The 57,629-nt window shown below is 45.9% G+C and overlaps 2 protein-coding genes across 2 annotated transcripts; one reads left to right on the forward strand and one right to left on the reverse strand.

Annotated features, from left to right (window-relative positions):
- Positions 1-3,102: 3,102 nt before the first annotated feature.
- Positions 3,103-17,650, forward strand: ap5b1 (adaptor related protein complex 5 subunit beta 1). The gene is made up of 3 exons (XM_080215111.1): positions 3,103-3,149; positions 9,306-9,456; positions 10,861-17,650. Exons 2-3 carry the CDS (start codon positions 9,310-9,312, stop codon positions 13,492-13,494), a joined length of 2,781 nt encoding a protein of 926 aa, XP_080071237.1. The 5' UTR covers positions 3,103-3,149; positions 9,306-9,309; the 3' UTR covers positions 13,495-17,650.
- Positions 17,651-19,544: 1,894 nt separating this feature from the next.
- c30h1orf50 (chromosome 30 C1orf50 homolog) lies at positions 19,545-50,649 on the reverse strand. Its single transcript, XM_080215309.1, has 5 exons — positions 50,462-50,649; positions 47,866-47,981; positions 27,832-27,918; positions 24,736-24,867; positions 19,545-20,725 (listed from the first exon to the last, which is right to left on the reverse strand). Exons 1-5 carry the CDS (start codon positions 50,505-50,507, stop codon positions 20,432-20,434), a joined length of 675 nt encoding a protein of 224 aa, XP_080071435.1. The 5' UTR covers positions 50,508-50,649; the 3' UTR covers positions 19,545-20,431.
- Between the last annotated feature and the right edge of the window lie 6,980 nt (positions 50,650-57,629).

Genomic DNA, 57,629 nt, shown 5'->3' on the forward strand with positions numbered 1-57,629 from the left:
GTCTTTGTCAGCCAGGGATCCTGTAATACCAACTATCAGTATGATAAAAAGCTATTTCAGCCATCTCTATTGGAGCCAGTGGGGTAAGGCTGGCCCGAAGGCAACACTCAGGAACAATATCAAATGAGCTTCCTTGCAGCAGTGGGATAACAGAAGAACACCTTTCCCAAGGACCTTCAGAATGAGATAGTAGTCAGGAGGATAGATTTGAGTAGGTCTCAAATATTTTGTAAATAAAGTCAAAGGTTTTAAATTGAATGCATTAATAGATATGTATGAAGTAGTGAGTCAGGAATTCTAACAATACTTGGGAAGAGTATCAGACTGGTCCATAGAAGATTCCAAATCACAGGAAGTGATAATCACCTTGGAAGTTGATAATTGGAATGGCTTACCAGACCACTGTAACCCTCCGTAACCACTGGACTCTGGGGAAATGCCGGAAGATTGGAAAACGGCTAATATTACGCCACTGTTTAAAAAAGGTAGCAGACAAAAGGCAGGGAATTATAGGCCGGTTAGTTTAATATCTGTAGTTGAAAAAAATGCTGGAATCCGCCATCAAAGAAGAAATAGCGAGGCACCTAGAAAAGAATGGTTTGATCGAGCAGACGCAGCACGGATTCGTTAAGGGGAAGTCGTGTTGATGAATTTATTGGATTTCTATGAGGATGTGACTAGTGTGGTTGACAGAGGGGAACCGGTGGACGTGGTGTTTTTAGATTTCCAAAAGGCATTTGATAAGGTGCCTCACAAAAGGTTGCTACGGAAGGTTAGGGTGCACGGAGTTGGGGGTAAGGTGTTAGCGTGGATAGAGGATTGGATGTCTAATAGGAAGCAGAGAGTAGGTATCAATGGGTGCTGTTCTGGTTGGCAGTTGGTGACTAGTGGAGTGTCGCAGGGATCGGTGCTGGGGCCTCAGCTGTTTACCATTTACATAGATGATCTGGAGGAGGGGGCTGAGTGTAGGGTGATGAAATTTGCTGATGACACGAAGATGAGTGGAAAAGCAAATTGCGTAGAGGGTGTGGAAAGTCTGCAGAGAGATCTGGATAGGCTGAGCGAGTGGGCAAGGACCTGGCACATGGAGTATAATGTTAGTAAGTGTGAGGTTATCCACTTTGGTAGAACTAATAGTAGGAGGGATTATTATTTAAAAGGTGAAAAGCTGCAGCATGCTACGGTGCAGAGGGACCTGGGGGTCCTTGTGCATGAGTCGCAAAAACCCAGTCTGCAGGAGCAGCAGGTGATCAAGAAAGCGAATGGGATGTTGGCCTTTATAGCGAGGGGAATAGAATATAAAAGCAAGGAGGTCTTGCTGCAACTGTACAGGGTACTGGTGAAGGCGCAGCTGGAGTACTGTGTGCAGTTTTCGTCGCTGCACTTGCAGAAGGATATATTGGCCTTGGAGGGAGTGCAGAGAAGGTTCGCTAGGCTGATTCCGGAGATGAGGGGGTTGGACTATGAAGAGAGACTAAATAGACTAAATAGACTGGGTCTGTATTCGTTAGAGTTTAGAAGGCTGAGGGGGGATCTTATAGAGACGTATAAGATAATGAAGGGGATGGATAGGGTAGAGGTAGAGACATTCTTCCCGCTTAGAAAGGATAGCAGGACTAGAGGCACAGCCTCAAGATAAGGGGAGGCAGTTTAGATCGGAGTTGAGGAGGAACTTCTTCACTCAAAGGGTGGTGAATCTCTGGAATTCTCTGCCCGTGAAGTGGTGGAGGCTACCTTGCTGAATATATTTAAGTCACGGATAGATAGGTTTCTGACAGACAGGGGAATTAAGGGTTATGGGGAGAAAGCGGAAAAGTGGAACTGATCCACTTCAGATCAGCCATGATCTTATTGAATGGTGGGGCAGGCTCGAAGGGCTAGATGGCCTTCTCCTGCTCCTATTTCTTATGTTCTTATGTTCACTGTAACCCTCTGATCATTGTTAAAGATCAAATGGAAATAGTGAATTTTATTTACAGAGAAAGAGTGGCAAAGATTTCAAATCCTCTACTGTTAAACTAAAGGGTTTGTGGCACAATGGGTAATGCTCCTCCCTCTGAGCCAGTATCCAGTTTGAGTCCCACCCCAAGATTTGATATCCAAGGAATGTATGTTCACAATGTGGCCAAACAGGTGGAGTATCACCTTGCAAATCCAGCCAATATGCCAACAGCAGGTGGTAAGACCTGGAGAGATTTGTGTTCAACCATCTATGGAAAGAATATGAAATCTGTGCCACCATTATTCGCACAGCTCCAGACTAGCACATGAATGTAAAAGTGCGTGTTGCCACAACAATTTGGAATCTTTGATTAAATTATAAGACACCATCACAATCAAACTCACCTGGGGAGAAGGTACATTTTAACATACTATATGGGGCGACAGAGTGGCACAGTTGTTAGCACTGATGCCTCACAATGCCAGAGAACCGGTTTCAATTCCCAGCTTGGGTCACTGCGCGGAGTCTACACATTCTCCCTATCATCATGGGTTTCCTCTGGGTGCTCTAGTTTCCTCCCACACTACAAAGATATGCAGGTTAAGTAGATTTGCCATGGTGAATTGTTCCTTAGTATCCAAAGATGTGTGGGTTACTGGGATTAGTAGGTAAATGGGTGTGTGGGGGTTGGTATGGGGACGGAGTGGGTCTGGGTCAGATGCTGTCGAAGAACTGGTGCAGAACCAATGGGCCAAATGGCCTCTTTCTGTATGTAGGGATTCTATGACAATTCCCAACTTGGGGACTATGGAAGGAAACCCTAAGTATCAAGTGAGCCTGAAACTTTACTAACCTAGGAAGCCTGGTGTGAGTGTGCGGATATGTGTGTCTAACTAACAAATAAACTTAAAACATGCAACATTTTTAAAATTTAAAAATGCAACAGTCTGAGGAGACATTTAGACATTCCTTGCAATTAATGTCAAATAGCTGGCTTCAATTTAATGTTTCAACAAAGTAAATAGATCTGTTGGAGGAGAAACAATGAAGGGAAAACAATGTATGGCAACATTGCTCATGATGCTTCCGCCCATATCAAAGATGGCGCTGCCCAGTTCTGCATCTCAGTGCCCCGCAATTGCGTCACGTCCGGACTGGCGGGGTGTCATGTGACTCGGGCCTGTGCGGAGCGGCGTTTCCAGGGACGGTGAGGAAAGCGCTGGGGGGATCTGGTTGAGATAGAAGCTCTGAAGGGAATGGGAGTTGGGGCCTGGACTTTACTCCGGGGTTGCGGGGTGTTTTTTTTAACCCATTTCCCCCCAACTGGGTTACGGACCCTCAGCTTGACGCCAGTCAGCCAGTGCCTGAGGCCAGGAGGTAGAGAGCCCATCATCCAGGCTGCTGCTGCACTGCTGAGGGAGTGCTGCACTGTCGATGGCCCTTAGACTTCATTCACCTGAGGCTCCACCTGGCTTGTTCAGCTTAGTAAGAAGTCTCACAACACCAGGTTAAAGTCCAATAGGTTTATTTGGTGGCAATTATTTGGCAGGCTTTTGCTACCAAATAAACCTGTTGGACTTTGACCTGGTGTTGTGAGACTTCTTACAGTGTTTACCCCCAGTCCAACGCTGGCATCTCCACATCTTGTTCAGCTTATACAAGTATAAGAGGCCTCTTTTAGGGCAAATCGAATAAACCAACTCAAATTAACTCAGGGATAAAGTAAAAAGGGCAGCTCCCCAAAAGGAGGGGGAAACAACAGGAGGGTGCACCGATTTGAGGGAATTATCAACAGTACCAAAGGCAACTTTAGGAAAAAACTTGCAGTGGGTTTAAAAAAAATTATTAGTGTCCCTATTAGGGTTAGGGTCTGGACTGCACAGCCTGAGAAGGTGGGGGGTTGGGGGGGGGTGGTCTAAAGTTTTTATTATTAGTGCGACAAGTAGGCTTACGTTAATGCTGTAATGAAGTTGCTGTGAAAAATCCCCTAGTTGCCACACTCCAGCCCTTGTTTGGGTACATTGAGGGTGAATTTAGCATAGCCAACGCACCTAACCAGCACATCTTTCAGACTGTGGGAGGAAACCGGAGCACCTGAAGGAAACTCATGGGGATAATCTGCAGACTCTGTGCAGAAACTGACCCAGTCCGGGAATTGAATCTGGATGCCTGGCACTGTGAGGCAGCAGTGCTAACCACTGTGCCACATGGTGCATGTAGCTTTCAAAAATTATGATCTGAAAAGGCTGAATGTGCAGAACTCTGGGGGGATTGGCAGCGGCAGCAGGCAAATTGGTTCTTTGGAGGGCCAGCACAGCTCTGGGCTGAATGGCCTCCTGCATCCTATAGTATAACCATTCTATGATCATAAGATCCACTTGGTATCCTGGTTAATATTTCCCCATCAACCAAAGACAGATTAACTGGTCACTTAACGGGTTTGCTGTTGCAGTACCTCTGAGGTGGAGATCTGACTGGTGGTGATTTAACCTGAGGATCACCTCAGGTGATTGACAAGGTTGAGAATAACCTCAGCTGGTACAGGAATTGGACCCGCACTGTTGGTGTTGCTCTGCAAGACTAACCAGCTGCCAGTCAACTGAGTTAAACTGAGATAGGTGCTTAATGGCCAGCATTGACACAGTGTGCTGAAGGGCCTCTTTCTGGGCTGTAAAACTCTCTGACTCTAATTCCATCATTGAAACTGGTCGAATTTAAATTCAGTTAATCGATGTGGGATTGAATGCTTGTCTTGGTTATGGTCACTGTGAAGGTATCGATTCTCGTAAAACCCATCTGGTTTGCTAATGTTCTTGAAGAAAGAAAATCTGCTGTCTGTATCTGGTCTGACCAATGTGACTCCAGAGCCACAGCAATATGGTTAACTCTTCACTACGCTCTGAAATGGCCGAGCGAGCTACTCAGTTCAAGAGCAGTTCAGGAAGAGCAACAAATGTTGACCCAGCCAGTAATGACCACATCCCATCAAAGAATAAATTATTCAAAAAATCAAATCAATTTAATAGTGTTTTTGCAAATTACACAAGGGCATTCCTGCGACATGGTGACACAGTGGTTAGCACTGCCGCCTCTCAGTGCCAGGCACCTGGTTTTGATTCTCAGCTTGGGTCACAGTCTGTGTAGAGTCTGCATGTTCTCCCCGTGCCTGCGTGAGTTTCTTCCAAGCGCTCCAGTTTCTTCCCACAATCTGAAAGATGTGCTGGTTAGGTGCATTGACCATGCTAAATTCTTCCTCAGTGTACCTGAACTGGTGCCAGAATGTGGCACCCATGGGATTTTCGCAATGACTTCATTGCAGTGTTAATGTAAGCCTACTTGTGACACTAATAAATAAACCTAGGGCTCAGACCGGGCGGAAAGCACAAGAGGAACTACAGATATGTTGTTTGCTGGTTTACTTTCAGTTTGATTGGGCAACATTAATTGCACTATATTGTTATCGATTATACTCTTTCAGTTGTGTCACTTACACTCCTCCCTCTTGAAGATATTGACTCCCTAACTCCTCTCCAACCCCTTCCCTAACCACAGTATATTGTTGAAGTCTCTATTTTTGAACTGTTGGCTTTGATGGTGAATGTTGGTATGCTGCCTGCCTTCAAAGGGTGTTGTAACCCAGCTGGGTCCTGTTGGTAGCCAATTGCAGCTGCCAAACTACCAAACGGCATGAAGGAGCATCACAGTGGCTAACGCAGTGCTGCCTCACAGCTCCAGGGACCCAGGTTCGATTCCAGCCTCGGGTAACTGTGTCTGTATGTCTGTGTGGACTTTCTCTGGTTCTCCGGTTTCCTCCCACAGGCCAAAATGTGCGGGTTGACTGTATTGGTCATGTTAAATTGCCCTAAAACATGTAGGTTAGGGGGGATTAGCAGGGTTAATATGTGTGGGGTTACAGGAATAGAGCCTGGATGGGACGTTCTTTCAGAGACCTGGTGCAGACTTGATGAGCCAAATGGTTTTCTTCTACACTATAGGATTCTATGAAACTAGCTGAGAGCTGCTATCTGTGCAACCCACACAGTCAAACCACTGACCACCTTGTCCAGTGCTGTAGCACACGATGCATTTACCAAGCTGTCAGTTTCCATTACAAAAGCATTCATATAGGATTCAGCAGCAAGAGCTTTGGTCCACAGTGTTATGTTGGCTTTTTGATAGAGCAATCCAATCTGTTCAACTATCCTGTTCTTTTTCTTAGCCCAGAAAATGTTTCCTCTTCAATTACTTATCCAGTTCCCTTTTGAAGCATATTGTCTGGTTTTATTTCATTACATGCTAACTGGATTGTTGAAATTGCTGGATTTTCCACAGAAAGGCTGCAGCATTAGTCTCGATATGGCAAAAATTTCAGTTGGTGCGTTTGTCACCTGAGTCTAGTTGCTCTTGAACTGAATGGCTTGTCAGAACATTTCGGAGGACAGTTAATTCAGAGTAATTCACATTGCTGTGGGTCTGGAGTCACATGTAGGCCAGACCAGGTACCCTAAAGGATGTCAATGAATCAGATTTCTTTTTACAGCAATCAATAATAGCTTTGGTCACCATTACTGATGCTAGCTTTCAATTCTGGATTTTAGTGAATTGAATTTAGTGAACCAGATGGGTGTGGTGGGATTTGAATCTGTGCCCCTTTGGCCTTTGGATCGAGTGCGTGCGTGCAGGTGTAGCATTCTCTATCCCAGTCCCACTCCAGTGGTGATTTTCTGTTCTCCCAGACGCCTGCATTTGTACAAGTACACATTCCTTCCTAAATTGGTCTAATTGAATGTTCCATGTCAGTCACTCCGATTTCCTACATTATAACAGTGAATACATTGCATTGGCTATGAAACACTTTGGATGTCCTGAAATTGTGGAGCTTGGGGAGATAGTGGTGTAGTGGTATTGTTGCTGGACAAATAACCCAGTTACCCAAGAAGACCCGGGTTCAAATCCCACTATGGCAGTTGACGAAATTTGAATTCAATGAAAATCTGGAAAATAAAAATCTAATGATGACCATGGAACCATTGTCAATTGTTGGAAAAGCCCATCTGGTTGATAATGTCCTTTAGGGAAGGAAATCTGCCGTCCTTACTTGGTCTGGCCTACATGTGACTCCTGAGCCGCATGGTTGTCTCTTAAATATCCTCAGGGTGTAGGACAATAAATGCTGGCCCAGCCAGCGACATCCACATCCTACGAATGAATTAAAAAAGAATACTTGTGCATGTATAGTGGATAAGTATATCTTTCTTTCATACCAGCATTTGAAACATAGGTAATGATTGTACCAGCTAAACCTCAGGATATCTCTGTCATCATTTGAGGCGCTCCTTAAAACCTAAGATTTCAACAAACCCAATGGTTACCTGCTGTAAACGTGGCACATATCGCTCGGTGTCAAATTTTTGCTCTTTAATGCTCCTATGAAGCTCCCTGGATGTTGCAGATTAAATATAAATACACAATGTTATTGGTTTTACTACCAGCCTTGCTAACAGCAAGAATTGCACCTCCTGGCCTGTTTTGATATCCTAATTTTTATATACAGGATTCCCGTAATATTTTCTTGCAGGAATGCCTGTTGCCATATGCAGTGCCAAACCTCCTGTCATCTCGATACCAGATGGTGCTTGTTTTGCTGCCGTTTTAATCTGATTCAGTTGCAGCAGCTCCCATGAATATTAAAAAGAGATTGTGTTCATATATTATGTATGTGTATATCTATATATATATATATATATATGCCTCATCAAAGTTCCAAAACATCCTTAAAGCACTTCACAACGAGCTGTCAAAGTAATGCTGGTGAATGTTACAATGCCTGGGAATGTGCGTTTCTCGACTGGCCTCGAACAGAATGTGCTGGAAACGCAGAGGCAGTTCAGTCAACATCTGAAAATGAGAGGAATAGGGTTAACCTAAGGGTAGGATCCCTAGGGCAGTTGACCCAGTTATATTCCGTACAAAACAGGACACAAGCCAGCTTGTACTTGAACTTGACATTCTCAAACAATCTGTTCCAGTCCTTTAGAAGGAATCCTCAGTGCTTCACTTTTGGAACTGGGTGGTGCATCTTTTCAAAGGCAAACTGGTTCTATAAGGGGAAATTATTAAATACATCACCACTCTCAAAACTCCCTGTGAGTTTCTACATTTAACCAGCATAGTGCAATGTTTGGCCTAACCACCATTGTTTTTCTGATCAATTAAATATTGTTTCAGCACGGTAACTCAGTGGTTAACACTGCTGCCTCCCAGCACCAGTGGCCCGGGTTCAAATCCCGTCTTGGTCACTGTGTGCGCGGAGTCGGCATGTTCTCCCTGTGTCTGCATGGGTTTCCCCTGGGTGCTCTGGTTTCCCTCACAGTCTGAAAGATCTGCTGGTTAGGTTGATTGGCCATGCTAAATTCTCCCTTGGTGTGCCTGAACAGGTGCCAGAGCATGGCAACTAGGGGATTTTCACAGTGTTAACGTAAGCCTACTTGTGACACTAATAAACTTAAAACTTACCACCCATTATCTCAGATTTGGTATAGTATTCAGGTTATGAGCTATATCTTAACCCTCTGACCCCACTGCCTTCCCAGCCAATCTGGCCCCTGAAATCCAAGCCATTGGCATGTGCCTACTGGTTTGTCTTGTTTGTATTTTGTGGGCCCATGCTGAGCTCAATGGTGTTGCCCCTTTTCTTCGATAATTTCGCAATCAAAACATTCAGATCTGGTTCTGTGAACAACTTGGAGATATATACACTGCAAACAGGCATTTTCCACCTCACATTTGCCACCACCCCCCCACCCCTTCCATCCGAGACTGCAGAATGTGCAACTCGTGAACATCTGTGAGCCAGAGTGTGATCATCTTTATGAGTGCATGGTTTTGGGAATGAGCGTTATTCCATGAACTTGTACTGAGAATGAGCGACAGTCACCAAACCTTATCTGCATGTGTTTCCACTCGGTGATCCAGTCTCCTCCCACAGCCCAAAGGTGTGCAGGTTAGATGGTTTAGTCATGGTAAATTGCCCCTTAGTGCCCCAGATGTGTAGGTTAGGGGATTAATATGTAGGGCTAAAGGGATAGGGCCTGGGTAATATGCTCTATCAGAGAGTTGGTATAGACTCAGTGGGCTGAATGGCCTCCAACACTCTAGGGATTGTGTAAACATTGTGATTCTATGATAAATTTTATATCTGTGATAAATACCTATGATAATCTAAATACCATATAAATATCAAGAAGGACTTGGGGTAGTGATGAATACTGACACCTCCTTGCAGCCGGGTTAACCCGGTGAAGGAAGGAGGAGAACAAACAATGTGTGTTGACTTGACTTATTCTCTCTTGCAATAATCTAGGGCCATGGCCATGTCTAATTATGAATGGGCCCAGAAGTTAGCAGCATTCCACGCCAATCCGGCACGTTTTCTTGCAAGTACGACAGCCGAGAACTTTGTATGTGATCTGCTGAAAGTCTTGACAGATGAGAAGACTGGTGAAAACATTAAGGTGCTCCACCACCCTTCTTATACCTTTGTGTCCCAGTTGAGTGAAGATTACGCGTTGATTGGCTTGGAATTGAGGCACCCTATTTATGTGTCTCCTAATGTTGAAAATTCACCTTTTTATCAGAAACACGGGTTGCTATCCAACACCTCACTGTCGTGTCTCAGCCCAGGGATTGATTGATTGCATGTCGACAGACTATTTGACCCCTATAGCTGAATCCAGTCATGCCATCACTCAGTGTACACCCTCTGTCTACTTTTCAGCTGGACAGGAATTGCAGGAAGGGAGACAGAGTGTGAAGTCAACTCTGTCTCCTGTTTGTTGCCCTAAATGAGGGCAATTTATTCCACACAGGCCAGGCATTGAACCAGGGACGTTCCTGACGCATATAACTTCCACGCTACGCTGCATAATTAACAGATGAGCTGTCAGACATTTATTCATTCGTGTCTTTTTGTTATAAAGCAAAGTGTTTCCAGTTAAGTGGGAACTTTGCGGTCCACCAGAGATCAGGTTTTCTCTGAGTTGCAATCATTGTTGTCTTCCAGAGGTCACTCCATCTGGATGCAATAAAGTCAGAGACCAATAATAAAACACTTAAGATCATTGCTGGCATGGTATAATTGCTAATAATGTGAGATCCTGCAAGTGTGTTTTGTTGTTCTGTACTGCTTGTCCACCTTTCCTGAAAAAGATTTTAAACTCATGCCATTAATCACTAGATTTATAATTTGTCATAGAATCCCTCCAGTACAGAAGGAGGCCATTCAGCCCATCGAGCCTGTACTGACAACAATCCCACCCAGTCTCTATCCCCACAACCTCACATATTTACCCTCCAAATCCTCCTAACACTAAGTGGCAATTTAGCTTGGCCAATCTACCTAACCCGCACATCTTTTGGACTGTTGGAGGAAACCGGAGCAGCCGGAGGAAACCCACGCAGATATGGGGAGAATGTGCAAACGCCCCACAGACAGTCACCCAAAGTTGGAATTGAACTTGGGTTCCAAGTGCTGTGAGACAGCAGTGCTAACCACTATGCCGCCTAATAGCATATTGTCTTGCATGTTTGTTTCCTGTGTCCTCAGTGTGTTGAAATCAAGTCGCAGTGCACTGTTTCCTGCAGTAACCCATTCAGCCCCAAAGCCTAGTGATGGTATCTGCATCTGACCCTTCCAAGAATCCTTCCAGCACTCAATGTTGACATCTTCTAATCAGTGACTCTTATCCGCTTCTGTTTGCTTAACTCATCCTAGGCTACAACCTGTCCTACCTTTCAATTTTAAAATGAGACATTTTGGATGGAAATCTGGCAGTAGGATTAAAAATGATTGGTATGCTTTGATGGAAAAATATGAGCTTCTAGTTTATAAAATCCTCTTGCCTGTTTTTACCTTTCAGACGCAGATCCTAGGCATTATTCAGGAGTTTCCAACATGGCTGTTCACCAACTCCCAGGTGGCTGAACAGGCAGCAGAGTCAATCTTCAGCATCTACTCACAGCTGCCCTTTGTACCCAAGTCAGTAAGTCTGAAATGCCATCTGCTGCTCTCAGTGACCACGGTCGTAATAGCCACTGATCATCTGATAGGCAATGAGCGAGTCTTGAAAAACTTGATGAAGCATCTGCTTGATGCAGTTTGTGACACCAACGATCGCAAGTGTGGCGGGGGCTTCAGGCCTCTGCGGGCCGTAGCGTGTGACTGCCTCCGAGAATTTGAAATGTGCTATCCGGGGCTCCTGTCGAGGAAACTGGAGCTTCTGCATACACTCCAGCAAAAGGAGGTCACCCCTCTGCACCAGGCCTACACGTTGCTGTACTGTCAAGTGTTGAAAAACGCAATTTGCACGCTCTCCCAGTCGCGCAATGTGTCAGATGGCGCCGTCCGTGAGATGTTGGCAAGGAATGAGGAGATCAAATGGAAGGTAATGGCAAAGCCGCAGGATTTATCAGCAGTCACCCTGGCAACTGATCTTTCCTCACTCCCGTCGACCGTCGAAACAAAGGAGTTGAAGTCTTCCGTAACGTTGCTGCTGGAGGAGTCCTTCCTCCTTACTCCAGTATCCCAAGCTGCTTTGCTCCGTGAATTGATCCAGGTGGTCCTTCTGGTACGCTCGCTCCCACCGGCCATTTTCAGATCCCAGCTACTGCGTCTGTTTGGTACGATGGATATCTGCTTGCTGCACACCATGCTGCACATGAAGGCCACCTTCACTGATAGTCTCTTCACTGTCGAGGATGAGAACTTTCTTCTGAAGCGTCTGGTCTGCATGGCCCATCACCCACTGCTCAGCAACCCCCTCAAACTCTTCTACGTGGACTGCCTACTTCACTTCCCGGAAAACCGTCCCATCAACTCGAACCTGGAAGAGAATCTTCCAATTTTGTTCACTCCAAAGATGGCAGCCTGCCTTTTCCCCTCGCTATTTAACGACAGTAGCACGATGCTGTCATGTCTCAACGTGGTAAGTCTCATGTGTCTGGAGAATGCTGAGGAGGATAGAGGGCTCGCTGAGATCTTTGACTACCTCCTGTCTTTGTACAAGCTGGTGGACTCCAATGGAAGCCGCGAACACACTGTGACGTTTTTCCGTGCAGTGTATATATTTGTAGGCTACTTCCACTCCAATGAAATCTTTATGGTGGAGTTGACCCAGTACATGGTCAAACTGTACCAGAAGCATTGCACCTTAGCTCCGCACATGATCAACCTCATCAATAGCACCCAAAACGCCTTGGAAGATTCAAAATGGCCCATTTCATTGGCAGAGGCCTTGCAGAAGCTGATTGTGGAGTTCCCATCAAAGCAGTTGTCTGCTCACAAGCTCGTGTGGCACCTCAAGGTGCTTGCAAGAGTGGCCAAAGAAGCCACCATATTGCAGAAGGCCACTGTTCGATTCTTGCTGAACGTGGTTCGAACTACTGACATGTGCCGCTTGGGTGACTGGCGAATGGGTAAGGCAGTCCTGGCTGTGTGCCGAAGCATTCTGCATTACCAGAACCTGGAGCCCATCTTCAGAGACCTGGCAGACCTCCTGCAGCACATCCACCTCCAGTTCCAAGATATTGACATTCAGGATCATGCCCATTTCTATTATGCACTACTCACCTGCCTCTCCCACGAGAAACTAGCCGGTATTGTGGCTGTGGGGACTGGCAACTGTAATCGGGCAAAGGCGCGATCACTCTCATCCCTAATGTCCGAGAGCGCAGGTCTCTCAATCTCTGTACTTCCAATCAAGCATCCAGTACTAAAGCTCATTCCTGTTCCAGAGGAAGACTCTCCCCACTTCATTCCCGCTGGAAACCCCAGCGAAAAGATCTTTGAAGGAGAGTGCCTGGAGAAATATTTGGATCAGTTCCAGAATGTTGGATTTTCCTCTACAATTGTGATGAAGTTCCATCTGACTTTTGCAGGGGGGGTTGATCCTGCTCATCACAGGGTATACACCATACACTTGCATTTTGACCTGAAGAACTCTCATTACGAGCCGCTGAGAGATCTCTATGTACCGTGCCTCCTCTTCAATGGAGAGCCTCACAGTTTCTCCCTGTCTTTCAAGCCTCGCCTGCCGTTCCCCATCACCTTGCACGCAAGTGCCATCTTTACCAGGGAGGATGGCATCACGTGCTGCAGTCAGCTCGAGCCCCTTGATGTTGGTTTCTCCCGTCTCTTCCTGACCCTTCCTGTCCCGACAAATTGGCCCTCGAAAATCAAGGCCAGCCTCTTTGACCAACTATGGACATCCTTGGCCCAGCCTGACTCCGGCCAGTCTGCCCTTAGCCGCTTCTGCTTTCAGACAACTCAGAGACCTCTGAGTGAACTCGTAACTTTACATTTCCAAAAATACGTGGTGTCACAGAAATCTGACCCAGAGTCTTACAAAATCTTTCTGTTCCTGCCTCCACGATTCAACATTTTGTTCAGCATGGAGCAGTTGGACAATATGGCGAAGGTTGACATTGTGACTGATAACTGGAAGCTTTTACCCTTCATTAATTCTTATCTGATTGACATAACATCTCAAACGTAGGACCCGTGGCTGCCACAGACCTGGCATCTGGTGCACCGTGCAGCCAGGAGTTCTGATAAACTGCTTCTTTTCAGTACCATTTTGAATACAGACTTCCCCATTCAAAGTGTAAAATTGTCTTCCTTCCAGGATGCCTGTTGTAAGTCATTGTGAATGCAGCATTTTGAGACACTTGAGCAATTCAGTTTTGCTTAATACAAGTGAACATGTCTAAAGATCTACAATTAAAGAGAGCAAGTCTAACCGCAGGGAACTTCAGTGCTTAGACTTTTCCCTCTTCAAAATCCTGTCTGGGTTGAATTAATCAATCTGAAATTGGGCCATAATAGAAGCGTGATAGGGAGCAGCCCTAAGATAAGGTAACATTAAGTTGGCCATATTTTGACTTGGTTAACTCTAAACAGTGACACGTAGCTGGTGATTTAGAGATACAAGTAGAGAACAGGATACAGGTTGGCAGTGATGCCTTTCACAATTGGATAGCTTGCCAGTGTTTCCGATCCAGACTTGCGCTGGGCAAGGTACACCAGGGCAGCTGATGCCTGTGGGAGTGACAGGAATACCTTCAAGAGAGGAGGGGGGGCAGTTGGGATATGGAAAATAAATTGTTGAAGTGAGTTGAACAGTATTTGATTGCCAAGGTTTGCAGTTTAGTTTAATTCACTTGATTTGACAGTACATATGGGAAACAAATAAATTATTTTTATAAATGGCTCATATTTGCCTTATGTTCAAACAATTCTTTGACCTTTCGTCCCAATTCTGTGCAGCGCTCTGACGGGAGAAGAGTGTTGTTCTGAGAGGGTAAAATATATAAACATGGAGGTCTCAAAACTTAAAAGGGTGACAATTCATTACAAGGGCAATGCTGCTGCTGCTCCTGGGACAGCAAAACTGGAGAGGTGTCTAACTTGCAGCACTGGGGGTGAAACACTTCCCTGTTATGACAGTGTCTTTATTAGTCTCGGCATTCCTCCAGGCAGTTATCTGACTGCCCTAAATTAGCAAGGGCTAGATTTCAGATTGGTCTCTTCACCTTTCCAAGGGTATGGTATGGGTACAAGGGAACACAGCCGAGAGAGGGGTGAAACCACAGTTCTTGCTGGGACCTTACTGGGGAAAAGGAAACATCCAACCTTTCAATTTATGGCTCTAAGAAATCTGAGCGAAGGTAATTTATGTACTGCACTCAATCTCTGTTTGAATTTGAACAGCAGGGTAACGTCATCGACTACGTTCTGTCACCTCAGCATTCATAGCTTGAAGATAAAGCCTGACCTACCGCTGATTTAATATTCTGTACCTCCCTATAGGCTTTCTTGAGCCACTGCACATAGTCGTTTAAAGTAAAGTTTATTAATTGTCACAAGTAGGCTTACATTAACACTGCAATGAAGTTACTGTGAAATTCCCCTAGTCGCCATGCTCCAGCACCTGTTTGGGTACACTGAGGGAGAATTTAGCATGGCCAATGCATCTAACCAACACATCTTTGGTAGGTTGATACAACTGCCAGTGTTGCTGAACTATTTCAAAGGGCAGTTAAAAGTCAGCCTCGTTGGGGTGGACTGGACTTGTGTGTCGGCCTTTCTAAGTAAGGGTGACTTTTCTTTCTGAAAGGACCCAAGCTGTACTTTCAGGGTTGATTTTTATCTTTAGCTTTTTTTTCAACTTTCTAGATTTTTTATAACTAACTTCATATTCTCAAATTACCATTGTGGGATGAACTCATTTTCTCTTGATGATGATATTTAATCACTTCCAGTTTCTCCATCTCCTGTTCCTGCCACTGGTACTCTTACCTCCCCACATCTTGGCTACAGGATGGAGAGGAGGGGCGGAAGCTGTGGACTTCTATGAGCAGAAGTCTAAAGGGGAAGCTTTTTGCTCATTCAAATGGCATCTGCTACACACTTCTTTCCCAGACCATGACTCCATTGCCCTCTCTGGCAACTGTCTGAGATTGAACCAGACAAATATTGTACTTTGGTGTAATATCTGTCTCTGAGGTGGTATTCCAGCCACCCATTTGGCACCATCACCAAGACCACGTCTTTCCACTTGTGTAACATTGCCTAAGTCCCACCTCTGCCTCGGCTCATCTGCTGCTGAAACCTTCATCTGAACCCTTGTCACCTCTGGGCTTGACTATTCCGCTGCACTCCCAGCTGACCTGGGATTCTCACATATAGGATCCTCGGGGAGTTTGACAGGGTAGATGTTGAGAGGTTGTTTTGGCCCCTTATCTGAGAAAAGATGTAGTAGCATTGGAGGCAGTTCACTAAGTTAATCCTGAGTATGGAGGGATTTTCTTATGAGGAGAGGTTAAGTAGGTTCTGTCTACTCATTGGAGTTTAGAATAATGAGAAGCAATCTTATGGAGACATATAGGATCCTCAGGGGGCTTGACAGGGTAGATGTTGAGAGGTTGTTTTCCCTTGTGGGAGAATCGAGGACCAGAGGGCAGAATCTGAGTGTAAGGGGTTGCCTGTTAACAACAGAGATGAGGAGGAATTTTTTTCTCTGAGGGTATTAAATCTGTGAAATTCTTTACCACAGGGGGCTGTAGAGGTTGGATCATCAAGTACATTCAAGGCTGAGAGAGACAGATTTTTAATCAGTAAGGGAATCAACAGTTATGGGAATAAGGTGGGAAAGTGGAATTAAAGATTATCACATCAGATTAGTCATGATCTCATTGAATGGTGGAGCAGATTTGATGAACTGATTGGCCTACTTCTGCTCCTGTGTCTTGTGGTCTAAGGAGCAGGTCATTTAGCCCCTCATGCCTGTTCCACCAATGAGATATTAAAACAGGGTTGCTTTGTTGGTTCAGATACCCTATTGGGCGGGGAATGCTTAAAACAACTATGGACGCATGGTTAACAAGGCAGAAGCACATCATTCTGGACTGTCAAGGGAAATTGGGAATGGGCAATAAATGCTGGCCTAGCCAGCGACATGTATATTCCATGAATAAATAAGAATAAGGAGTATCTGACCCACTGAGGTCAGAATGGACATAGAATAAAGCTTCAGCAGCTCTGTCTGGGAGGAATATGTTCCTGATTGTTATTTTAGTGGTAAATTGGGGCTGATTCTGTGCCATTGTTGATTTGGGCTGGTTTGAAACGACACAAACTCCTTTTACATCGCACCGAACTCTGACCCTTCTTATAAGAAGTTGTCAAGTTGCAGTTGCGAAGCTGTTATCAACGATTTCACTTTCATACCACTTAGAACTGGAACTGGCTTTTAACAGAGAATCCTCCCTCTTTTGTTTCTGCTTTTCAACCATTACATTTATTATAAGGATTTCAGTCGAATAAACTGATGGCTGTATGAAAGATGAATCACACTCCATACAATATCAAGCACTGGAATTACAGCATTGTGCCCCTTCAGATCTGGGAGAGAGAAGAACATTGGCCTGAACAACTGGCTGCAGACTTTTCATACATTTGTGGGGGTAATTAGGCTACCAAGGCTCGAAGTGTGTTCTCTGCACAGAACTTAAGGAGCAATCTATTCTAGGGAGATCTCATGTTCCTGTTGGAGAATCCCTACAGTGCAGAAAGAGGCTATTCTTGCCATTGAGTCTGCACCGACTCCTTAACAGACCGTCTTACCCTGTCCCAGTAACCCCATGTATTTACACTGTTAGTTCCCCCTAAACCTACAGTAACCTCTAGATTAGGGCAGATAGGTTTCTGTTACGTAAAATTGTTAAGGGTTGAAGAACTAAAGAAGATATATGGAGTTAAGATACAGATCATGGACAGTCTTAATGATTGGCGGAACAGGCTCAAGTGGCTGAATGGCCTTTTCCTGTGTCCCGATGAAGGGAAGAATTAAGGACATTATTCAGCATTAAAAGTCATTGGATTCAGCCAGTGTTTCCCAAATTGTGGGTCATGACCCCTGGTGGGGTATCAAGGTGAGATATGGGAGACTCGAGCTTCAAGGCAGCAATGGCTGCAGTAAAGCTGAAGCTGATTTCTGACAACTATGGCACCCCTTTAAGTTGTTGCATATTTGTCATTGGTGGTGATGGGCTTGGCCTGATGGACTACTTTCTGAGGCCTGATTGCTGTTGCACAAAAAAAAGTAGGTTCCTGATTTTGTTTGGAGAAGTCCTACCTTTTCATCAACTTCCCCCCCCCGTGCTGAGCTCCTGTTTCCCCGGTCATCCCCGCACACTGCCCCACCCCAACTCTTGGTCAAGAGGTAAAGTCACTTTCCCCTGCGCTTCCCAATCCCCAACCCCCGTCGCCATATTATACTTCTCATACCCCACAAATCTTTACTCTGTCAACTGAGGCATTAAGAGGGACCTTGGGGTCCTTGTGCATGAGTCGCAAAAACCCAGCTTGCAGGTGGTCAGGAAGGCGAATGGGATGCTGGCCTTCATAGCGAGGGGGATTGAATATAAAAGTAGGGAGGTCTTGCTGCGGCTGTATAGGGCATTGGTGAGGCCGCAGCTGGAGTACTGTGTGCAGTTTTGGGTGCCGTACTTATGCAAGGATATTTTGGCCTTGGAGGGAGTGCAGAGGAGGTTTACTAGGCTGATGCCGGAGTTGAGGGGGTTGAGCTATGAGGAGAGGCTGAATAAATTAGGCTTGTACTCGTTAGAGTTTAGAAGAATGAGGGGAGATCTCATTGAGACGTATAAGATGATGAATGGGATGGATAGGATAGAGGTGGAGAGACTCTTCCCGCTCAGAAAGGACAGTAGGACCAGGGGGCACAGCCTCAAGATAAAGGGGGGGCGGTTTAGAACGGAGTTGAGGAGGAACTTCTTCACTCAAAGGGTGGTGAATCTCTGGAATTCTCTGCCCGTTGAAGTGGTGGAGGCTACCTCGCTAGATATTTTTAAGACGCGGGTTGATGGGTTTTTGATAAGAGAGGGGATTAAGGGTTATGGGGAGAGGGCGGGAATGTGGAACTGAGCCACGACAGATCAGCCATGATCTTATTGAATGGCGGGGCAGGCTCGAAGGGCTAGATGGCCTACTCCTGCTCCTATTTCTTATGTTCTTATGTTCTTATTAACCCAGACAAATGAAAAGTGACACATTTTGGAGGATCAAATTTAGGTGTGAATTAGTCTGTAAATGGCTGAACCCTTAGGAACATTAACATACAGAGTAAAGTTTATTTATTAGTCACAAGTACACTTACATTTTAACACTGGAATGAAGTTACTGTGAAAATCCCCTGATTGCCACACTCTGGCACCTGTTCAGATATACTGAGGGAGAATTTAGCACAGCCAGTGCAGCTAAACAGCACACCTTTTGGACTGTGGGGAAGAAACCAGAGCACCTGAAGGAAACCCATGCAGATATGGGGAGAATGTGCAGAGTCTGCACAGTCATCCAAGGCAGGAATTGAACACAGGTCCCTGGCACTGTGAGGCAGCAATGCGAATCACGGTGCCATTGTGCCGCTGAGGCGATTTGGGTGTACAGGTTCACAGTTCCCTAAACGTGGCAACCCAGGTGGCCAAGGTGATTAAGAAGGCATATGGCATGCTTTCCTTCATTAGCCATGGCATCGAGTACAAGTGTTGGCAAGTTATGTAAAATCTTGGTTAGGCCGCATTTGAAGTATTGTGTGCAGTTCTGGTCACCACACTATCAGAAGGGTGTGAAATCTTTGGAGAGAGCGCAAAGAAGGTTAACCAGGATGATGCCTGGTCTCGAGGATGTTGGCTATAAGGAGAGGTTGAATAAACTAGGATTGTTTTCACTGGAAAGACCAAGATTGAGGACAGACCTGATAGAGCTCTACAAAATACTGAGAGGCAAAGACAAGGTGGATAATCAGAGGTTTTTTCTCAGGGTGGAAGTGTCAATTACAAAGGACACAGGTTCAAGGTAAGAGGGGGAAAGTTTAAGGGAGATGTGTAGGGGTGGGTGCCTGGAATGCACTGCCAGAGGAGGTGGTGGAATCAGGCATATTAGCAACATTTAAGAGGCATTTAGAAGGGTACATGAACAGGGAGAGAACAGAGGAATGCAGTACAAGAAAGGTTTTTTTTTGTAGTTTAGTTAGAGCATTGTAATCAGCACAGAATTGGAGGGCCTGTTCCTATGCTGTACTTTCCTTTGTTCTAAAGTGGGGTCAACTGGGAAGAGGTTTGGGAACCACTGTGCATGGTGGATTGGTGCTGATACATGTGAGGTTGTTCCCCCAGCTGAAGAATTTAGAATTCTAGGCACACGGTCTTAGAATAAAGGGCTGATTTCACCGAGAACTGAGGTGAGGAGAAATTTCTTCATGCAAAAGGTTGTGAATCTTTGGAATACCCCAGAGAGTCATTGACAGTCATACGCTGCATATATTTAAGGTTGAGATAAGGTAGATTTTTGGCATCAGAGAGGATCAAGCTATGTGGGGAGTGGATGGTAACATTCAGTTGAGGCTGTAATTGTACAGAATGGTGGAGCAGGCTTGATGAGCTCTTGATCTACTCCTGCCCCCCTGTTCTTATTAAATAAACCTAGTTACAGTGGTAACATCCTTCAAATAAGCAAATCGTAACCCAGTCACCATTCAAAGATAAATGCAATATAACCCCAGGATTACTTTGTCTAGGTGTCTGAGACTGCCAGATGATTGTAAATGTGAAAGTTGATTAGCAACAAGTGGGAAAGTGAAATCTTTCCTCTTTAACCTTGTGCTTGCTATTTTTGGCATTAGTGGATGAATGCACACTGTGCTTTTTTTTGCTCCTGCCTAGTGCGCTATTTTATGCAAGTGTGGCCCCATCTAAAATAAGTAGAAAACTGTCAACCATTCGCAGTCAGCAAAAGGAAAGTGGCCTGAGTACATCAAAGTGTTTGTCTTCAGTTAAAACACACACAATCACGTGTCCCAGACAAGAGAGGGGAAAACCACAAACTGCAAAGGATCATGGGCAGGAAGCAAACTTTTAAATGGACCCCGTGTGGCCATTGGGAAACTCTGTGTCTTCTGAAGTCGAAGCCTCCTTTCCAGGACTCGCGGAATGTTCCGGACTGTTCTCCCTGGCAGGTAATATCATGGGGTCGAGCCCTCGAAAGTTGGGCCCTGTGCTCTGTGGCAGTGTCTGCTGTTGGGTCAGAAGTTTGTCAATGAGGTTGATTTCTGAATCTCGTTTCTCTATCTCCTGGGACGGGGTCCATGACATGTCATGTTGCAGCTTGTACGCACCGAGGAATTCATGCGGGCAGCTCTGCCCCCAGTCCTAATGTGAAGAGTGAAATACAACAGACTTAAAACAAAAAAAAAGAAAGGTTTAAATACGTAGCAACCTTCACAACCATGGATCACTCCAAAGCACCGGGAGTTTCGAAGTGTGGTTATTGTGGTAATGAACAGAAATGTCAACCCAATTTACATCAGAAAGGCTCCACAAATAGCAATATGCTAATGAGCAAATGATGTGTTCTGAAGTCACACGGATTCGAAACATTAACTCTTGTTTCTCTCTCCACAGACCTGTTCCAGCATTTGCAGTTTTTATACCTGTTTATGTCATGTTGGTTGAGGCCATGACATCAAGGCCTGAACCTGTCGGCTCCAACAGGCCTGTTGCTACGAGTGTTCATTGGCAGCAGGCAGGACTTTCGTGCCCACTTGGAAGGCAGTCTCGCCTTGGGAGAGATGCCAGCCAATCAGATTGGCAGACTGTGTCCAGGTCCTCCTGGCACAGCGCAGCAGTGGCTGGAAGAGGCACTACAACACTGTGCCTGTGTCCATGGCATGGCGGCCAGGTGTGTGGTAAGGGTTCCAGGTAAGGGAACACCTGGGGGATTGTCAGGGGAGCACTTGGTTGTTAGGAGATAGAGATAGGGAGGTCTGGTGGTATCCAATCCTTGAGGAGATGGCATCCCAAGCCAAATTACTGACCCCTCCACCCCATTCTGATGGGTGTTCCCACCCTATCCCTACCCTTCCTGCAAGATTGAGGATTCTACATTTTTCAGTTCTCCATCCTGATCTATCCAGTGCCGAGGAGCCTAGAAACTGAGGCTGGAAGGGAAAAGGCTCATAATGGGGCAAAGGGCAAGCTTCATGTCTGAGACCCTGTTCACCCCAACAAATAATCACAAGATGGGTGGGATCCCTGAGGGAATCCTATTCATGCAATTTCATGTTCTTGCCCCAAAACCAGCCAGGAAGGAGCATTAAGAACATAAAAACATAAGAAATAGGAGCAGGAGTAGGTCATCTAGCCCCTCGAGCCTGCCCCGCCATTCAATAAGATCATGGCTGATCTGTCGTGGCTCAGTTCCACATTCCCGCCCTCTCCCCATAACCCTTAATCCCCTCGCTTATCAAAAACCTATCAACCCGCGTCTTAAAAATATTGAGCAAGGCAGCCTCCACCACTTCAACGGGCAGAGAATTCCAGAGATTCACCACCCTTTGAGTGAAGAAGTTCCTCCTCAACTCCGTTCTAAACCGCCCCCCCTTTACCTTGAGGCTGTGCCCTCTAGTCCTACTGTCCTTTCTGAGCGGGAAGAGTCTCTCCACCTCTATCCTATCATCCCATACAACATCTTATATGTCTCAATGAGATCTCCCCTCATTCTTCTAAACTCTAACGAGTACAAGCCTAGTTTATTCAGCCTCTCCTCATAGTTCAACCCCCTCAACTCCGGAATCAGCCTAGTAAACCTCCTCTGCACTCCCTCCAAGGCCAAAATATCCTTGCGTAAGTGCGGCGACCAAAACTGCACACAGTACTCCAGCTGCGGCCTCACCAGTGCCCTATACAGCTGCAGCAAGACCTCCCTACTTTTATAATCAATCCCCCTCGCTTTGAAGGCCAGCATCCCATTTGCCTTCCTGACCACCTGCTGCACCTGCAGGCTGGGATTTTGCGACTCATGCACAAGGACCCCGAGGTCCCTCTGCACCGTCACATGCTGCAGTTTTTCGCCACGTAAGTAATAGTCCTTCCTACCATTATTCCTACCAAAGTGGACAACCTCACATTTGCCAACATTAAATTCCATTTGCCAGTTCCTGGCCCATTCACCCAGCCTACCTAGATCCTTCTGCAGACTCTCCATACCCTCCGCACAATTTGCCGTTCCACCAATCTTGGTGTCATCAACAAATTTCGACACCATACACTGGGTTCCCTCCTCCAGATCATCTATATAAATGGTAAATAGCTGAGGCCCCAGCACCAACCCCTGGGGCACTCCACTAGTCACCAACCACCAATCCGAACAGCACCCATTGACCCCCACTCTCTGCCTCCTATTTGACAGCCAATCCTCTATCCATGCTAACACCCTACCCCCAACTCCATGCCCCCTGACCTTCTGTAATAACCTCTTATGAGGCACCTTGTCAAACGCCTTCTGAAAATCAAGAAACACCACATCCACCGGCTCTCCTCTATCCACCGCCCTAGACACATCTTCATAGAACTCCAATAAATTTGTCAGACACGACTTCCCTCTAACGAAACCGTGCTGCATCTGCTCTACCAAACAACTCTCCTCAAGATGCCTCGCTATTTTCTCCTTGGTCATGGATTCTAACATTTTTCCTGCAACAGACGTTAAACTAACCGGCCTATAATTCCCCGCCTTTTGCCTGGCACCCTTCTTAAACAACGGCGTAACATTAGCCGTTTTCCGATCTTCCGGCACTTCCCCGGAATCCAGCGACGTTTGGAAAATAATCACCAAGGCATCCACTATCACCTCCGCCATTTCTTTCAGAACCCTTGGATGCATTCCATCCAGTCCTGGGGACTTGTCCACAATCAGTCCCTCCAGTCTGTCGAGCACCGCCTCTCTAGTAACAATAATGTCATTCAGGCCCTCCACTCCTACCATCTTTCCATCGCTAACACCCGGCAAATTATTCACGTCCTCCTCCGTGAAGACCGAAACAAAAAAGTTATTCAAGGCCTCGGCCATTACCCCATCCCCTACCACTAAGTCCCCCCTCTCATCCTCTAAGGGTCCAATGTTCACCCTAGCCAGCCTCTTCCTTTTTATGTATTTATAAAAACTCTTGCTATCCTTTTTTATATTAAGCGCTAGCCCAGCTTCATAGTTTATCCTACCCTTCTTTATCAACTTCTTTGTCATTCTTTGTTGACATTTAAACCTCCCCCAATCCTCTTCTCGCCCACTACTCTTAGCTACTCTAAACGCATCCGCTTTTAATTTAACACTTTCCTTTACCTCCTTCGTTATCCACGGCTGATTATCTCTCCTCCTACGATACTTTTTAACGATCGGAATAAATTTCTGCTGAGCACCAAGAAAGATGTCCTTAAAGATCCTCCACTGTTCCTCAGCAGACCTACCTTCCAACGCGCTCCCCCAATCAACATTCGCCAATTCCTCTCTCATCCTACCATACTCCCCTCTGTTCAAACAAAGGACACATGTCCGGCAACCCACTTTCTCCTCCTCCATCTGCATCAGAAACTCCACCATACAATGATCACTCTTCCCAAGAGGATCCTTCACCACCAGGTCCCTAATTCTACCCGCCTCATTACATAACACCAGATCCAAGATAGCTCGCTCCCTCATCGGCTCCAACATGCACTCGAGTGTTCATCGGCAGCAGGATTAAATTCAGGCCCCAGGATAGTTCCTGTTCTTCAAATGTTTCCCTGAGAGCTTTTATGTCCTCCCGAGGGAGCAGATGGGGCTTCGATTTAATACCTCATTTGAAAGATGGCACTTTGAACACCTTCAATCCTGGACTGAGGTGGCAGCTCCACTCCAGAGTGGGAACTAAATCCATAGGATTCTCAAGGCAGTGCTACAAAGAGAGCCACAGCCAAGACCCTGCCTAGCCTGCGTGGTCAAGTGAATAAGACCACATTCCTGATCTTTCCCAAACTACACCACACTGTAGCTACAATTAATCGGGATTTCCTTTCAACTTAGAATCCCTACAGTGCAGAAGGAGGCCATTTGGCTCATCGATTCTGTACCGACTACAATCCCATCCAGGCCCTATTCCCTTAACCTTAACCCCACACATTTACCCAGCGAATTCCCCTGACACTAAGGGGCAATTTAGTATAGCCAATCCACCTGACCGGCACATCTTTGGAGTGTGGGAGAAAACCGGAGTACCCGGAGGAAACCCACGCAGATACGGGAAGAACATGCATACTCCACACAGACCTAAGGCCAGAATTGAACGCAGGTACCTGGCGCTACGAGACAGCAACTTAGGACTTGGAAATGTTGAAATCTTACTGACCTTTGGGGAAAGGATGGAGAAGTATTTCTGCCCAGTCTCCCGTCTGTACATGAAATAGACAGTGCCTGGCTTCTTCACAACATTGCAGGCTACATGATGGAGATCCGCATCTCTCTTAGCCTCTTCCAGGACCTGAACACAACATGCAGAGAAATTACACAGGATCAGATCATGAAGGGGCAGTAATACGCAGAACGATGGCACCAGTAATAGGGCACAAGCGTCCCCTTACCCGGGACGCCTACCACTTAACTGGCCGCCATGCCCCAACACTTAGTCCCAGGCACAGTGGGGAAACAAGGGGCAAAATTCTTTTCATTTTAAGAGTGAGTGTGGGATTTTCCAGCCGTGCTTACTCCAGGACTGGAAAATCTCATCCGAGATCAACGGATCTTTGTATGGTCCTGTCTCACCTGCTACAATTCCTGTGGCAGACGGGACGAGAAAATTTAATCCTTAATGAAACTGCCATTTGCAGCCAAATATCAGTTTTCCCGCCGCTAACACCCATTGTTGTGAACCAAAGGGAAAGGTTGGTCCCAGGCTTTCAGTCAGGTCATCTTCTCCTTGGGATTTACAATACTGGTCCTGGAAAAATTACAGAGTTAAAAACCTCCGCTGACCACTGCCTATTGGGCGAACCTCCACTCGTTCAACAAGGCGAGTCACACTCCACAAAGCCCACCAGGAAATCTGTTGATAATCCGTCATGGTCTTTGTGGTATTCATAACAGAGATAAAGAAGGCAATCCGGCTAATTCAATCATTCACCAATCAGCATTGACTGGGCTTCAGTTCTTATCCATTTCTCCTTCAGTATGGGTGAACCCCGGCTGTTTGTTGCAGAGGAGACCCTCTCCTCCTCCAAATCTGATAGTCACCTCCAACAGTGCGTTCTTCACCAGCCAGGATGCATCCTCATGCCCACTGGGTAAACAGCAACAGGCCGGTGGGATTGGCTGTCCTTTTACGGGGGAAGCAGGCCAAGAAATTAAGCAAAGTGTCAGGAAATAGAACAAAAAGAACATTTAAGGCTATGAGCCAAGTGCTGCTGGATGGGATTAGGTGGGAAGTCAGATGTTTCTCGTGTCAGTGCTGACTTGGTGGGCCAAAGAACCTCTTCTGCACTGTATGATTCTATGATTTGAACTGGGTCGAGAATCCCTGCTGCAGATTCTCAATATCGCCACAGTAGTCGAGGAAATATTTGTTTGATGTGTACTGACATTAAGCCATTTTAGCACAGATAAAGAAAGTAGTTTGAGTCAGTCTTTGGTCGTGTGCTGCTGACACAGCAAGCCTGATATTCCACGACTGTAACACAGAAACCAACAATTCCTCCAGCAACTAAAAATCAACAGCAACAATCAACACAGCTAGACCTTCACGGGTACCTCTGGGGACAGAGGAACAGCTTGCATCTATTTAATGCCTTCAATGCAATTAAATGTCCCAAGATGCTTTACAGCATTGCAAAGCAGGCAAACATTGAGACAAACATAGAAACATCAAAGCTAGGAGTAGGTCATTTGGCCGTTTGGGCTGCTCCACCACGCGATATGATCACGGCCGATTCTCTATTTCAACATCATACTCCAGTACGCTCCCTATAACTGTTGACAAAATGTGCAGGTTAGGTTGACTGGCCATGCTAAATTGCCCCTTGGTGCTGGGGAGTAAATAGGTCGGGTTAAGGGGATAGGGCCTGGGGAGAGCTGTTGGCAGTGCAGGCTCGATGGGCCGAATGGCCTCCTACTGCGTTGTAGGGATTAAGAACATAAGAAATATGAGCAGGAGTAGGCCATCTAGCCCCTCGAGCCTGCCCTGTCATTCAATAAGATCATGGCCGATCTGAAGTGGATCAGTTCCGCTTACCCGCCTGCTCCCCATGACCCTTAATTCCCTTATTCCTGATTCTATGATACCTTTAGATTATAGAAGTCCATTTTCCTTCATAAATATATTCAGTGACTTAACCTTCACAGTTTTCTATAGTAGAGTATTCCACAGGTTTGCCACCCTCTGAGTGAAGAAATTTCTCCTCGTCTCCATCTTAAATGACCTACCCCATATCCTGAGACTGTGACCTCTTGTTCTTGGCGCCTTAGCTAGAGGAAACATCATCCTTGCATCCGATCTGTCCAGCCCTGTCAGAATTTTATATGTTTCAATTAGATCCCCCTCATTCTTCTAAATTCCAGTGACTACAGGCCCCGTTGACTCAATCTCTCCTCATACGACAATCCTGACATTCCAGGAATCAGCCTGGCAAAGTTTGGCTGCACTGTGACAAGTATATGCCAAATTGACCCTCGTTTCAGGGGGATTAGCAGGGTAAATATGTGTGTTACAGGAATAGGGTCTGGGTGGGATTGTGGTCGGTGCATACTCAATGGGCTGAATGACCTCCTGCACTGTGGGGATTCTATGATTTTACTCTATCCTTTCTTTGGTAAGGAGACTAAACCTGTACATAATACTCCAGGTGTGGTCTCACCAAGGCTTTGCACAGACGCAATAAGTAAACTGCAAGGAAGGAGACATTAGGACAGGTGATCACAAGGGATAGGTTTAACATGGAGCCTGAAGGCAGGAGAGAGATGGAGAGGTGAAAAGGAATAAATTTAAATATTTAGGGCCTAGATAACTGAAGGCACCATGGCCAATCATGGAAAAAACACCAGAGACAAACATAATTGATGCCATTAGCAAGCCTGGAGGTTAAAATACCATCATTTTATTCTGGTTGCTGGCAGTCTTGAGAGCTGGTCCCACCCTGTCCCCAAGGCCTAGCCACTGCTGAGCCTGAGTACAATAAAACACACCAGCACTGGGAAGAGCAGCAACTAGAAAATGAAAATTACCACCGGGATCCCTGCAATCCAGTTCCATCTTTAAAGAAAGTGAAATTGGAATGCCAGAATTGTTTGACAATTTTCCCCGCAGCTTCATTTGGGGCATCTGTCAGCCAGAGCCAGGCTCACTGAGAACCCAGAGAAGTAGGCCAGCCCTCCAGTCTGGGGTTGAGGAACTGAAGCAGTGGGAGGATGGTAGAGAGAGAGGAACGATGATACAGAAATGGAAGGCACCTCTTACCTTTCTTGCTTTCTCCTGGAGGTATTGCATCTGCTCAGCAATCTCAGTTAGTCTATTACAGGCATTGGCACGAACAAAGTCATCTGCCTGAGGAAATACAAGTGCTCAAACTTAGCACAACAAGGTTCTCAAATAGGCTCGACAGTAAGACTTGCCCCACACTAATCTTTTTTATTCATTTTTACGGGATGGGCTGTTGTTAACAGGGCCAGCGTTTATTATCCGTCCCTAAGCGACCTCCATTTCAGAGGGCATTTGAGGGTCACCCACATTGCTGTGGGTCTAGAGTCACACGTAGGCCAGACTGGATAAAAAGGGCAGATTTCCTTCCCCAAAAGGCATTAGCGAGCCAGATGGATTTTTAGTGACAATTAACAATGATTTCACGATTATCAATTGACTTTTAATTCCAGATTGTTATTGAATTTACATTTCACCATCTGCTGTGATGGGATTCAAACTTGGTTACCTTGCTAGTCCAGTGATAATTCCATTGTGCCACTGCCTCCCTAGATCTGCCAGTCTCATCCCATGATGGTGATCCCACTGCCTGGAATCCATTCTTCTCTTTGCTCATCACTATACAAGTGGGAACAGCAGTAGGCCATTCAGCCCCTCTAACCTGTACCAATTTAACTTAACTTCATCTGTCTGCCTTGGTTCAATTACCCTGAATACCTAACCCTGACAAAAATCCATCAATCGTGGTCTTGAAATTCTCAGTTAACCTCAACAGGCTGTTGAGGAGAATTCTGGATTCCCACAACCCTTTAGTGTGAAGATGTACTTCTCAACATCATGTATCTATGATCTTAATTGCTCCAGCTTGTGATATGAAAAACTTGCCAAGCACTGGAGGTACCCAATAGGGGCAGCACGGAGGGACAGTGGTTAGCATTGCTGCCTCGTAGTGCCAGGGATCCAGGCTTGATTCCAGCCTTGGGTGACTGTGTGTGTGGAGTTTGCACATTCTCCCTGTGTCTGCATGGATTTTCTCCGGGTACTCCAGTTTCCTCCCACAGTCCATAGATGTATAGGTCAGGTGGATTGGCAGTGCCAAATTGCCCCTTAGTGTTCTAAGATATATAGGTTTGGGGGATTAGCTGGGTAAATAGGCGGGGTTACAGGGTAAGCCAGGATATGGGTTGATGGAGACTTGGTGGACCAAATAGCTTTCTTCTGCACTGTCAGGATTCTATGATTCTCTGATTTCCTTCTGAGTCAGTCGTTATAAATGACCTGGCTGAAGAAGTGGAGGGTTGGGTTGGTAAGTTTGCCAATGACACAAAGGTTTGGAGGTGTTGTGGACAGTGTGGAGGGATATCAGAAGTTGCAATGAGACATAGATAGGATGCAGGACTGGGCGGAGAAGTGGCAGATGGACTTCAACCCAGATAAATGTGTGGTGATTCATTTTGGCAGGTCAAATGGGATGACGGAATATAATATTAAGGGTAAGACTCTTGGCAGTGTGGAAGATCAGAAGGATGTTAGGGTCCGCATTCATAGGATGCTCAAATCAGCTTCGCAGGTAGAAGATGTGGCTAAGAAGGCATTTGGTGTACTGGCCTTCATCAATCGAGGAATTGAGTTTAGGAGTCGGGAGATAATGCTGCAGCTTTATAAGACCGCGGTCAGACCCCACTTGGAGTACTGTGCTCAGTTCTGGCCACCTCATTACAGGAAGGATGTGGAAGCCATAGAAAATGTGCAGAGGAGATTTACAAGGATGTTGCCTGGATTGGGTGGCATGCCCTATGAGGATAGGTTGAGAGAGCTCGGTCTTTTCTCCTTAGAGAGATGAAGGATGAGAGGTGACCTAATGGAGGTATACAAGATGTTGAGAAGTATTGATCGAGTGGATTCTCAGAGGCTTTTTCCCAGGGTTGAAATGGCTGCCACAAGAGGATGCAGGTTTGAAGTGCTGGGGAGTAGGTACAGAGGAGATGTTAGGGGTAAGTTTTTCACTCAGAGGGTGGTGGGTGTGTGGAATCGGCTGCTGGCAGTGGTGGTACAGACGGATTCGATAGGGTCTTTTAAGAGACTTTGGGTAAGCATATCTTAGTAAGATAGAGGGTTATAGATAAACCAATAGGTAGGGACATGTTCAGCGCAAACTATGGGCCGAAGGGCAGTAGTTTTTCTATAGTCTATGTTTTATGTTACTGGAGTTTATGGTAAACACAAATTTGGCATTTACAAAATACAGGGGCAACTCCCCCTGCTGAGACAGTGGGCAAATGTTGATGTGCAGTTAAGTGACCTGAATCACGGCATAATACGGACTGCTCCAATTAGCCTCCATGTTCACGGGCCATGGGACAGGGTGTGGTGAAGAAAAATATAATCGGCTGATCTGTCCTGATCAAAAGCTTGCTGGAATGTACATGCCTGCACGACAGGATCTAGCTGGACCAGGCTGAGATATCTTGTATGCTTGCCAACCCTCTCAGTGCAGGTTCACACATGACAAGTAGGTACAGTGTTAGACAGCAGCCTGCAACCACCACAGCAGAAACTTAAATTTTAACGTTTATTTATTAGTGTCGCAAGTAGGCTCATAAAGTTACTGTGAAAATCCCCTAATCACCACACTCCGGTGCCTGTTCGGGTACACAGAGGGAGAATTTAACACGGCCAACGCACCTAACCAGCATGTCTTTTGGATTGTGGGAAGAAAGTGGAGCACCTGGAGGAAACCCATGCAGACACGGGGAGAACGTGCAGACTCTGCACAAACAGTGACCCGAGCCGGGAATTGAACCTGGCTCCCTGGCGTTGGGTTACCACTGTGATTAGAAAACACTTAACTCAAAACATTAACTCCTGTTTCTTTCTACAGAGATGCTGCCAGACCAGCTGAGTCTTCCCAGAAGTTTTTTGTTTTTATTTCAGCTGCTTGCTGTGGCGACTCAGAGTGGGTTCATCACTGGATGAGGGGGGGATTTTGCAAAGATTTTCTTTTCTGTCTTAAACGTTTCACAACCACAAACCAGTGAAGTCAAAACCTGAGTGGAAAGCACCCAAAATACTAACAGGACCTACGCTGAAGGCTCAAACCGCTTGGCACAAAGCAGAAAGAGGTAAAGTACAGTCGAAATATCGAGATCGATTCAGAAAGGAGATACGATCAGGCCTTGAAGGATAGGCTGGAAGTTGCTGTCGATGTGGGTTCAATTTCATTTTAAAAGGGAATTAAATCTGTTTTTGAAAACCAGATGCAAATGTAGAAGGAGCAAGCAGGAAGTTGTGAGTGGAGGAGTTAGCTCTGGGGTGGAGCTGGCCACGGAGATACAGTAGTGCGGTGGTTATGTTACTGGTACAGAAATCTTGGGGTTGACTTACAGATCCAGAGAACCCAGGTTTATGTCCCGTGACAGTTTGAGATTTCACATTAAGTTTACAAGGGAAAAAGAAAATCCATTAGTCAAAGGCTGATATCAATAGCTTGAAGTTATCAGGTTGCTAAAAAGCTAAACTTCAGGTTTTCAGGAAGGAAACCTGTCTGCTTAACTCTCTCTCTCAACCTTTTCGCACTCAGTGCATAGGTCAGACTTTTTTGTCCGTTGCAATTCCTAGTTATCACTGGAACAGGTAGCTAGCTTGTTGCCAAGGGCTTATAGCTTGAGGGGCGTCACTCCACATCAAGCATAGCCAGAATCAGACACACAGCCAAACTAAGGGGAAATTTAGCGTGACCTAACCGTGTACGTATTTGTGACTGTGGGAGGATGTTGGAGCACCTGGAGGAAACCCAAGCAGACACGGGAGAATGTGCAGTCTCTGCACAGACAGTGGCCCCAGCCAGGAATCGAATCCAGGTCCTAGGAAAGTACTAACCACTATGCCATCCTGACATCCAACCTGCTTAATTAGCTAACCTACGCATGATGCCAATCCCACACGGATATGTGCCTTGCGCAGTGGCTTCTAGCAAGCCAATCAGTTGTATCAGCTAAGTTTGAGTTTATTTATTAGTGTCACAAGTAGGCTTACATTAATACTGTGGTGAAGTTACTCTGAAAATCTTCTAGTTGCCACACTCCGGTGCCTGTTCCGGTACACTGAGGGAGAATTTAGCACGGCCAATGCAACTAACCAGCATGTCTTTCGGGCTGTGGGAAGGAACTGGAGCATCCGGAGGAAACCTATGCAAACATGGGGAGAATGTGCAAATTCCACACAGACAGTGACCCAAGCCAGGAATGAAACACAGGTCCCTGGCACTGTGAAGCAGCAGTGCTAACCACCGTGTAACCGTGCAGCCCCTAAGTCAATCAATTTGATCCACTTCTCTACTATTGTGTAGTGGTCATCCCTATCAGTCAGATGGTTGTGGGTTCAAGCTCTACTATAATTCTTGAATTACAGGACGGTGGCACAGTGGTTATCACTGCTGCCTCACAGTGCCAGGGACCTGCGTTTAATTCTGGCCTTGGATCACTGTGGAGTTTGCATGTTCTCCCCTTGTCTGCATAGGTTTCCTCTGGGTGCTCTGGATTCCTCCCACACTCCAAAGATGTACAATTTAGGTTGACTGATAATGCTAAATTGCCCCTTAATGTCCCAAGATATGTTGGTTAGGCGGGATTAGCCATGGTAAGTGCACAGGGTTACGAGGATAGGGCAGAGAGGAGGGCGTCGGTGCAGGCTTGATGGGCCAAATGGCCTCCCTCGACAATACAGATATTCTATGGTTAAATGTATGATTTAGATTGACAATTTGTGGCAGTATTGAGGGAGTGCTACAGTGTCAGAGATGCTGTCTTCTAGATGAGATGTTAAACCAACACCCTTGGCGGGATTTACTTGCTCGAGTAAGACCAAAAACTCCAGCTCGAGGTCAATGGACATTCCTGTTTTCCGCCCCTCGCCCGCTCCGATTCCGTGGCTGGTGGGGCAGTAGAATTCCGGCACCTGTCTGCCCTTTCTGGTTGCTTGCTAAAGCTGAAGACAATTAGGGTTAGTTGTAGAGCATGAAGTCTCCCCAGTTTTCGGGTCAAGAAGCCTTGTTAACCAATCGCTCCTACTTTCTGACGGTGACTGCATTTCAAAAGTAATTTGCTGTAAATTGCCGTGTTGTAAATGGAAACTTCTCTTTCTCTGATCTGGTTATGGAACACCGGTAGCGTCAAAATTGGCTGGAGTATTTGTTCGATCTTCAAGGTACATGACACACTTTGGGATGTTCTGCACACAGGACAAAGGCAGTTTGTGTTGCTTCCTTTCTCCGTGTGATCAAACCTGACTCGCATGATTGCAAATCGAGAAAATGAGGTTTCACTTCTGTATAAGGAGTGGTTTCAGTCCAGCGTCTGACTGACTGACTGGGCAGACAAACAGCCTCCTGAGACTCGATAGGAAATGCACTGCGGCTGGGAATCAGCCACAGAAAGCTGAGCGGGTAGGGTGGTGTTATTTTTCAAATACAAACAGGTGGCAGGCGTGACTCAGTGAGGAGCACCCGACTCTAGGCAAAATCTAGGCTGGTAGGGCCTTCCACCAAAATTCACGGCACAATGCACGGCTCACCCATCCCTTTGCCGGAGAATCTGCCCTGTTGGGGATGGGCCTTCGGCAGGGCTAGAAGATTCTGCCACTCAGGCAGGGCCATTAAATCTCACCTGATGTCTTTTGGATGTGGTGTTAAACCAATCTGGCCTCTAAGGTAGGCATACAAAGACCCCCACCATTATTTCTGATGAGCAGGTAGGTTTCCTGGGTGTCCGGTGGCACTGCTGCCTCACAGCACCAGGGACCCAGGTTCAATTCCAACCTTGGGTCGCTGTCTGCGTGGAGTTTGTACACTCTTCCCATGTCTGCACGGGTTTCCTCCGGGTGCTCCGGTTTTCTCCTACAGTGTGTGAGTTAGATGGATTGGCCATTCTAAATTGCCTCTTAGTGTCAGGGAACTAACTAGGATAAATACGTGGTGTTATGAGAATGAGAATGGGTGGGAATGTGAGTGGTGCAGACTAAATGGGTCGAATGGCCTCATTTTGCACTGTAGGATTCTATGTTTCTACAAATCCTCAGAGGTCGGAGTCCCTTCACCAGATTCCCTTTACTTACAAACTTATCTCTATTCCTAAAAGCACTTCAGGTACAAAGTCAGAATCCAGAGTGTCAGTAGCCCAGACGCTCCTCAATATATACACAGGTGAGACTCCCTGATCGGACAGGCAATCATTACCTCAATCAGGGAGCTCATACCCCAAGAGGCCAACCTCATGAAGGTCACCACACCCAGCCAATATTTGCCCCTCAGCCCAAATCAGTAGAACAATTTATTTCACTGCTGTAGTGGGAGCTTGCTCTGTGCAAATTGGTTGCTGTGTTTCCTACATCACAATAGTGGCCGTACGGCAGAAGTACTTAATTGGCTTTGAAGCAATTTGGATGTCCAGAGGTTGTGAAAGGTGCTATATAAATGCAGGTCGTTTTGTTTTGTCTTGTAGCCGGAGGAATCACATCAGCTTTATAGTTGGCTGATTTAATAGGGCATTATATCAATATTCAGAGACACAATCTATAACATGATAATTTCTCCACTATAAGTCTATTCACTGGCCTGAATCTGCTGCCACCATGTTAAATTTCACATACACCTCCTGCGCATGTATTAGTATTGTGATTACAAGTCTATTTTTTATTAAATAATCAGAGATGCGATTAGTCTCACTGAGATTCCCCATTAGCCTTTGACTTGTACTCGTTAGAGTTTAGAAGAATGAGGGGAGATCTCATTGAGACGTATAAGATGATGAATGGGATGGATAGGATAGAGGTGGAGAGACTCTTCCTGCTCAAAAAAGACAGTAGGACTAGGGGGCACAGCCTCAAGATAAAGGGGAGGCGGTTTAGAACGGAGTTGAGGAGGAACTTCTTCACTCAAAGGGTGGTGAATCTCTGGAATTCTCTGCCCGTTGAAGTGGTGGAGGCTGCCTCGCTAAATATTTTTAAGAAGCGGGTTGATGGGTTCTTGATAAGAGAGGGGATTAAGGGTTATGGGGAGAGGGCGGGAAAGTGGAACTGAGCCACAACAGATCAGCCATGATCTTATTGAATGGCGGGGCAGGCTCGAGGGGCTAGATGGCCTACTCCTGCTCCTATTTCTTATGTTCTTATGTTCTTATATGTCATAGAGTCATAGAGGTATACACCACGGAAACAGGCCCTTCAGCCCGACTCATTCATGCTGTCCTAAACTGAACTAGTCCCATTTGCCTGTGTTTGACCCCTATCCCTCTAAACCTTTCAGATTAACATGAGGAAAGAGGGCAGTGATGTGGCTGATTGCAATCTGACAGGGGGAATTACTTGGTCTGCAAGTTAGAATTTACATAAGGGGTTAGTTGAAGGAATTACAATGTACAATCAGTGTTTTAATCAGTTAGATTTTTTTTAATAGTCAACAGACACATAATTTTATGTCAGCATGTGTTCTGTGTTTTGTCCATGGTGGATACTAGGTGAGCTGGCATGGAGTGGGTAAGGGCAATGCATGGTAGATGGGGTGCAGAGGCTGGTATGAGTTGACATTGAGGCTACAAGGTGCAGTGGGGATGAGTGGGGAGCAGGGATTAGTGTAGGGATAGGCAGGGGGCATGGGATTGCCAAGGTTGGCATGAATGAGGTATGGGGAGCGTCCATTTGTGTGTGTGGTGGGGGCAGATGAGGAGGAGGGGGTTGAAGGAATTTTGTTTTTGTTTTAAAAATATCTTCAATAAAGTCCCATCCAGAGCACTGAAGGATTCCGCCCAGCCCACCTCCACACTGAGCAACTGGTACCAGGAGTAGGAGGCCTGACTTCCAATCCAGTCTGCATTCTGGGACAAAAATTCCAACTTCTCACCCCCTTTATCCCAGGTCCTGGGAAATGTCCCATCTCTGTATTTCCAACCCTGGCCTGGATTCAGGTTCACCTTGAGCTTTGTGAATCACAATATTTACTTCAAATGCTAGGTGGCACTGTTGCTTTTCTCACATCCCTTTTCCCATTCCAAGTGGCATTTGAAATTTTATTTATTAAATTTGCTTTTGAATTTCTCAACCTGCCACAGATGTTAGATTTCCTTTCCATCTCATTATCTGGAGCTGTAGAGCCTTTGTACTCTTCCAATGCATCCTCTATCCCGGGCCTACCATTGCAGCCTTCCCTCCCCAGCTCTGTTCCTCAGCTGTCTGTTCCACTCTACCCCAAACTCATTCTGTTTACCTTAATGCTCTAATTTTAGCATTCCGGGTACATGTGAACACACCAGAAAGGAGCAGAATTAAGCCATTCGGCCCCTCGAGCCTGCTCTGTCCTTCAATGGGATCATAGTTGATCTGTTTGAGTTCCCATCTAACCCCAATAACCTTTGCTTCCCTTGCTTAACAAGAATCTATCTACCTTTGCCTTAATAATACTCTCTCCACTGCCTTCTGAGGCAGAGAGTTCCAAAGTCACATAACTGAGAGAAAATATTTCTCCTCACCTCTGTTCTAAAAGGGTGACACCTAATTTTAAAATATTGTCCCTTAGTTCTGGATTCACCCATAAGAGGAAATATTCTTTTCACGTCCACCATGTCAAACCCTTACATATTTCAATCAAGTCACACCTCACTCTTCTAAACTCCAGTGGAAACAAACTCAAACTCTCCAACTTAAACTGATTAAATAACTCACTCATTCCTGGTATCAATCTAGTAAATCTCCTCAGAATCATCTTCAATGCATTTATGTCCTTCCTTAAGTAGGGAGATCAAAACTGCATGCAGGAGGGGATTTTCACAGTAACCTCACCACCGTGTTAATGTGAGCCCACTTGTGACACTAATAAACTTTAAATTTTATTCAGGATGCAGTCTCACCAATGTCCTGTATAACATATTTACTTTTATGTTAAATTCCTCTCATAATAAAGGATAGAATTCCATTAGCCCTCTTGATTACACGTGGTACCTGCACACTAACTTTTTGTGACTTATCCCGCTACACCTTGACATTCTAGTCATTCTCTGTTTAAGTAATTGTCTGCTTTTTTTAGATTCCCTGCCCTGAAGTGGACCACTTCACAGCTTCCCACATTATATTCCATCTGCCAATATTGTTGTAACTCAACTTAATAGTCAATCCACTCACTCAACCTATTTGTATTTTACTGTGAACTCCTTGGGCGGGAATTTACAACACCCGCTCGACCTAAGACTGGAAAATCCCGCCTGAGGTCAATGGACTTTCCTGTTTTCCGTCCCTCGCTCGCTCCCATTGCCATGGCAGGCAGCGCGGTAGAATTTCAGCACTTCTGTCTTCACAACATATTTTCCTATCTATCTATAATGTATAACATTCAAATTTAGTCACCATGACCTCACTCCATTCATCTAAATCATTGATATCAATTGTAAGAGGTTGAGCACAAACCCCGGTGGGACTCCATTAGTCACATCCTGCCAATCAGATAAAGACCCATTTACGCCTACTTTCTGTTTTCTGCCAGTCAATTTTCCATTCATGCTAATGTGTTAGCCCCGACACCATGAGCTTTTATTTTCCATAATAACCTCTCAATCCAGAATCAAATGATAAAGAGAAAGACAAAAGGTGGGATTTTCCACCCACCCCTTGGCGTGTTTTGTGGTGGCAGAGGCAGCACGCCATTGGCTGTGTAATGGCCTCAATGAGGCCCATGAGGTTGGCCTCTTGGAGTATGAGCTCCCTGATTGAGAACCCTTACAGTGCAGAAGGAGGCCATTCAGCCCATAGATCCTGCACTGACAACAATCCCATCCAGGCCTTACCCCCCCCCGTACACCCACAATTACCATCTAATCCCCCTGACACTCAGGGGCAATTTAGCATAGCCAATCTATCTAACATCTTTGGATGCCAGGAGGAAACCGGAGTACTCGGATTTCCTGCCTGCCCAATCAGGGAATCTCACCTATGTATATATTGAGGAGTGTCAGGGCTACTAACATATGGGTGGCACGGCAGCATGGGTGGCACGGTGGCACAGTGGTTAGCACTGCTGCTTTTCAGTACGGTGTCCTGGGTTCGATTCCCGGCTTGGATCACTGTCTGTGTGGAGTTTGCACATTCTCCTCATGTCTAGGAGGAGTTCTTGGAATGCTGCCGGGATAGTTTCCTGGAACAGTGTGTGTTGGAGCCGACGAGGGAGCGAGCTATCTTGGATCTGGTGCTATGTAATGAGGCGGGTAGAATTAGGGACCTTGAGGTGAAGGATCCTCTTGGAGAGAGTGATCATTGTATGGTGGAGTTTCTGTTGCAGATGGAGGAGGAGAAAGTGGGTTCCCGGACACGTGTCCTTTGTTTGAATAGAGGGGAGTATGGTAGGATGAGAGAAGAATTGGCGAATGTGGACTGGGGGAGCGCGTTGGAAGGTAGGTCTGCTGAGGAGCAGTGGAGGATCTTTAAGGAGATCTTTCTTGGTGCTCAGCAGAAATTTATTCCGATGGTTAAAAAGGACAGTAGGAAGAGAGGTAATAAGCCGTGGATAACGAAGGAGGTGAAGGAAAGTGTTAAATTAAAAGCGGAGGAATTTAGAGTAGCTAAGAGCAGTGGGCGAGAAGAGGATTGGGAAAGGTTTAAATGTCAACAAAGATTGACAAAAAAGTTGATAAAGGAGGGTAGAAGAAGCTATGAAGCTGGGCTAGCGCTTAATATAAAAAAGGATAGCAAGAGTTTTTATAAATATATAAAAAGGAAGAGGCTGGCTAGGGTGAACGTTGGTCCTTTAGAGGATGAGAAAGGGGACCTAGTGGTAGGGGATGGGGATATGGCTAAGGTCTTGAATAACTTTTTTGTTTCTGTCTTCACGGAGGAGGACGTGAATAATTTGCCGGGTGTTAGCGATGGAAAGGTGGTAGGACTGGAGGGTCTTAATGACATTACTGTTACTAGAGAGGTGGTGCGCGACAGACTGGAGGGGCTGATTGTGGACAAGTCCCCAGGACCGGATGGAATGCATCCGAGGGTTCTGAAAGAAATGGCGGAGGTGATAGTGGATGCCTTGGTGGTTATTTTCCAGACGTCGCTGGATTCCGGGGAAGTGCCGGAGGATTGGAAAACGGCTAATGTTACGCCGTTGTTTAAGAAGGGTGCCAGGCAAAAGGCGGGGAATTACAGGCCGGTTAGTTTAACGTCTGTGGTAGGTAAAATGTTAGAATCCGTCATTAAGGAGGAAATTGCGAGGCATCTTGAAGGGAATTGCTTGATAGGGCAGACGCAACACGGTTTCATTAAAGGGAAGTCGTGTCTGACAAATTTACTGGAGTTCTATGAGGATGTGTCTAGGGCGGTGGATAGAGGAGAGCCGGTGGATGTGGTCTTTCTGGATTTTCAGAAGGCGTTTGATAAGGTACCTCACAAGAGGTTACTGCAGAAGGTCAGAGGACATGGAGTTGGGGGTAGGGTGTTAGCGTGGATAGAGGATTGGTTGTCAAATAGGAGGCAGAGAGTGGGGGTCAATGGGTGCTATTCGGATTGGCGGTTGGTGACTAGTGGGGTGCCCCAGGGGTCGGTGCTGGGGCCTCAGCTATTTACCATTTATATAGATGATCTGGAGGAGGGAACCGAGTGTAGGGTGTCGAAATTTGCTGATGACACTAAGATTGGGGGAAAGGCAAATTGTGCGGAGGGTGTGGAGAGTCTGCAGAAGGATCTAGATAGGCTGGGCGAATGGGCCAGGAAATGGCAAATGGAATTTAATGTTGGCAAGTGTGAGGTGGTCCACTTTGGTAGGAAGAATGGTAGGAAGGACTATTACTTATGTGGCGAAAAACTGCAGCAGGCGACGGTGCAGAGGGACCTCGGGGTCCTTGTGCATGAGTCGCAAAAACCCAGCCTGCAAGTGCAGCAGGTGGTCAGGAAGGCGAATGGGATGCTGGCCTTCATAGCGAGGGGGATTGAATATAAAAGTAGGGAGGTCTTGCTGCAGCTGTATAGGGCATTGGTGAGGCCGCAGCTGGAGTACTGTGTGCAGTTTTGGGCGCCGCACCTGCGCAAGGATGTTTTGGCCCTGGAGGGAGTGCAGAGGAGGTTTACTAGGCTGATACCGGAGTTGAGGGGGTTGAGCTATGAGGAGAGGCTGAATAAACTAGGCTTGTACTCGTTAGAGTTTAGAAGAATGAGGGGAGATCTCATTGAGACGTATAAGATGATGAATGGGATGGATAGGATAGAGGTGGAAAGACTCTTCCCGCTCAAAAAAGACAGTAGGACTAGGGGGCACAGCCTCAAGATAAAGGGGGGGCGGTTCAGAACGGAGTTGAGGAGGAACTTCTTCACTCAAAGGGTGGTGAATCTCTGGAATTCTCTGCCCGTTGAAGTGGTGGAGGGTGCCTCGCTAAATATTTTTAAGAAGCGGGTTGATGGGTTTTTGATAAGAGAGGGGATTAAGGGTTATGGGGAGAGGGCGGGAAAGTGGAACTGAGCCACGACAGATCAGCCATGATCTTACTGAATGGCGGGGCAGGCTCGAAGGGCCAGATGGCCTACTCCTGCTCCTATTTCTTATGTTCTTATGTTCTTATGTGGGTTTCCTCTGGGTGCTCCGGTTTCCTCCCACATTCTGAAGGACGTGCTGGGTTAGGTGCATTATCTGGATAGGCGCTGGACTGTGGCGAGTAAGGGAATTTGACAGTAACTTCATTGCAGTGTTAACGTAAGCTTGACTTGTGACTAATAGGTAAACTTTATTTTTATTCCGGATTCTGACTTTATACCTGAAGCACTCTTAAGAATGGAATTACGTTTGTAAATAAAGGGAATCTGGTGAAAGGGCACTAGTCTGTGTGGGGTTATTCCAGGCTTAGACTGGGATCATGCTGTCCCACCACTGTCAACGCATTTTCCAATTGCTTCCACTCTCTGCTGCTGGGGAACCCATGGCGGGTGTGTGTGTGTGTGTGTGCGGGGGGGTAACCGTCGGCAGGACTGGAAGATCGTGTTGACTGGATCCCATGTAAATAGATTTTTTTTATTTGAATAAACATTTTGATTCAGCTGCTCACTGTTTCTGTCAATTCTAAATCGCAGTCAAAGTAACACCCACCCCGTTAGATCATAATCAGCCACATCACTGCTATCTTTGCTATTGCTAATCCAGCACTTTAGTCAGAGGCTAACGGGAATCCCAGTGAGACTAATCGCATCCCTGGGTAGTAAATAAGAAACGGGAACAGGGCGTGAACTTTACCCTTTTGAGTGTTTGTCAACCAAGCTTGTCTTTAAAGTTTGAAGACTAGAATGCGTCAGTGTTTCTTCAGATGGTTGTGCACACTTTACTTCCTTAGTTACCGAGTGAGGGGGAGGGAGTGTTGGCGAAGTAAATATAGATGTGTGAAATGCAGGCATCCGTATTGTGCGCAGAGTGGTTTCTGTTCAAAATAGCGCACGCAGTTAAGACAGTTGGGCAACTTCTAACAGGATAACTTGCGTCACAATCTAACCAATCTCTTTTTTGTAACACTGATAATACCCTGGCTGCTGTTAAAAGGAACATCCTTAAATTCTCGTACTGAAAGCGATGCATCACCGACCTGAGACATTTTTAAAAAATGTGTTGTACTGTCAAGTTTGGTAAGAAGTCTGACAACACCAGCTTTTAGTCCAACCGATTTATTTGATAGTAAACTCACAAGCTTTCGAGGTTAAACTCTCAGTCCACCTGACGAAGAGGGAAACCTCGAAAGCTTGTGAGTTTACTGTCAAATAAATTGGTTGGACTTAAACCTGGTGTTGTCAGACTTCTTACTGTGTTTACCCCAGTCCTACGCTGGCATCTCCACATCCTGACAAGTTTGAACAAATCAGACTGTCAGTGTGCAGAGCGGTGGAAGGAAAGGCCACAGTGGGAGGGCCTGATAGCTGGTAGAGCCACATTTTTTTGCTGGTGAAATGAGGCAAGAGGTAAACACCATGATATTGATGGTAATAAACCTGACAATCCGCGCTCCCTCCTCTGGAATGTGGTGACCAACACATTCCAGACATTGTGCCCATAGACCTGATATTACATCAGCCATCCCAACCCACTGTATTGTCATGCTAACTCTGCAGATGACACAAGATGTGGTGTCACAGTGATTAGCATACCTCACAGTAACAGGGACCTGGTTCGATTCCTGGCTCAGAACAGGAACAGGCCCTTTGGCCCTCCAAACCTGCACCGACCATGCTGCCCAACTTAACTAAAACCCCCTACCCTTCCAGGGACCAAACCCCTCTATTCCCACCCTATTCATGTACTTGTCAAAACACCCCTTAAAAGTCACTATTGTATCTGTTTCCACTACCTCCCCTGGCAGCGAGTTCCAGGCACCCACCACCCTCTATAAAAAAAAGTTACCTCGTACATCTCCTTTAAACTTTGCCCTTGCACTTTCAATCTGTACCCTCTTGTAATTGACTCTTCCACCCTGGGAAAAAGCTTCTGACTATTCACTCTGTCCATGCCCTTCATAATCTTGTAGACTTCTATCAGGTCTCCCCTCAACCTCCGTCGCTCCAGTGAGAACAAACCAAGTTTCTCCAACCTCTCCTCGTAGCCAAGGCCCTCCATACCAGGCAACATCCTGGTATATCATTTCTGTACCCTCTCCAAAGCCTCCACATCCTTCTGGTAGTGTGGTGATCAGAATTGAACACTATATGACCTAACTCTACAAAGCTGCAACATGAATTTTTAAACTCAATACCCTGGTCGATGGAGGCAAGCATGCCGTATGCCTTCTTGACTAACTTCTCCACCTGCGTTGCCACTTTCAGTGACACTACATTGAGTAGCACTGGCACCATGTAACATATTGTAATCCTCAGTTATTCTGAGTTAGCTAATGCTGAGTTGCAATGGGGAGAACTGTTGCCGGTCTCGCTGGACGAAGTTGGAATCATTACTCTTGGTCTCTGTGTCTAAGTGCTGAATGTAGGTTGTAAAGTTGAGGCACTGTGGCACTCTGTTACAATTTGTTGAGTTTGAAACGCCTGTTTATCTTGGCTGTTCTGTTTTATGTCAGTTAGCCAATCATCCATCCATACTAATATATTTACTCCAACTTCACAAGGCCTTATCTTGTTGATTAACCCTTTGTGTGGCCCCTTATCGAATGTTGCTGGGTTCCCGAAGACTGGTGACCAAGGACTTGTAATACACAATACTTTATTCGCTGGCAAAGCCCTTGTACTCTCGCTGGGAGACCCCTGCGCTCCTGTCACGTGGCCCTTTCTGTAGCTGTGCCATCATGTGACTGCTCGGTCCACAAATGTCTTTTGGAAATTGAGGTTTTCTACTGCTACGGGTCTCCCTTTATCTACCCTATCAGTTACGTCCCCAAAACCATGGACGGAATGAAGAACCGAGGGACTAGTGGAAATTAAAGAAAATAGTATTGGTAAAAGCGTAGTGGTACTGGGAAAACTAGTGGGACTGAAAGTTGGTAAATCCCTGCACATTGCAGTGTTGAAAGAGGTGGCCATAGAGATAGTGGATGCATTATGTCAAGAAGGCATACGGCCTGCTTGTCTCCATCGACCGGGGTATTGAGTTTAAAAATTCATGTTGCAGCTTTATAGAACCTTAGTTAGGCCATACAGTGTTCAATTCTCTTTGCCACACTACCAGAAGGATATGGAGGCTTTGGAGAGGGTATAGAAGCGATTTACCAGGATGTTGCCTGGTATGGAAGGCATTTACTTTGAGGAGAGAAATTATATCAAAATTTAATAGATTCTGGAATGGTTCCTGCAATTTACAATTGTAGCAACGGTTTGGGATCAGGACAAAAACAATTTTTTCTTGCACTCTGTCTGTGGATATTGTAACTTCATTCATCTATCAACATAAAGTCATAGAATCCCCCCAGTACAGAAAGAGGCAATTGGGCCTATCGGGCCTGTACCGACAACAATCTCACCCAAGCCTCATCCCTGTAACCTCGCTGACACGCAGGGGCAATTTAACATGGTCAATCCACCTAACCTGTACATCAATGCACAGTAATGTAAAGTAACGAAAAAAAGGTAATGTGGACAAGATAGGGACAAATGGATAGGGACCGGAGAGGGGGAATCCTCACTGACAATGGGGAAGGGTAGTTTGCCAGTCATTAATTTAAAGGTCTGTGTGAAAATACGAATGTCGTAGTGACAAACAGGGGCAGTGGAAAGTCCCTTCAGTCATGGGATTTGTGAAAGAAATCATTGTAACAATTGCTGAGAAGCTTCACAAAATCTGAACTGATATCTACCCCGATGTGGACAGCCCATTGCCAAGAACTGACTTGAAATGGTTGAAGGTTACAGTCTCTAACCCAAAAATACCTCGGCCTTGGAAGGGACTACGATTAGTTAACCTGTTCTGAGAACTGGAATGCTCTGTACAGAAGGAGAAAGGCGTTTATCACGGCTGAAATTTTGGAGAAAATTTGACAAGCCTTAAGGCGTAAGGCCATCAGAAATACAGTTAATCCAGGGGGACATGGTATTTTATAGAAACGAAGGGCAGATTGGGCGGCACGGTGATTAGCACGGCTGCCTCACAGTGCCAGGGACCCGGGTTCAATTCAGGCTTTGGATGACTGTCTGTGCAAAGTCTGCACATTCTCCCCGTGTCTGCATGGGTTTCCTCCGGGTGCTCCAGTTTTTTTCCACAGTCCAAAAGATGTGCAGGTTAGGTGCATTGGCCATGCTAAATTCTCACTCAGAGTACCTGAACTGGCGCCGGAGTGTGGCGACTCAGGGATTTTCACAATAACTTCATCACGGTGTTAATGTAAGCCTACTTGTGACACTGATAAATAAGTAAATTAGAAAAAAAAGAACGGGAAGGACCTGGTACGACAATGATGGAAAAACAGTAATTTTACAACTTGGGAGTCTAACCAATAGGTTACATTCCTCATGGCTAACTGGCTCTAATTTTACATTTACAAAATCTGAACAGGTAATAAAAAGTGAAGAGACACTTCACAGATGCAGGTGTTGGACAATTAGGAGGAGCAGATTACAGCAGATAAAGGGATAACTCACTATGAAGAAAGTGATACTGAAATGCACTCAGGCTATTTCTCCTAAAGGACAACCACCCAAAGTTGGCAACAGAGCAACATATCTGCCAGTAGGGGGCCAGTAGTGTGTGGAGGAATGCCATCATTTTAGGGGATGCAGGAAAAGCCACTGGCAAAGACAAAGAAGTTGGCTGAATGTGCAAAATGAGGAGGGTGGGGGAGGGTGTTGGTAAGACCCCTTCCCTCCTCCCCATGGATTGGCAACTTGAGGTAGAGATGTGGGAGACCAGAAAACACAGTATGAGTTCTGAAAATGGTCAGGAAAGAGGTCACGGCTCCTGCAAAAAGGACGCCTATCATAGATCACGAGGCGGTAATCCAGAAAGAGAGAGAAAAGCAAATACAGGCCACGTTTTGACAAGATCAGTGACAGGCTAGGAATGCCATTCGGGATAGAAGTCTTTATGAGTGAGAAATTTGAGCAGAAGATAAAGGATGCCAAACAATCAGTTGTGTGGCACCGCTGGCTGGGTCAGCATTTGTTGCAATTCCTAATTGCCTTTGAGGGGATATTTAAGAGTCAACCAAATTGCGGTGAGTCTGGGGTCACACGTTGGGCAGACCAGGAAAGGGCATTCGTGAATCAGATGGGATTTTTTTTTATTGAGAAATCAACAAGGGTTTCATGGTCATCGTTAGACTTTTAATTCCAGATTTTTATTGAATTCAAATTTCACCATTGGCTGTGATAGGATCCAAACCTTTGTTTGTACAATTGTGCGATTGGACCTGAGCTGATGGCAGTTATGATATATGGGAACTAAGTACTATGATAAAACACGTTACAGTTGAGGAAGTTCTGAGAGCAAACGAAACATTGAAGAAAAGTAATTTGAAGAAATGTGCACTCAAATGCCTTGGATAATCTAGAAGATAGGTGGTTTTTAGCCAATATTCCTCATGCATGTTCTAGCACAGCAGGATTTATCAAACTCTTGGTGGGAAAGAATAATAAATGGTGTCCATTAGCTTGGGAAGCAAGAAAGGGTAGTTAAAAGTACCTTACTGCTGAAACACTAGTGTTAGTAGAAGCAATAGATGTGGGGATGTACCTTTCTGGTTAGATGAAGGAAATCTTATACATGTAGTAATCTGAGAAATGTTTGCCCATAGAATGGATGGGTGGCACAGTGGTCAGCACGGCTGCCTCACAGCGCCCAGGATCCAGGTTCAATCCTAGCCTCAGGCCGCTGTCTATGTGGAGCTTGCACCTTCTCCCCGTGTCTGCGTGGGTTTCCTCCAGGTGCTGCGGTTTCCTCCCACACACCAAAGATTTGGTTGATTGCCCGTGCAAAATTGCCAATTAGAGTCAGGGATCTTGCAGGGTAAATACCTGGGTTTATGGGGATGGGGCCTGGGTGGGATTGTTATCAGTGCAGGCTTGATGGGCCGAATAGCCTCCTTCTGCACTGTATGGATTCTGTGATTGGAGAATGCTATGTGGGTAACTGTTCTCTTTGTGACAATGTTCATTCGGCAAAGAGAGTCACTGAAATAAGGTTGTGGATTGGCTTTTCTAAATACGTTGGAGAGAATGGGTGAATGCAAGTCACCAATCGTCAGACTGATTCATAGACAGAGGTACTTGTTCTGATAAATTCTGAGACATTCTGGAGGAGTCTATAGGAGTATATACTGTAATATGGAAAACCAATGTATTCTTTGATTGCTTTGTACTTATTTATATATGGTAAAGATGAAAAAAAGTTTTGTTTTAAGAAGAAGAAACATGGGATCTATTAGTATTCATATTTCTATAATGTGAGACATAGAAGATTAAAAAATGTATAATTTTGTTTCTTTTCGATTCATGTGAATGATTGTATTCGAGTTTTCAAAGTTTTAATTTAAAAGTAGAGGAGAATCTGTTACTATTTTGTTAGTTACAATGTGTGGCACAGTGGTTAGCACTCCTGCCTCGCAGCGCCAGGGACCCAGGTTCAATTCCCAGCTTAGGTCACTGTCTGTATTTGCACATTCTCTCCGTGTCTGCGTGGGTTTCCTCTGGGAGCTCTGGTTCCCTCCCACAGTCTGAAAGACGTACTGGTTAGGTGCATTGGCCATACTAAATTCTCCCTCAGTGTACCTGAACGTGTGGCGACCACAATACCTTCATTGCAGTGTTAATGTAAGCCTACTTGTGACACTAACAAATAAACTTTAACTTGTTAAGGATTCACGGCAACTATAATTTTAAAGTGGTGATGAGTATTTGTGCATTGAAAGACAGAGATCGCTGGGATGCTGGGGTAATGGAATAATGTTGAATCTGAATTAAATAAAGAAACTCTTCGGCAAAGATTTTAACTTCACTAATAAGCGTGGATTCTGAATTAACAACCAAACCTTCAGAACCTTGGCTCACAGCTGCAGGGAGAAGTATTTATCCCCCTGACAGTACTCCCCCCTGCACCCCCCCATCACAGCTACATTCCTTGTTGCTCCCTATGCACCATGGCGACAGGGTCAGCTTTCTCTGTCCATCCTGCCACCCTCGTTCTTATCCATACAGTATGAGAGCGGAGCCTCCTCCATCATGACATCCCGGCAATGGACCCTGTATAAAGAATAACCAGTAGACCGGCACAGTGATTAGCACGGCTGCCTCACAGCGCCAGGGACCCGGGTTCAATTCTGTCCTCGGGTCACTGTCTGTGCGGAGACTGCACGTTCTCCCCGTGTCTGTGTGGGTTTCCTCCCACAGTCCAAAGATGTGCGGGTTAGGTGGACTTGCCATGTTAAATTGAGCCTTGTGTCAGGGGGATTAAATACGCGGGGTCTGGGTGGGATTGTTGTCTGTGCATGTTTGAGGTGTGCCAAATGGCCACCTCCTGTAGGGAATCTATGATTCTAGAGGGAGGAAAAAGCACTCAGGAAGAATCACGATCAGTGGAATTCCAATCCGGCGTGGATGGGATGGGAAGGGGCCGATATTGGGGGTGGGGGGAGGGATCCCTACCTTTTTGATTTGCTCAGCCAGTGCTACAATGTCAAGAGGGTCCCCCACGCGGTTGGTTTGGTAGGTGCTGACCAGCTGCAGACCTGCAGGCTTGGCAGAGCTTTCCACCAGCGCCACTGTAAACAAAACAAGAATCATTGAAAGGCGGCATCAGTGGGTACCTGTTAATTCCAAGTGTGAATGCATCGCTCAGCGTGAAACCGAATTAGGCAGAATAGGACGATCCCAGACTGCACAGCGAGCTGTCCTCATCAGCCAATGAGTGGCACGGTTATTTTCAGACTCCCAGGTGGGAAGCCATAGCCAGCTGACCTCTCACATCTGACCTTTGACCTCTGCTGGAAAGCGTGTGTGTTATGCCTATAAAGGCATGCCATGTTCACAACTTTAGATGTGGATTCTGTCTTTGTAAGGGGGTTTCTGGAGCTGTCTTTTATTTAAAATGGGCCAGAAAAGGTCAAGTGACCTTCAACACAAACTATTAGAAGTTTCTGAAAATGTCCTAATTCCAGCACCCAGGGTGGGAGCTTCCGACTGGAATGGACTTATCAAAACAAACACTATCCGTGGAATCTACAGGTGTTGTTGTTTAGGGATTATCCAAAACACAAACCCAGATTCAATATTTCTGAGTCGGAATAGTAACACTGAGAAATGGGCAGAAATCAATTTATTCGAATAGATGTGAAAGGCACATTGTCACCCTATAGCAATGGCTTTTAGTCGCTCCAGGTAGTAGTTTGATCATGTGACTGAACCAGCTAGCAGTTGTTTATATTTGAAAACACAGAAAGACCTGATCAGCCTGTGGAGAACACTAAAAGAGGCTAAACATGGGGAGTGAATTCTGGAGTGTTAGTGCAATCACTGTGTGAATTCAGGAGATAGTATGATCACTGTGTGAATTCAGGAGATAGTATGATCACTGTGTGAATTTGAGAGTTAGTGCGATCACTGTGTGAATTTGGGAGTTAGTGCGATCACTGCAAATTTGGGCATTAGTGCAATAACTGTGTGAATTTGGAATTAGTGCAACCACTTTGAATTTGGGAGTTAGTGCAATCACTGTGTGAATTTGGGAGTTAGTGTGAGCACTGTGTGAATTCGGGAGTTAGTGTGACCACTGTGTGAATTTGGGGTTTAGTGCGATCACTGTGTGAATTTGGGGTTTAGTGCGATCACTGTGTGAATTTGGGGGTTAGTCCGATCACTGTGTGAATTTGGGGGTTAGTGCGATCACTGTGTGAATTTGGGGGTTAGTCCGATCACTGTGTGAATTTGGGAGTTACTGTGATCACTTGTGAATTTGGGGGTTAGTCTGATCACTGTGTGAATTTGGGAGTTACTGTGATCACTGTGTGAATTTGGGGGTTAGTCTGATCACTGAGTGAATTTGGGGTTTAGTGCGATCACTGTGTGAATTTGGGAGTTACTGTGATCACTGTGTGAATTCGGGAGTTACTGTGATCACTGTGTGAATTTGGGGGTTAGTCTGATCACTGTGTGAATTTGGGGTTTAGTGCGATCACTGTGTGAATTTGGGGTTTAGTGCGATCACTGTGTGAATTTGGGAGTTACTGTGATCACTGTGTGAATTTGGGGGTTAGTCTGATCACTGTGTGAATTTGGGAGTTACTGTGATCACTGTGTGAATTTGGGGGTTAGTCCGATCACTGTGTGAATTTGGGGGTTACTGTGATCACTGTGTGAATTTGGGGTTTAGTGCGATCACTGTGTGAATTTGGGGTTTAGTGCGATCACTGTGTGAATTTGGGAGTTACTGTGATCACTGTGTGAATTTGGGGGTTAGTCTGATCACTGTGTGAATTTGGGAGTTACTGTGATCACTGTGTGAATTTGGGGGTTAGTCCGATCACTGTGTGAATTTGGGGGTTACTGTGATCACTGTGTGAATTTGGGGTTTAGTGCGATCACTGTGTGAATTTGGGGTTTAGTGCGATCACTGTGTGAATTTGGGAGTTACTGTGATCACTGTGTGAATTTGGGGGTTAGTCTGATCACTGTGTGAATTTGGGAGTTACTGTGATCACTGTGTGAATTTGGGAGTTACTGTGATCACTGTGTGAATTTGGGGTTTAGTGCAATCACTGTGTGAATTTGGGAGTTACTGTGATCACTGTGTGAATTTGGGGGTTAGTCCGATCACTGTGTGAATTTGGGAGTTACTGTGATCACTGTGTGAATTTGGGGGTTAGTCTGAGCACTGTGTGAATTTGGGAGTTAGTGCAGTCACTGTGTGATCTTTGGATAGTAACTCCTGCCACTGTGTACATTTGGGAATGTTACCCTTGTGCCCTGTCTGCATTTGGAATTTGCTTTACCAAATCATTGACCTGGCAAACCTACAGTGAGATAATCAATGTGCTCATTCCTTGCTGGATTCTGGCTGGTTTTTATGTTTTACAAAACAGCATTAAAATCCAGATTCTGACTGATTAAAAAAATCCACCTGTTTGCAGCTGACTACAGGAGGCACACACAGACATCAGGCTCTATATTGACAGAACTTGTGACACCTACTTACACTCACGTAGCATTCATATCAATATTAATCAGACACCTGGTCCCACCTTACCCTTTGATATGTTGGCTGTGCCGTTCTCAGGGGTTTCCTGGCTCATGTTGTGTCTTGGTGCAGTCTCTGGCTCTGACTCTCTCTTCCTGCCCTCCTCCTCTCTCTTTCTCCACCTCCCCAACGCTGACTCAAACCGGCTTGGGTGACAGCTCCTTCACCCCAGGGTCCTTCCTCCTTCCCCATTCCAACAGAGCTGTCCTCACTGCTCCTAAAACAAAGCAGCTGCGCTCAGCCCACGTTCCTCAGCGACCGCCTGAGGGAAAACTCTACAACCGGAGGCCAGCTCACAGGAAGGGCGCCGGGGAAATTGTGGGCATTAGCCGAAGGAGCAGGGTCTCGGAGAATGCAGCCAGCTGTGATCAGGGCATTGGCCAGGCAGCTTACTTGTCACGGCCGGCCCGTGTAACTGTGTGGTTATGTCACAGGCAGATGGGTTCTAAGGCAGAGCCAGGAACACTGTAGAACAAATAGAGCAACCCCCTCCCCCGTTCTCAGAACACCGCTCAAACAATAAACGGCAGCAGGGGAGCAAAGCCAAAGAATAAAATCCACGTCGCTCAGTAACTCCGGGACAGCAGAAAGACTTGCATTAACATAGCGCCTGGCACCCCACCTAGTATGTGCCAATCGAACGCTTTGTAACAGGGCGACATGGTGGTTAGCACTGCTGCCTCACAGCGCCAAGGACCCGGGTTCGATTTCCAGCTGTCTGTGTGGAGTCTGCATGTTCTCCCCATATCTGCGTGGGTCTCCTCCAGGTGCTCCGGTTTCCTCCCACAGTCCGAAAGACGTGCTGGTTAGGGTGCATTGGCCGTGCTAAATTCTTCCTCATTGTACCCGAACAGACACCCGAGACTAGGGGATTTTAAAATATAGAACATAGAAAAATTACAGCACAAACAGGCCCTTCGGCCCACAGGTTGTGCCAAACATATCCCTACCTACTAGGCTTACCTATAACCCTCTATCTTACTCAGTCCCATGTACTTATCCAAAAGTCTCTTAAAAGACCCTATCGAATCCGCCTCCACCACCACTGCCGGCAGCCGATTCCACACAGCCAGCACCCTCTGAGTGAAAATTTTCACAGTAACTTCATTGCAGTGTTAATGGTGACACAAATAAATAAACTTTAATTGATGGAAGTGCAATTGAAGCCTAGTTGTTGTAATAAAGTAAGGTCGCCATAGTCCCAGATGTACGTAGAGAGGTGGGGGAGAGCTGACTGGTGGGGATTTAACCTGAGGGTTACCAAACCTCAGGTGAGGGCCGAGGCGGTGCCTTCATGAATAACCGCAGCCGGTACGGGGAATTGAACCCACGCTGTTGGCGTCGTTCTGCGTCACGAACCTACTGAGTTAAACCGACACCCCCCCCCCACCCCCCCAAGTCACTGTAATAATGCAGGAAGCCTGGAGACCCACTTGTGCACAGCAAGATTCCACAGGCTGCAGTAAGGTGATGACAGGAGAGTTTGTCTTGGTGTAGTTGGGTTGGGATAAATATCGGCCTGGGCAACAGGGAGATCAGCTCTGCAGCACCTTGGGACCTTCTACAGCTACCTGAGGGGGCAGACAGGGTATTCTTCCACCCAGTGCAGCACTCTCTCGGTACCCGGACTGGCTATTGGTAATCGGATCCTTTCTGGAACTGTTTAAAACGCATTCCGCCCAGTTTTTCGGTTTGCTGATTTTTTTAAAAACATATCTGAAATTCAGCTTCAGAGGAATGTTTTTTGTTTGTTTCCCCTCGACAATCCTGCGCTTTAATGGCTGTCCCTCACCCGTGACTTTTAAAAATGAGTCTGAGCAGCCTATTCAACTGTGGCAGGCATCATCATTGAGCACAATACTGTGCAGACAAACACTCACCCTGCTGCAGGTTCCAGCCAATTCAAGGGGGAAAGTTTAAGGGAGATGTACAGGGAGGGGGGGGAGGTTTTTCGCACAGAGAGTGGTGGGCGCCTGGAACGCGCTGCTGGGAGAGGTGGTGGAAGCAGGAACATTAACGACATTTAAAAGGCATCTGGATGGGTACGTAATTAGGGAGGGAATAGAGGGATATGGACTGAGTAAAGGCAGAAGGATTTGTTTTAGTTTAGCAAGGGCATGATGATTGGCATGGGTTTGGAGGGCTGAATGGCCTGTTCCTGTGCTGTACTTTGCTCTTTGTCCTTGATTGTGATGAGGACAGGCAGAGCCGGCTGATTAGCAACATAGAAACTTAGAAAATAGAAGCAGGAGGAGGCCATTTGACCCATCGAACCTGCTCCACCATTCATTGTGATCATGGCTATTCATCAAATTCAATATTCACATTCCCCCACCCCCAACCAAATCCCTTGGTCCCTCTATCTCTTACTCCATTTCATCTGCTGTTTTCTCCTCTAACACTGTGTTTCTTTCAGAATCATTGCAACACACAAGGTGACTTGGCCCATTAAGTCTCTGCCAGCTCTCTGTACAGTAAGTACTCTCACAACTCCAGGTGACTCACCTGATGAAGGAGCAGTGCTCCGAAAGCTTGTGATTCCAAAGAAACCTGTTGGACTTTAACTTGATGTTTTGAGACTTCTAACTGTGCCCACCCTAGTCCAACGACAGCCACATCATAGCTCTCTATGGCAGTCCCATTTTTAACCCTGTAACTCTGTCTCCCTCAATTCCTGTCCAGTTTCCTTTCAAAATCATTGATTGCCTCCACTTCCAGCAGCCCCACAGGCAGTGAGTTCCAGGTCCTTCCACCACAGAATGGACACAGAACAGAATGAGGCCATTCAGCCTGTCATGTGTGTGCCAGCTCTTTGTAGGATTAATCAGGTGCCATTTTCCCTGTCTTCTCCAGGTAATTTTGCACTTTTTTCCTTTCCAGATAACAGTCTAATTATTTGCCCAAAAACTTTAAATGTGTGTCCTTTACTGCTGTCAATGGGACAAACTTATTTTTTGTCTATCCTATCTAAACCTGTCATTATCTTGTAGACACTTATCAAATCTCCCCTCAATCTTCTTTACTCAGAAAAGGACAACCTCAGCTTCTCCGACCTAATTGTAATGACTCAAGAAGCTCGACTGGAAAGGAAGATTGTTCATTGCAGAATGCAAAGTAAAAACACGACTGTGGTGTACACACAATAGTTCCTGCCTGAGACTAATATTCAGCAGGCCCAGTCCTGGGCCTGCCTTATAAAAGGCTCAGGTTATGATTCCAGCTGGGCAGGCCACTGACCGTTACACGGAGAACTCATACTCAATGAGCCCCACATGGAGATCAATCAGTGGTTCCCCATGAGCCTCTTGGGGATTGCCATATAATCCCTACTTTGCAGAAGGAGGCCATTCAGCCCATCAAGTCTGCACCAACTCACTAACAGAGCATCCCAACCAGGCCCTGTCTCCGTAACCGCACATATTTGCCCGCTAATTCCCCAACCTGCACATCTTGGAACACTAAGGGACAAAAAGGCACAGTAGCACAGTGGTTAGCACTGCTGCTTCACAGCGCCAGAGACCCGGGTTTGATTCCCGGCTTGGGTCACTGTCTGTGTGGAGTTTGTACGTTCTCTCACGTCTGCGTGGATTTCCTCTGGGTGCTCCAGTTTTCTCCCACATTCTGAAAGATATGCTGGTTAGGTACATTAACCTGAACAGGCACCGGACTGTGGCGACCAGGGAAATTCCACAGTAACTTCTTTGCGGTGTTAATGTAAGATTTACTTGTGACGAATAAGTAAACTTAATTTAGCATGGCCAATCCACCAAATCTTCACATCTTCGGAGTGTGGGAGGAAACCAGAGCAGGCAGAGGAAGCACATGCAGACACGAGGAGAATGTACAAACTCTGCACAGTCACCCAGGGTTCGAATTGAACCCGGATCCCAGTTGCTGTAAGACAGCAGTGCTAACCACTGTGCCACTGAGCTGCCCACACTATCACAGCTAGCCTTGAAGCTAAGGGCTCACTTACCTCAGGAACAAGGCTGATAAATTGCCTCTGCATTCTCACATCCTCATTATCACGTTGGTGACCCAGAACGGGATATAACTCACTAATTGTGGCCCAACCAGATCTTTATAAATGTTCAGCGTAGCTTCCTTGTTTATGAACGCAATGCCTCTCTTCATGAAACTCAAGATTCCCACATGGTTTGCTCACTATACTCTCACTATACCTTGCTACCTTCCAGGATCCATGCAGATGAACTCCCAGATCTCTGTGGAAAATGTAAATCTTTGAACAATTGTTTTGAAATATGTCATTAAATCTCTATCCCTTCAACAAAAGTGGCCCTATTTCTCTCGTCACCAAAAATGATCCAAGATGGCACTGAAGCAAGGCAACTTCTGCAAACTGTGCCCAGCATGCCTTCTAATTCTATCTTTTATTCTCGTTCTCTGCTTCTAAGTCTTTATTCTAACTCTTTCATTTCTCTAAGAGATGACCACACACAGTATAATTCCTTCCAACCAGCCGTTGGTGCAAGCCAGAGTTCTTCTGAAGTCCCAGAGGGCTGCAAGTAGTAGAAGGAAATGTTGCCGCAATGCAACATATTATGATTGTACATAAAAACAGAAACAACTAGCAAATATTTAACAATATTTTCACCTGTGACTCAGGTGCTTTTCTTTAATTTCTTCCACATGCTCCTCTGTGATGCTTCATCACCTGAGGTGGAAAGAGGCTGCTGATATTGCTGCCCCATGACTTGGGATGACCCTGGTGGCTGCCCTCTGGTTGCCCAAGGCCTGGAGGGCCTGAGGGGTTCCTGCATCCTCCCTGTCACTCACTTCTCATGCGGTAGTAGTCATCACTCCTGGTCCTGATGTTGAGACCTTGGGCCTACTCACAAAATTAGTGACTTGGAAGAGGGGGCTGAAGGGTGGGTTAGTAAATTTGCTGATGACACCAAGATGGTAGATGGAGTTTAACCATGATAAGTGTGAGGTGATTCATTTTGGTAGGACAAACTTGAAAATGCGGATTACAGGGTCAACGGCAGGGTTCTAAGGAATGTGGAGGAACAGAGAGATTTTGTGGTTCATATCCATAGATATGATTCAAGTGGATAGAGCCGTGAAGAAGGCTTATAGTGTGTTAGCGTTTATTAACAGGGGGTTTGAGTTTAAGAGCCGTGGGGTTATGCTGCAACTATACCGGACGTTGGTGAGACCACATTTGGAATATTGTGTTCAGTTCTGGTCACCTCACTATAAGAAGGATGTGGAAACATTGGAGAGAGTGCAGAGGAGATTTACCAGGATGCTGCCTGGTTTGGAGGGTAGGTCTTATGAGGGAAGGTTGGGCTTTTGTCTTTGGAGCGGAGGAGGATGAGAGGTGACTTAGAGGTTTATAAGATGATGAGAGGGATTGATAGCATGGACATGCAGAAACTATTTCCTCGGGTGGATGTAGCCGTTACTAGGGGACATAAATATAAGGTTCATGGTGGGAGATATAGGAGGGATGTCTGAGGTAGATTCTTCACCCAGAGAGTGGTTGGAGTGTGGAATAGACTGCCTGCTGTGATAGTGGAGTCGAACACTTTAGGAACTTTCAAGCGGTTATTGGATAGGTACATGGAGCACACCAGAATTATAGGGAATGGGATAGCTTGATCTTGGGATTGGACATAGCTTGGCACAACATTGAGGGCCGAAGGGCCTGTACTGTGCTGTAATGTTCTATGTATCTATGTATCTAACAATGCTCTATTTCAATCTCTTACCCTGTATTAAGCTGATCTTTCTCTGCACCCTAGCTATGACTATAACACCACATTCTGCATCCTCTTGTTTCCTTCTCTATGAATGGTATGCTTTGTCTGTATAATACGCAAGAAACAATACTTTTCACTGTATACTACTACGCATGACAATAATAAATCAAATCAAATCATTACTTCACATTCCTATATCCATTTTGTTTCTCCACTTATTGCCTTGCAGAATGATGCACTCTCCAAAGAGGTCATTTGAACCTGTGCCAATGAGTCCCGATGCCCAGCTCCCTTTTTATGGCTCTGTAAATTTTATCCCGTTGGAGAGTTTATCCAATTCCATTTTCAATGTTACAGGTGAATCTGCCTCCACTGCCCTTTCAGGCAGAGTGTTCCAGATCAGCACAATTCGCTGTGTAAAATAATCATCTCACCCCATTAACTACTAATTTTAATTAAAGTTCCATGAGGTTTATTTATTAGTGTCACAAGAAAGGCTTACATTAACACTGTAATGAAGTTACTGTGAAAATCCCCTAGTTGCCACACTCCGGTGCCTGTTTGGGTACGCTGAGGGAGAATTTAGCACGGCCAATGCACCTAAGCAGCACGTCTTTCGGACTGTGGGAGGAAACCGGAGCATTCGGAGGAAACCCACGCAGACACGGGGAGGACTCCGCACAGTTACCCCACCCAGGTCCCTGACACTGTGGGGTTGACCACAGTGCCACTGTACAATGGTAATCATTCAATGCCAAGGCAGAATGTTAAAACATCAACCCCGGAACGCTACCGACCTGTCCGCTACGGAATTGGAGCAGGCGAGGGGCGGTCAATGGAAATGTCTGTTGACCTCAGGCGGGAATTTCCAATCTCGCTCAAGCAAGGCCATAAAATCCCGCCTCAAGTCTTAAGATGCTATGGATGTTATGGAGCCAATAGGATCTCCTCACAGGCCAGATCTTCCAGAAGCCCAGTGTTAAAGATAGATACGTGATACTTGGGGCTCCCAATTCTCCTCGGATTCACCCCTGGATGATGTGTCGCAGGACCCCTCATCCACCAACTGTCCCAACTGGATAAAACAACCTTTATTCCCCATCTTTCATATTTTAAGATCAGTAAATGATAGCGATCAAAGAAAATGATTTTTATCCTTCACAATTTCTTGCTGTGACCAGGAGGATAATTCCTGCAGGCTCTGGGACGATCCTGAAGTGTTGCTATCCCAAACCATACCACCGTGCGTGTTTGGTAAAGGCCAAATCTTGGTGGTTCAGGATGGTAATGAAAGGGTTACTTTTTCCAGCTCTCTATGGATGTCTCCAGCTTCCCCTCCCCCCATTGCTAGTGAGTGCAGACACACACACACACACACATAAAAACCAAGTGATTTCAGAAACAGGATTCCCCTATAGCTCAGGGGATGAATAGTCAAATGCTATGTTTAA

This window comes from Carcharhinus amblyrhynchos, chromosome 30, assembly GCF_965287045.1.
Source record: "Carcharhinus amblyrhynchos chromosome 30, sCarAmb.v2.hapA, whole genome shotgun sequence".
In the NCBI taxonomy this organism is placed as follows: Eukaryota; Metazoa; Chordata; class Chondrichthyes; order Carcharhiniformes; family Carcharhinidae; genus Carcharhinus; species Carcharhinus amblyrhynchos.

Excerpts from the sequence above, each read along its gene's own strand:
- ap5b1 (XM_080215111.1), top strand. The coding sequence starts at position 9,310 with ATGGCCATGTCTAATTATGAATGGGCCCAGAAGTTAGCAGCATTCCAC. Across the intron at positions 9,457-10,860 it reads AGACTGGTGAAAACATTAAG|ACGCAGATCCTAGGCATTAT; the intron begins GTGCTCCACCAC and ends TTTACCTTTCAG.
- c30h1orf50 (XM_080215309.1), bottom strand. The coding sequence starts at position 50,507 with ATGAGCCAGGAAACCCCTGAGAACGGCACAGCCAACATATCAAAGG. Across the intron at positions 24,868-27,831 it reads TCCAGGAGAAAGCAAGAAAG|GTCCTGGAAGAGGCTAAGAG; the intron begins GTAAGAGGTGCC and ends TGTTGTGTTCAG. Across the intron at positions 20,726-24,735 it reads TCTCCATCCTTTCCCCAAAG|GACTGGGGGCAGAGCTGCCC; the intron begins GTCAGTAAGATT and ends TCTTCACATTAG.